This window comes from Acipenser ruthenus, chromosome 1 (assembly GCF_902713425.1).
Source record: "Acipenser ruthenus chromosome 1, fAciRut3.2 maternal haplotype, whole genome shotgun sequence".
Taxonomy (NCBI): Eukaryota; Metazoa; Chordata; class Actinopteri; order Acipenseriformes; family Acipenseridae; genus Acipenser; species Acipenser ruthenus.
The window spans coordinates 41088719-41160807 of record NC_081189.1 but is presented as its reverse complement, the minus strand read 5'-3'; the positions used below and the strand labels follow the sequence as shown (position 1 = coordinate 41160807).

At 39.9% G+C, this 72089-nt stretch overlaps 3 protein-coding genes and 1 pseudogene across 10 annotated transcripts in view; 1 reads left to right on the top strand and 3 right to left on the bottom strand.

Annotated features, from left to right (window-relative positions):
- The window catches only part of LOC117420795 (kinesin-like protein KIF27), a 22859-nt gene extending 13799 nt beyond the window's left edge, over positions 1–9060 (bottom strand). The window contains exons 1-10 of one of the 4 annotated variants that reach the window (XM_034034433.3): positions 8747–9060; positions 7428–7780; positions 6630–6830; positions 4688–5676; positions 4122–4265; positions 3315–3521; positions 2027–2208; positions 1289–1422; positions 686–862; positions 319–524 (exon numbers count right to left, since the gene is read on the bottom strand). In XM_034034433.3, coding sequence (XP_033890324.3) covers positions 319–524; positions 686–862; positions 1289–1422; positions 2027–2208; positions 3315–3521; positions 4122–4265; positions 4688–5676; positions 6630–6830; positions 7428–7725 — 2538 coding nt within the window. In that variant the 5' untranslated portion in view covers positions 7726–7780; positions 8747–9060. The other 3 variants (XM_059025313.1, XM_059025301.1, XM_059025308.1) reach the window with 3 other exon arrangements.
- Positions 9061–12379: 3319 nt separating this feature from the next.
- On the bottom strand, positions 12380–13409 carry LOC117420510 (queuosine 5'-phosphate N-glycosylase/hydrolase-like; annotated as a pseudogene).
- Positions 13410–34917: 21508 nt separating this feature from the next.
- LOC117420730 (heterogeneous nuclear ribonucleoprotein K-like) lies at positions 34918–52070 on the bottom strand. Of its 4 annotated transcripts, XM_034034294.3 has the most exons (18): positions 51960–52070; positions 50526–50597; positions 50294–50412; positions 48562–48659; positions 48422–48478; positions 47161–47204; positions 46092–46164; positions 45553–45666; positions 44765–44893; positions 44298–44614; positions 43626–43679; positions 37809–37851; positions 37228–37243; positions 37025–37057; positions 36585–36652; positions 35997–36166; positions 35458–35486; positions 34918–35372 (listed from the first exon to the last, which is right to left on the bottom strand). In XM_034034294.3, exons 3-17 carry the CDS (start codon positions 50349–50351, stop codon positions 35462–35464), a joined length of 1299 nt encoding a protein of 432 aa, XP_033890185.1. In that variant the 5' UTR covers positions 50352–50412; positions 50526–50597; positions 51960–52070; the 3' UTR covers positions 34918–35372; positions 35458–35461. The 4 variants fall into 4 exon arrangements, with proteins under 4 accessions (XP_033890185.1, XP_033890184.1, XP_058881270.1 ...); XM_034034293.3 differs by lacking the exon at positions 35458–35486; XM_059025287.1 differs by lacking the exons at positions 35458–35486; positions 51960–52070 and adding an exon at positions 51768–51895.
- On the top strand, positions 51189–55454 carry rmi1 (RMI1, RecQ mediated genome instability 1, homolog (S. cerevisiae)). 2 transcript variants are annotated; one of them, XM_034034292.3, is made up of 2 exons: positions 51189–51306; positions 53165–55454. In XM_034034292.3, exon 2 carries the CDS (start codon positions 53216–53218, stop codon positions 55160–55162), a length of 1947 nt encoding a protein of 648 aa, XP_033890183.3. In that variant the 5' UTR covers positions 51189–51306; positions 53165–53215; the 3' UTR covers positions 55163–55454. The 2 variants fall into 2 exon arrangements, with proteins under 2 accessions (XP_033890183.3, XP_033890182.1); XM_034034291.2 differs by lacking the exon at positions 51189–51306 and adding an exon at positions 52171–52538.
- The last annotated feature ends 16635 nt before the right edge of the window (positions 55455–72089 follow it).

Below are 72089 nucleotides of genomic sequence, written 5' to 3'. Positions count from 1 at the left end.
TGTTTGTGCTGCGACTGGCCCATCTTAGTAAACCTACCCAATCTATAAGGCAAACTACATCAACAACAGAGCATGTTATTTAATTGAAAACTTCTAAAGAGTCCATGCTGAAATGGTGAAACAACCCAATTAGATGCTTTACCACAGGTTTTAATCCAGACAGAATCATCTTATTTCTTAGATCTTAGTTTATTAAGAATATCTCACAGATGTAACAAGCAAATGTTGTACCCTTGAGCAACATACTTTACCTAGACTGTTGCAAAGATAACAGGTGATACAAACTAGATGTGACGGTGATTTGTAAATTGAACCCACCTGCACTTTGAGTTTAGCTGTATCCACCTTCTTGCGGAACTCTCTCTGTAGCCTGGCTATCTCTGTACCGTCCTGGACCTCTCTGCTCTCCAGCTCCTGCAGTTGTTTCTGGGTCTCTGCCAGCTCCTTCTTGGCCTGGTCAGCCTCTTGTTCCAAGTGAGCAATCTTCATGGAATAGTGTCTGTTCACCTCCTGGGCATCTTTACCTGAAAGCACAGGATCAGAATACAGTTTAAGTTTTATAAGGAAGTATTAGTTAAAACAAGTTTCAACCAATTAGACTGTACGTGTTTTAAAATGGTGGCCAACAAAGGATAAATATCTTAACAAAAAGATTAATATATAAAATAAACAAATCTATATTCACCTGTCTTCACTAATTCTTTGATAAGTTCCTCCTTCATTCTGATATTAATTGCTAGTTCCTTTGTCTTCTGTTTGGCTTGTGTAAGTCTTAATTCAGCATCCTTTAGATTATGTAGATTTAGAGTTTGGCTTTGTCTGAGGCTTGCTTCCTCTGCCAAGGCTGCCTCAAGTTCATCCTCTACAAAACAAACATTATTGTCTCATTATATAGAATCACATTTACTATGACCACCTGTGTTTGATTACATCCTTGATTCTAGCAGTCATTTCCCATTTTCTAATGGTTTGCATGCAAGGCAAAGCTCAAAGGACACATTACATCATTAACTAAATACTGTATACTCCAATTTGAAATATATGTATTACGGTGTGTTCTTTAGAATTCTTACTGGTAGCATTGTTATACATTCTGTTAATTTTTCAGAACTATTTAATTAAAAAAAAATAAAAATTCCACAAAAAGTTGTAATACATTGATTAAATATAGAGATTTTCTTTTCTACATTTACAACTACTGAGTGATGACATCAACTATTTTAAACGTATGTCATTGAACAAATTTGAATTTAGCATTTCCTTAGTTTTTAAATCCAAGAGCGCTTACCTGTAGTGTGTTTAGGCTCAGGATCATTCTCATTCCCGACATTGTTCTTTTTATGGTTAATGAACAAATCATGGAGGTTCGGCTCAGTAACTAATGGAGTCTGTCTCCGAGTCCAGGTACGATTCATAGAACGCCTAGTAAAAGATGAAGTCTATTTAGTGACCAGATCAGTACATCATTTTTCCTTTTGTATACAAGTCCTTAAAACCAGTATCTATATAAGTTGTAGGTTTATTAGAGTGGATACAAAAGTAGGCACTGTCCTTGTCTCTACAGACACGATCCAAGGCATTACGGATTTACTAATAAAACACACTGGACATCACTTTGACCTTCCATGGAAGTTACTAAGTCAGTGTTTACAAATGCAATTCCAACATTTCTTAATAAGTACAGCAGAATTTTCAGGTTCTGTGAAAATAAAGAACAATGCTGTCTTTTTTTTTTATATACTCTTTTCAAATCATTCTGGCAACAGTAGTTTTGAGTTCTGTCAATTAAGGTTTTAGCCCCATATTAACAGTATGGTACAATGAAAAATGCATTCTTATTTCTCAGGACAAGGAAAAGGGTGGAACACATCACATGCATTACCTACATTAACAGACGGTTAAGCTGGGAGAGAATGAATCTTAATAAAGAAGCTGGCACTGCATACACAATTCTTATAAAGGGCAGATAGAATGTCATTGTTTTAATTAAACTCTTTTACATGTCAAGTCCCAAAAAGGATCTGACCTGAATGACAACTTCCCTTCCTTTTTCTTCTCATCATCATTTTCTTCTTCCTCGCTGCTATCGGTAATCTTGTGGCACAGAACCTCATCTTGCTCCTCAATTTGTGCTAGCAGCATCTGGCTTCGGGTTCTGAATGCAGCCATTACTCTTTCCAGGGAGTACGCAGGGGGGCTGGTGTGCACCTGTGCAACAAACATGCAGACCCATTCAATTTCATATGGAGCAATATTTATTACATGTGGGATTATATTTACTTGGATTTAATGAACAAGTTAATTATTCCAAATACTCATTGAACTATCATTTGAAAGCACTCATATTAGTTACAACTATGTATACCGTAACTTTAAATAGTCCATATTTCTTTCTTTGCTGAATATCAAAGTCCAGTTTATACTTTTAATGTACTTGGGACTCTAAAACATGTGGGCCCACAGTACTGTATATTGACAGATAATCAATATAATTTTTTTTTTCATTGCAAATAAATTGTCCTATTATAGGCTTCACTGTAACCTTCAACAATCACAATTTAAAAGAGTAAGTAGCGGGGTTCCAAAAAATATAGCGTTACACATCCCCATGTGTTGCTAAAACTGATTAAATAACTTACCTGTCATTTATTTCCATTGTTAGCATCCTGACTTTTTAAACTTAGAACTTTAAAGTCTGTTTCAAAGCTCTTTTCAAAATGTCCACTCTAGTGCACCGATAGTGTAAGGATTATTGCCCACATTGTCAAACAGGTAACACAGCAATAATGATCCATGATGTGGTATGGAACAGAAAAGCCAGAGCACTTGTTGTTATGTTTCTTTCTTTTATTTTTGTGTCACTCTTCCTGCAGTGATTTACTGGACAAATCTCAAACCCCAGTGCACTAGAGCTGACATTTTGAAAAGAGCTTTGAAACAGACTTTAAAGTTATAGTTGTCAGGATGTTAACAATGAAAAGAAAATTTACAGATATGTTATTTAACAGTTGTAGCAACACGTGGGGATGTACAATGTTATATTTTTCTAACCCTGCTACTTACTCTTTAACTAATGTTGACAAACCACAGAATCCAACCGTAAAAGCAGAGGTGTGCTCATATTAAAAAGTTTTGAATAGATCTCCAGCAAGTTAGGAAAACTATTGCATTAGAAAACGTAGTTAAATGAATCCAAACAAATATATATGAGGTGACTGCAGCTGTGGAAAACTTAAGAGAGCCAATTACAGTGAGAGAAAGACATTTTAAAAACTAAGTTTAGACAATCACATTTTTTTAATGAATTAGTGTACCTTTCTGGTGTCTGGCATGGGGATGTTCTGAGAAGAGTGTGGCTGGTGTTTGTTACTGAGTGGAACACTGTAAGGTCTTTTGAAAGAGGTCACTGAGGCTGTTGCATCTCCAGCACCATTCACACAACTGCAGGACTTCTGCTTGACGCTCAGTAGTCCTTCCCTCAGTTGATCTATTATTAGTTGCTGCTCCACCATTTTCTCATTCTGAAAAAGCAAAATAATATGACACACATAAACTGCATTAACATACTTGGCCCGATTTTCACTGACTGGAAATTTGAAGGCATTTGTTCCTTAAATGACAAAGAATGAAGATTATGATGGGCGTGGTGTGGAGCGGAACACCACATATCTGTTCTTGGCACTCCAATAACCCCCTACTGGAAATTATTTGGTCACCAATGATGTTATCTTGCCCTTGCTTGCTGGTGGAAACTTTGCTTTTCTCCTAAATACTGGTCATCTTTTTAAAAGTCTGCATACTTTCCATTGACTTGTTTAATTACTTATTTAGCTGACGTGGTTTTTTCAGTAAATTAACCTTATCCTTAGCTACCATACTTGTATTTCTGTTTTCATTTTAATATATATTTTTTAATATAAACATGGTTGCTTGTACTAAAAAATATCTATTTTACCAGGTAGTTAAAAGCTGATGCTGTGATAGAATACACAAGAAATGGGCCAGCAAAGACAAAGTTACTTGACAGACACCAAACTGCTTCTGTCAGAATACGTAGATCTAACACGGTCTTCATCATTAGTTCCTATTCCACAAATCAACTAGTAAAACTCCAGTTTTACCTGTATCCGTCGTTTGCTTTCTTCATCTTCTAGAGCTGCCAAATGCTCCTCATTTTCCTGAAGGAGTGACTTAATCTGAGCGTGTAATTCCTTTATTTCAGCTTCTTTCTGAATGAAAACCTCTTCATCTGTAGTCAAGGCATCCTTAAAAATATATATATAATTGCCAAACATTAGACATCCAGGACTTTTGACATGATATTTGCTGCAAAGTTGCCATGTTGCAGCATAACCATTCATCAACTATGCTACTACAAATGTACATTAATTCAATCAACAGTATAAAAATAGTAACACAAATTATAATGATAAATATTTACTGTAAACATCCAGTGTTAGAATGAAGTTCAGATGGGAATCTTGATTCTAATATGATTTTGAGGTACTGGAACATATTAACACATTTTACTTTACTCCACTACTACTTAATGCAGTTTCTCGTTTTAGGTCACTACTCCAGTAGATACTACCGGAAAATCTAAATATACAGAAAGCAATAGTCTACATTGTGCATAACTGGGGAGCTCTAATCCTTAGGTAGAACTTATTCTCTATAACCACGTTACCTGGCATTTCTTCAACTCTCTCTTGAGCTGCAGAATGGTGATGTGATGGGGTTCCTCTCCAGCACTGCCGACTCCGCTGTCTGCTTCTGAGGTGCTTGGGTTCTCTCTCTGGAGCTCCTCCACTGTGTCCAGCCACTGCTGTAGCTTGCGCTTATGAATTTTGGGCAGACTGGCCATTCCCTTCAGCTCCAGGAGGAACTGGAAGGCATCCTCAGTGCAGGTACGGTACTGGTAACACTCCACCTGCAGCTGAGCCAGCTGCCCCTCCATGGCGCGGATGCGGGTTTTGTCATGCCCTCCTGGCAGGTCCTGGGAGACACGACTGGCGCGAGTCATCAGGCTGGCGCGCTGGTTCTGCAGTGCCTCTCTCAAAGCCCTTATCTCCAGCTCCATTTCATCCATGCGGTCCCAGTCTGGGTTGTAGTTGACAATGGGCTTGTTTTTGATGTTCTTGGCCCTGTTGGCATACTTGAGGGAGTTGAGAGACTCATCAAAATTGAAGGAAGATGGGCTGATACAGGTAATCATTACAGTCTTAGCGTTACCCCCAAGTGAGTCTTTCAGAATACGGGTGATCTTGGCGTCTCTGTAAGGTACGTGTAGGCTTTTTCGCTTGGGGTCCCCCAGGGCACTGATGACGTTGCCCAGGGCCAGCAGGCCGCTGTTGATCTGGATTGACTCCTTGAACCTCTCGCCGGTGTTACCTGTTTTGGCGGCCCTTTCTGAACCAGCCAGGTCGACAAAGTGGAATTTTGAAGATATAAGCTGAAAAGAATCGCGAGGGCCGGACTCGGCCTGCCCTTCATGTAATTGATCTGCTTCAGATTTTGAGCCTTCCTGGCCGACAGTGATGGTGAAAACGGTATGGGAGCGGCTGGAGTGCTCGTTCATTTGCGTGGTCCCTGTGTGACGAGCAGCGTTTCCAGATTCTAACAGACTTATTACCTCATCCGCAGTCTTCACTAGGCTCTCTTTGGCACCCACTATCACTGATTTGAAAAGACAGAAGTACAGGAAGGTCAAAACATGGCAAGTACTAAAATCAGATATCAAAAGTTATTTTGGGTCATTATACAAACCTTCATTAACCATGGTATCTTCATAAAACTGTTGACCATTTTATGTACATGTATTTGGTTTCTAGCTACCCAATACCACTATAGTGAAATGCCTTAAATATATGTATTTTAATTTTAAAAATATTTTTTTATTCCTTTTGAAAATTGAATTGGGTGCTTACATTTTCACTACTCAAAATAAAAAATCCTCTAGGACTGAGTTTTATTATATGTTCTGTGCAGAAATGTCTAACCAGAGACCTAATTTGTTACTGCATTTTATGGGGTCTAATTTGAGACTTCATAGTGAAAGGGCATGAAAGAATAAGGAATTAGCCTGCATCACCACTAGACCCTTTATTTTCTTATGAAATGCTAACTTTTTTTTTTACAAATGTTGACCAATAAAGTTAAATTGCACAAAAATCTGAAAAAGGTATGTCTGGTTGTCAGGATTTAGTTAAGGCTTTCCTATTAAGGGAGGGCTTTAAATCATGTACAGTGAAATTATTACAAACTGGAAATGTGTCAAAAGAATCAAACTGAATATGAAGCCAAAGTGTTCAAATAACTGGTACTGTACCGTTCTTGTTCTGTGTATGTTGTGATGGTCACTACAGTGAAGTTCAAAAGTAGAGTTTACAATCAAGCAGGTTATACTCACCCCTCATTTATAGTACACTGCTTATTATAGTAGTAGTAAACCATTGACATATTCTGTTTCTAATCATTACTGAATCATAAAGAAAACAGAGTTTGAACAATTCCTTGTAAGCACTTTAAAGCTAAATTACAGTTTTAAATAGAAAATCTTAATGGTGGCAAAAGCCATCTTTTTCTAATTTCATACATTTAAGTGGTGGCTCTATTTGTAAAACATGTACCTGTGTTTCCCTTTTCATCCTCTCTGATGTGCATGTCTTTGAAAGAAGTTTCAAGTTCCAGCAGGTCCCTCAGTTCCTCCTTGTAGACTTCTATATAGGACACCTTTACTGTAAAGTCTCTGTTGTTGTTTTCAGAGATGCTGTGGAAGATTTCCTGGATAGCGCGTGGAATAATGCCTTTCTCTTCATCAGATGAGGAAACTTACAAAGATCAAAAACATTGCAATTACATCAGACTGTACAGTATATGGTTTCCATTCATTTAAAATGTTCCAAGCATGAAATAAAACATTACATAGAATAGTGAAACAATGCAAGTTAGAAAAACAAAATCAGTACTGATTCATGTATTTTTAATGTACTACATATTCTTGCACTAAGAGGCCCCATTGCTGCAGTAAGAAATACATCATTGTGGTAAATGGTTTTTTTGTGTTTCATTTTCCAGTTTTGAAGTTGTGTATGCTGTGGAATGTTGTATATCTCCAGTCATAAAGCTAATGAAGTGTTAATAAAAAATAAAAATAAAAAACTCAGTTGTTTGTAGGTAACATTTTTTGTTTTTATTATTATTATATTCTCATAAATAAAAAAACAAACATGAATGCCTTTATGTGGTCAGTTACAAATATTTTTGGTCTATGGTCTATGTTCCAGCCATATACAGTAGCAATACTTTACTGCATGCAAATGAATCCTGACACACACCCTGGACTGTAATTGTTAATACTTGCTATATCTAATGACATCTCAATCTAGACCTGCTCCCCCAAAGGTGATCATGATTTCAGCACTCACCAACATGACCTCCACCGATGGTGTATGTCTTTCCTGATCCAGTCTGCCCGTAAGCAAACACTGTGACATTGTATCCTTCAATCAGGGACAAAACCAAGGGTTTTATGCAAGTAACGTACAATTCATTCTGCAAGGATTTCTGTCCAAACACAAAGTCGAAGGTGAAGGCCCGGTCCTTTCCCATGATGACTTGTTGTGTGTTGGGGACCACTCGCACACAAACCTGCTGATTGTGGAGGATCTCCTTTGGAAGCAGAGGCCTTATTCGCACAGCAACCTTGACAGGAATCTCTTCCATGATGATTGTGTGACATCAAAGATAACTCAAAATGTTCTGCACAATATGTGGTATTCTAAATGGAATAAAAGTAAAACATACTGTATGTTAGATACTGTAGTAGACAGACAGTACAGGTAGAAAAAATGTGTATCAGTTTAGAGGCAGATTATTAAAATGGTAACATTATTTTTAATTCTATTTTTAAATTTAAAACTAATTAAATTAATGCAGTCTTCTCTTTTGGATTCATCCCATTTTACAGTGATAGAAATGAGTGGCGAATCTAGTAAAAGCACTCCACCTAGAGTGCAGGATGCACCCAATAGCTTGGAGATCGCTAGTTTGAATCCCAGAGTCCCCAGGGGGGCGGCGCACAATTGGCCAACCGCTCCCCGGGCCGGCTGGAAAGTCCTTGGCTCAACACGCACCAGCGACCACTGTGGATGGCCGGGCGCCTGCGGACCTGCCTGCATGCAATTCAGAACTGCGTGTGGTCCTCAGACGCTGTAGTTGTTATGGCTTCACGGCGGGCTTGCAGTGTGAAAAAAGCAGGTGGCTGACGGCACACGTTTCAGAGGACGCTAGTCTTCGTCTCTCCCGAGTTAGAGCTGGGGGTTACAGCTGTGAGCCGGGTTAAATAATTGGGCATTCCAAATTGGGAGAAAATCGGGGGTAAACTAATTGGCGATTCCAAATTAGTCCTGTTGCATCATATTACTTAAAAATATTGTATTGCAATTTATTTAAATAAAACGGAAAAACAACTCGTAACTTCTATGAATAGAAATTGCATGCTGCAAGCTGTCAAATGTTTTGCTCATGAGGGAGTGATTGCATACAGGACCCCCACAACAATCATTAAGACGTCGACGTCGTTATGCAGAGTCGACATTTTTTTTGATTATATTAACGTTTCGTAATTTATATCGATGGACTGTTTATGCATACATTTGTTTGATTTAGACATTGTATAACCGTTTATTACGCGACCACCTATTTTTTAAAACACATTTACAAAATAGTTGGTGGCAAGTCTTACCAGCATCCGTGTTTTCTCTTCAGTTTGCAGGACGATTTGTAAAACATGTTGTGGACATGTGTTTAAAAATACCAAATATATAGTAATCTTTTTTCAAAACATGTTCATCTATGAGGACCCACCAAATCCTTAAGTCAGCAGAAACAGGCGATGTTATTTTTGTTGGAAAAGGAGCTTCAGTTTCTGAAAAGCCGTTACTACTCTCTCTTTCCTGCTTCTATTCTATTCTCTTTATTGTTTGTCTCCATTACCTGGCAACCACTGAAAGTTACTAACAGCTCAGCCAACAAGTGAGATCCTGAACATTACAGCAAGATGAACCCCCAACTATAATGTACACAAGAATAGCACAGCGCCGCCAAGGCAGAAAACTGGTAGTTATTTTTTATGTTTCTGTAATAGCAAAAACATCAGACGGCTGGCTCTTCTGAACCAAATGACAATATCTATAATACGTCTTTTTTCTCACTTGATAAAACTTATTTTAAAAGTTATTTTACTTATGCAATGTTTTATTTTTTTAAACTGTAGTGTATTTGTAAGTGTTTAGTTTGTCTTTTTTCAAATAGGCTCTAACCAGAGGATTTCTAGAGAAATCTGTTTTGACAATAGAATATGATGTTTGGTTTAACAAATAGTATTAAGATTCAATTAATTAAATACATCTTAAATGCAATTTTGATTTAAAAAAAAAACTTAGTTTAAACCTATGCAATTTTCACCAACAAGACAACACCATCATTTGTTAATTTATTGCAAATACAATGGGGCTAATGTAAGGATAGGTGTAGTGCAAACAACTGTGGGTGCAAAATCCAAATTGCCTAGCAGCCAGACATTATTTAAGCATAAGAGCAATGCAAATTACTCAACACGCACAAATAATGAGCTGCAATCATGATAATGAGGCTCGCAATGAAGGCCGCTTATGCATCGGGCTATTTAGCAGCCACACTTACAGCCCAGAGGTGAGGTGAGTTAGGAGTACAGGGAGCAGTAGGCACTGTATCAGATTTGTGGAGAAAAATATGTCACAGGAAGGGCTGCAAAGTCCTCTTGGCGCACAGAAAAGAATACGTTTTCTGAGAAGGAGCTGAGGGTCCTTACAGCTGAGGTCACTCAGCATGAAATTGAGTTATTTGGAAAAGCCTCAGCCAACATCAATAATGTAGAATATCGGGGTGTTATCACTTTAAGCAGCATCTACTCTAGTGGGATGATGGGAGGTCAAAGGTGAGAGAGAGAAGATGGTGATTGTAGATGTATGTACATGTGGTGTGATACAAAATAAAGTGCTTAACTGTTAAATCACAACCTGGTGTGGATATTTTACAAGTAATGCTACCAAAGAGGCTAAATCAACTCTCAAGACCCACTTGTTCTCAACTGCTTTCCATGATCTTTAAGCCTGATATCTGCTATTAGCTGCTGTGTTGTTGCTACTATTTCATGTATTATGCTACTATGTCATGTATTATACATTTTTCACTGTATTGTATCAGGCACTTCTCTGTATTTAAAGTATTATGGATTTTGGTGTTACTGCATCTTGTAAAGCGCTTTGTGATGGTGGTCCACTATAAATGGCACTATATAAAATAGATTGATTGATTGATTGATTAATATGGTACTCAATAGTAGGGAAAGTCACTGCTGTCAGTGTTACTAGGAGGACAGTCAACCAGGTGATGAAAAGGTGAAATCCAGCTGGGTGAATGCTCTGCTAGCCAAGATGGCAGTGGAGCAATATTGAATGGTAATTATTTCTACATCATACAACTTTAATTATAAAAATATTAAATTTAAACAAAAACTAGCAGGTTTACGTTCAGGTTGTTTCTTTCACATAATATACAAGCTGCAGTGCATTTATAATTGTGCTCGACTTTTCAAAATTACCTTTTCTTCTTGTTATTTAGTAACTAAGTGATAAATAAATTCTTTCTTATATAAATAAAATACAGGATTGTGGATCTCAATAATGATCAATAATGCGGTGAATTGACATATTCAGCCACCATTGTTTATTTTGCACGTGATGATATACATAGCTACAGAGGTGTGCGTCTTTACATTAAAATGCTGATCATTTCTTTTAGCTGCTTGCTTTTACACACACTCAAAATACTGTTCTCATCCACAAATATTAAGATCATTGATAAACCATAACATTAAGTAAAAATAGTCAATAATATATATATATATATATATATATATATATATATATATATATATATATATATATATATATATACTGTATATATATACTGTATGTATATATATAGTTTTTATATATATATATATATATATATATATATATATATATATATATATATATAGCACAACATTGCTACTGTGCTGCATTGAAAAAAAGAAATATTAATAAGAAACAAATCAAGGATTACTGTATATCCCGATAGCTCTTCCATTGTGAGTGACCCTGAGGCAGCGCTGGGTCAGAACAGTAGTGTGAACGGGGTCTAGGATGACCTGCGGAGTGAGATGATAACGCCTTACCACCGCATCCTCCGGCATCCCAAACAAAGCAACCCTGGGTTTGAATATGCAGAGTCTTCTCTGTCTCTGCCTTCTCATCCAAAGGTTTTTCTGCCTGTCCTCAACAAGAGCCAAGCGTTGCTGCATCAGTGTTCCACAGCTGTTATCCTGAGGCCAATGACAGGTCTCTGCAGGTGTGTGGTTTTATACAGCTCTCAATTACTCGTGTCTACAATGGTTTGCACCTTGTAAGAGGTGGTGGAAGGTTTTTGGAGGGTCAGCAATTGCCCAAGTGCAAGGCAAAATCCTTACATCACATTATAATGTTTGCTCCCTCTTAGTATTCCAGATCTCTGCCCAATTCCATGCTCTTTTCTTCATTTGAATACATTTCAACATCATTTAAATGGATTTATGATGGCAAAGTGCTAATTTAATAGCAGGTGCAGAACAGCAGGTAAAAAACATTCTTTACATACGCCACATTTTTAATGGCTTGAGCATGCAAAACACTGATTTTGGCCGCAATATGGGTGTTTTGCAGCCGCAAATCACTTTGTACGTATCCTTACTTCAGCCCCCACAAAAACAGATATCTTTGCTCCTCAAGTCAGGCCATACCTGACACCTATGGTATAAAATACTAGTTACATAAAATAGCACATTGTGTGCTTTCCTATTATCTTTTGCTGGCAGTTTGTTTGCTTCAATTAATCACCAACATATCATCTACCACACTAGGTTAAGGGAAGTTGTTTGTTTACCTAACTTCCTGCTAAGAAATAAATAATAATAATAATAGTCTTGCACTTTGTGTGTCATTTCCCCTGTACAGGGAAACTGACCCCATCCCTTTAACAACTTCTTTCCTGCTACAAACCAACCATCTGATTCCCCCAATGACTGCTATGCTTTGCAACCAGTGGCCACACTGCTGAGGTAAAATGATATAGGAAGTGCAACAGACAGATTACTTGAAGGCATGGCATAGAACCTTAATACACTGAAACAGTACATGCTTAAATTCTTAAATTCTGATAACACGGCCCCTACCATTAACATAACAGAGAGATAACACTTTATTAAACTAATTCATCAAAACAGACATTTAAAAATAAAATGTAATTGTGAATTGGGCTAGTAATAAATGCAGCGAGGCCACAGGTAGACATCAATAACAGCTGAGTTCACATGTTCCAGTTTGAACCCTTCTCTTTGTTCAGCAACATCCCACAACTGCTCCCTGATCCTCTCAACACACCAAATGGAACAGCCCTGGATTTCCACTTCCCGTCGATCTCCAGATGCCAAAATCACTCCTATAACACACAAAGATTGTGCTTGAAAGTTACCGTACACATTCGCAAGAAGTTCCAGTATGTCAGTAAACATACAAAATAACACAATAACCCTATTATGTTATTATGCCAACGTATAATGGCTTTGTTGTTTTCTGTGTCTTCTCTCAATGGTGGATATGCAAAATGGCACATTCTTTTGGTTTCAGACATAAAATTGAGTTATTCTGTATTGACAGTAAGGTTTTAGTGTACTGGTTTGCTCAGGTAAAGGCTGCATTGTGATTGGTTGAAACACTTTGAACCGACTATAACAGTTGTGTTACAGCCCAAGTAAAATCATCAGTGTCACAAACCTTCCTTGATAGTCTTTGTTAGCTCACTGGAGTATCTCAGTGCCCCTTGGTAGACGATAGCCTGGGGGACCCGGTAGTCAGTGAACATTGTCAGGTAGCCAATGTCAGGAGCTCCTCCTGCTTCTAATATGTCCCAGAAATCTTCCACAAGGATCTGTGCTCTTTTGTAAAAAGCAACATTTTTACCCTAAAGTGAAAATGGTAGAAATGCCAGCCAATGAAGGCACTGTTAATAACTTGTATCGCCTTCCTGTTGCCAATATGTAATGTTAACAGGCTGCAGCAATAAAAGTACATTTCAATCTATTTATATAAAACACTGCAAGTTCCTTCTGATAGTTGAAAAATAAGCTCACCTCGAAAGCAGCTTTGTCTCTGTTTGATGGTATAGTCTCTACAATGAGCTTGATCATTTTTTCAGCACTGTTACCTCCCTTTCTAATAAACTTAAGGAAAGAGCCGCACTTTTCCAGACTCGGTAAGAGCTTGATGCCTTTCTTTAATCATGGGCATCTGAACGCAACACATGCTTCAGATCATCCCAGGTCATGTTTGCAAAATATGATGCCTCTGATTGGAATACCTGAAAAAATAATCTTTCATTAAAGAGCAAGTTGCATTTTCTCATTCACTGTTCCTTACATTTTGTAAGATGTTTGCAGTGGTTCTTTTACAATTAGTCAAATGTTTTTATAAGTCTGTTTTTTAGTGCTTTGACTTGGAGTTCAGGAGCACTCTTCACTTCTTGTTGTCTGCCACATGTTTATTGTAGGTTAGATCAGCAAAAGTGTCTTTATATTAGTAAGCACCAATCGCCATCTAGATCACTTCTGTTTATTGCCAGCAAAAACAAAAGGAAACTTGATTCAAAGTGGCAGCTCACTAGATGGTGCTGGCTCTTACTTTTCTAAAGACACTTTGGCTCATCTAGCCAATATTACATGTATCTAAGGCAGGCAACTGGAAATGAATAGCAGCTCCTGCATTGTGGATGATTGCAAACATCATAAAATAGTAGGAGAAATACCTGCCCACTGTCTAACGCAACACAGCTGATCACAGTAACCTTATCCCCTAGTATGGACGTTCCACCCTGCACCAAGACAGCTGACTTCCCTTTCCGCCCCAGCCTTCAAGCCGGCTGCTCTCAGCACAGGCGTGCAAGTACCTCTGCTTACCGTCCTCTTGGGTCGGGAGAGAGATTTACAGATCCGATCCTCTCGCTCCCTGTCACAAGCCGACATCCAGCAGATGTTCCACTGTTTTGTCATTCAAGGAGACAATAGAAATTACTTAAGATTCCTGTGGTACCGTGACAATGACATCGATGACGAGATCGTTGAGTACAGGATGAGGGTACACGTCTTCGGTAATGACCCGTCACCTGCAGTGGCCACCTAGGGACTCAGAAAGATAGCACAGGAAGGAGAAAGGAAGTACAGTACCGACGCCAAACAGTTTGTAGAAAATTAAATGTAGACGATGGACTTAAATCAATGCCTACAGACGCAGAGGCCATCGATCTGCTCAAAAGAACACAGGAAATGTTAGCTGTCACTAACCTGAGGCTCTACAAAATAGCCTCCAACAGTGCCATTAATGAAGGCATTCCCTTCAGACGACCACGCAAACGACCTGAAGTACTTAGACCTCGGCGTCGACACGCCACCTATTAAACGTAGCCTCAGGCTAAGCTGGGACCTCAAGTCGGACACATTCACATTGCAGGTGTCAATTGATAAAAAAAAAACGTGCACTCGACGTGTTGTCCTGTCAACAGTGAATGGCCTCTATGACCTGCTCGGGTTTGTGGCTCCGGTCACCATACAAGGGAGGTCCTAACTTCAGAGACACAGGACTTCTTCAGAGATTTCTTCAGAGACACAGGACTGGGACAACCCACTACTTGTAGAAAAGCAACAGGAATGGTAAATGTGGAAAGATTCTCTACAGGCCCTCAAGCAGCTCCTACAGCCTTTAAGCTCCTACATCTCTTGCCGCAGCTCAGCGCAGAGAGGTCTGTGTCTTTTCAGACGCCTCAATGAAAGTCATAGCAGTGGTGGCTTACTTAAAAACCACAGACGCTGAGGGAATGTGCCACGTATGGTTCATCCTAGGTAAGGCTAAGCTAGCATCGCAGCCTGAACACACTATTCCAAGACTTGAGCTGTGTGGAGCTGTGGTGGCAGTAGAAATAGCTGAGCTGATATCAGGCGAAATGGACATCAAACCTGACGCCATCAAGTTCTACACCGACAGCAAGGTAGTCATGGGTTACATATACAACCAAACCAGAAGATTCTATGTGTATATTAGCAACAGGGTGGAATGTATCTGTAGGTCAACGCAACCAGAGCAGTGGCAAAACGTTCCTACTGATCAAAACCCAGCAGACCACACTACTAGGTCGGTTCCTGCAGCTCATCTGATGTGTACGACATGGTTAACAGGGCCAGCATTCCTATTACACCACGAAGATACACCACCAGCTATAAGAGACCCCTTTGAACTTGTGGACCCTGGATCAGACACAGAGAACCGTCCTCAGGTGACTGTCTTGCTACCGGCACTACACCTGAAAACCAGCATGGTTCACATCATTTTCACCACGTGTGGGAGGAGCGCGTCTTAACCACCTTGCTCGCTCCTCCCACCGGACACCTGATGTTGGATCAAGCAGTTGACACGATTGGCACCACTGCGCAAAATCACGAACCATTGATGAACTCTCCCATTGATGAACTCTCCCAGGCAAAGATCAGGTGCATCAACAAGAAAGAAGATATTCCTAAGGGCAGCCCTCATAGAAAGTTGAATCCCATCATCGACGAGGATGGCCGGATGAGGATCAGCGGTCGCCTGAACAATGCCAAGCTAGACGGGAGTGAGCGAAATCCTTTCATCATCCCTGGTCGGCATGGCATCGCCACTCTGCTTATGCGCCACTACCATAAGCAGGGTCGTCACTTCATAGAGGGAGTAATCAGAATGGCAGGGTTTTGAATGCCGTAAGATACGAGGTAAACAAGAGAAGCAAAAGATGGCAGACCTGCCAGCCGATCAACTTAGCATGGGGCTCCCCTTTACCTATGTAGGACTCGACATTATTAATTTCTTAGCAGATGCCCTTCTCCAGGGCGACTTACAATTGTTACAAGATATCACATTATTTCACATTATACAGATATCACATTATTTTTTACATACAATTACCCATTTATACAGTTGGGTTTTTACTGGAGCAATCTAGGTAAAGTACCTTGCTCAAGGGTACAGCAGCAACATCCCCCACCTGGGATTGAACCCACGACCCTCCGGTCAAGAGTCCAGAGCCCTAACCATGGATGGTCACCTCGCGTTGGACAAGAGGAGGGCACGCAAAACAACAAACGGTGGGCCATGCTGTTCACATACATGAGTTTTCATGCTATACACATTGAAATTGTTGAGTCTATGGACTCTTCAATCTTCATAAATGCCTTCCGAAGGTTCTTCTCTATTTGAGGGCCTGCCAAACAGCTGTGTTCTGATTGCGGAACTAATTTCGTTGGAGCTTTTAAGGAACTAAAGATTGACACAACTGTCGTCGATGGCACCAGTGTTGAGAAATACCAATGTGACCAAGGCTGCATGTGGGTGTTCAACCCCCCTCACTCTTCACATATGGGTGGAGCCTGGGAACGAATGATTGGGATCGCTCGTCGTATCCTGGACTCCATGCTATCAGATATCGGTCCCTCTCGACTCTCCCATGAAGTCCTGACAACTCTCATAGACAAGGTTTCGTCTATCGTTAATGCGAGACCTCTTGTTCCCGTGTCTATAGACCCGGAGTCGCCACTCATCCTGACTCTTGCTACGCTTTTCACTCAGAAGGTTGGCACACCTTCGGCGCAGCCAGGGGAGTTTGACGCGAAAGACCACTACAAACGTCAGTGGAGACAGGTGCAAAGCCTCGCCAACATGTTCTGGCACCACTGGAGGCATGAGTATCTCGCAATGCTTCAGATTCGCCACAAATGGTAGTCTAACAGACTGGATATCCAAGTAGGTGACCTCGTCTTACTGAGAGACAATCAAGTAGAGCGGAACAAGTGGCCAATGGGACTCATTGTCCATAATTCAGAAGTTCATCCAGTCTTCGTGTCAATTGTTGGAACGGTGTTTACCTCTCTGTATAGTCGTACAGTGTCACGTGCGATGAGGACAGAACAGTTCTGAACATTCTGAAGGCAGCCCAAACCACAATGCACTTTTTAGTGCAATTAATGGTTATGTCGTTGAAAATGACATTCCAAAAGATACCTGTGTAGGATTTACAAGTGATTGGGCACAGGTAATGGCTAGTAAACAAGATGGTGCTTCTATCTTGCTTGTAAATGGAATGAAGGGCTCTTTTCACAGCACTGTCTAGTGCATCGTGAGGTGCTGGCTACAAAGGATGCACTGAAAAAACACATCCCAGGCTCTGTGGAAGCTACTATCACAAAGGTGCTCAACTACATAATGAATAGCCCAGTGAGTAAAGTCAAATTCAGACAGCTAATTGAACTAACAGAACCTAACTCTCTAATATAATCTAACTCTGAGTGCACTGTACTAATTCAGTACCACAAAATCATGGCTGTCACTTGCCATGTGTGTTGAACGAATTGCTACTCTACTGCCAGAAATCGTCAGTTTCTTTGAGCAAGAAAAACAGGATCCTGCTGTGCATTATGAGAAGAAGAAAAAGGCATCTGAAATCTATGATGCGGTTTCAGATACTGAATTCCAGATGTACATTTATTTTTTTCATGGAGAACTCCCTGTACTGTACAAACTAAACACAGTGTTGCAGGATCCCTTTTTAGATCCATACTGCAAGATTGAAAGCTACATCAGATTCTTTTTGAGGCCTGTTATCAGACTCATAACTTCCTTGGGAATCACTTCTAACTTGTGATAACCTTATCAGTCTTTAAGATGTAGCATTCCGGAGCAATGATTACAATAAGGTTGCAGCACAAGCTGCGGAGAATGGCTTGTTGGAAGAAAAACAAGCGAAAGCAGTGCAGAAAAACTGCTTTGATTACATGGTAACTGTGGGAAATGCAGTGCAAAAGAGGTTTCCAGAGATGCCTTTTGTATTGCAAAATGTAGTCTTTCTCAGACCTTCTGTGGTGTAGAAAGTACAATTTATATTTGCTTAAATGAAAATATACCTATTGAATCTTTATTTCTAAAACAATTCTGACAGGAGATCTGGATAAACTCATCTAGGACCCATAATGCCATTTGTTAAGCTAAATCCCTGATGTGAAGATCGGCTAGGCTTGACTTTGTTAAGAACATTTACATTGTTATCAGAACTTACTAGAACTTCAAACAGATTTTTGTTTACACCTTGCATCTTGAAACTGATAACATCATGTCTCCAAAAGCGAATTCCATAAGAGATCGGGTCAAAAATAGAATAATACTGCCATCTAGTGGACGATGGAGATGGTTGAGTTTATAATTTAAATACATTGGCTTTGCTGGGAAAATTTGTTAACTGTTATAAAAACGATATTATTGTGAAGTCTTAAATTTACAAATATTCAAAATGTAGGGTATTAAAAGCCTTACTTAAATCATAAAAAATTAAGCAATTTATCATTCAGGAAATTGATTAAAATCTAATTAATTCATTTGGATAAAAATTATGGGACTTATATGATTCATGTTTGTACTGCAATGTGGGAAATCACATCAGGAAAACATAAATGTAATTATTAAGTAAAAATTAATAACTTATTTCAGAAAAGAGTATTTTTAACTGAATGCATTTTCTGTGATTTACAATCTTTTGTTCAAATGAAGATGGGGAGGTATTTGTTTGATGAAGTTATGATGTCATCTGCTTACATTCAAAACAGCAATTACCTGATGGAGAGTTTACCAATGGAATGACTAGCAGAGAAAACCAACTGAATGACAATTATCTGAGAGATACACCTATTCTCTAGGAAATCACTCTCCAAGTACTCTCTCCAAGGAAAGCTCTCTATCTAACAAATCAAAACTCTCCAAGCTCTCTCTCTCAAGGAAATATCTCTCCAAGTACTCTCTCTTAAAATACAATACTACTCTTGGAAAAGCTACACAGAAACATCTAAGTGTGTACAATTGGACTGAATCTCTGAAGACTCAACAACAACTCTCAATAGCTGCTGAAAACCACTTCTTGAAAAGATCTTAATTCAAAAGATCAATAAAAAGACTTTGTTGCTACTAAATCCAAAAGTATGCTAAAATAAAATCCACAAAGTAAACAGATTAACGATTTCCATTACATGAGAGTAGATGTTAAAACTTCATGCTGATTTGAACTCGGCTCCCGCCAAGATAAGCACCAACTAAGTCGTAGCTTTACAGTAAACTAATGTGATCCATCTGTGTCTCTATCCATTTGCGTTTCCTTCCATCTGATGATGTAGATACCCTTCTGCCTGGTGTTGATGGTTGAAGTGTAATCTTTTGGACTCTTGAAAGAGGATTGGTAGTCTTCAGTAAAAAGGTAAAAGGTAAAACTCCAACCATTTTTTAATGTATGTTTTATACTGACTTTGTGTTTTAGGTCTCCAGACCTGAATGATGAGGTCTGAAACCAAGGCTTGCTTGTCCACACTGGGGGTATGAGAATGCACTCCCCTGATTCCACCAGCATTTTTTGTAGACACCTGTTAATAAGGATAAAAGGTAGAAAAACATAAAATAATTTATAATTCCAAATAGTGGAAAATGCATCAATAAATTCAGCATCAGGGTCAGGCTTCCAGGAAGCATATCTTTGAAGTTGTGTATTAATCCTAGTAGCAAAGAAATCAATCTCAGGACTATCCTAAATATCAGTGAGTTCAGTACAAATGTCTGGACACAGCTGCCACTCTGCAGATTGCCTTATAATATGAGATTCCTTATCTGCAACTATGTTTAGAGTACCTGGTAAATATGTGGCTATAATCCATTTTTTTTGTCCAAAGCCCATCTCCAAATTTTTTGAGCCAATTGATTACAAGCAGGAGACTTTGAGCCCCCCATAGCATTAATATATGCAACAGCTGTCATATTGTCCACTTTAGAGATTTCAGCGCATAATGCTGCTCGGAATTCCAGTCGATTTATAAAGTCAGAAGCCTCTATTTCTTACCAATTACCTCCCGTTAAGACATCATCGCTTACACCACCCCAACCAATAAGGGATGCATCTGAGTAAACAGTTATTGTGGGAGCTGCTGTATGAATTGGGCCCGATGAATTTTCAATAATATATACAAATAATAATAATAATAATAATAATAATAATAATAATAATAATAATAATAATAATAATAATAATAAAAAAGCTTCTACTCGGAACTCAGATACAGGGGAATGGGGAAGAGCTGCAAGTCTCACGCTGTCACTGGAAGAATTGGATCAAGCTTGTGCCTTTGACAATTCAAAAATATTAGCGGATGTAAATATCTCTGTGATGTATTTGTAAGGGTCTTTCAATAGACCATTTTATTAGAAATAGTTTACAGACCCTGATTAGCAAACTGCTTGTCGGTTTTACATGGAAAAGCATGACCAACAAAGTTGTTAGTGTCTTTTACGTTCCTAACAACTTTATCCAGGTCATCGCCAAACAGCTCATTTGTTAAAGGCGTACTGGGCGAACAGAGCAGTCTGAATGGCTGGGCCAAGTGAGGTTTGATCAGGTCTCTCCTGTGTAAATTCAACTCCAAATGAGCTGGCGCACCTAGAGCAATACGGTCATCAGCTATTATCAATAGATATTGTGCTTTTGGTGTTTCAGAATTAGAAATTGCCTGGGCTAATGCAGTCACAGTGGACAAACTAGAAGTAAGTAAACCCTCTGCATTTTGAACATGAAAGTCAGTTGTCTGAACACTTTCAGTGACAGCCTTGAGCACAACATTCTTTTCACCTTAGTTTGTTGTAGTAACTTAACATTAGAGGGTCTTGGATATTTCGTTTTCTGTTTTTTAATTTCATCTTCTGCCATACGAATAGTTAATGCAGACTGGATAATTGATGCAAGTCTTTTCTAAAGACATCCTGCTCTAAAGCATCCCATTCAATCCCAGATGTCTGGGTATCAGCACAGTCATTATTTAGTGACTGACTCACCAGAGCTTGCACTTGGTTCCTGAGGACTAGCGTGAGGAGAAACTGGTGTGGATAAAGACGCCTCATCTTCAGACCTAGCCTTTTTCAGTGGGGATTTGCAGTCACTGTCCGAGTCACTGGCTGAAAAATCATCTTTACAATGTGTAGCCAGGTCCACAAAATTTTGAAACTGGTCAGACATTTTAGTCAGTGCAGATAAAATTGCACACACCATAGGGTCAGCAGTACCCTTAACTCCTTTACCTCCCATCCCCAAAGGGAAAAACAGTTTATGCTTCTTAGTTGAGAGAATTGCATTTTCAGTCTCAATTAAACCCAGAGAGGTTTCATTAGCTCTAGGCCCAATATGTCCAACTGCCGAAACAGCAGACTGAGAGCTAGAGTGTGGCAACTGACCATCATTCTCTTTTTTCTTTGAAGATGTTTTCCAAAACTTTTTACCTTTGGTAGCTGTCTCTGTTACAGCGGGTAAGTCTTCTACTACAAGAATTAGATTTGTAGTATTTTCTGTCGACATTTTTATATATTTGCTTTAATATAAAACATTTTCCCGACTTAAACTTTCAACTCGCGCGCTAGGCAGACTGACGTGCGTGCAGCCTGAGGCATCTCATGGTGCACCTGAGACGGTGACATCATAGAATGTAATATTAACCTATTGTGACAGAGAGCGAATGAAACCTAGTCAACAATCTCCCTCCCGACCTGTGAGGGCGCTGTGTCAAGGGAACAGTGTGCCCCGGACTGGATGGTTTGACAGTTAAATCCAGGGTCAGTAGGAAGTCGGTCATCCAGAAAGGGGGCAGAGCCATAATACCAGAAATTATCGCCTTAATGCAGTAGGCGATGTGTCAGTCATGGATTGGAGGATACGTGATTGGACTCACCACCGAAGGGGGCGTGACTGAGGGTATTTCAGGGGATGTGGCCGAGCAATCTGTTCCTTTGTTATGGTTATGGAAAGAGATAAGCAATGAGGGGGCGACAGATGTTGCTGGCTTGTCGCCACGTGTGACCATCCTGGTTAACACCCCGGCGATGTGTCTCCCATTTTAGGACAATGTTCTATTTTTTAGGCGACACAAGGGCAACATTTTCAATACTAGCCAATCATATTTGCTAGTAGTGTCACATGATAACAACGTGTAACAAATTTTTTTTTTTTTTGGTTCCTGGGTAGTAAGTGTTATTTCCTAATTGTTTATTATACCTCAAAAGTATAGAAAATGGCTATTATTCCCCACAAACTTTGCTTTTGTGACCAGGACAGTGATATTTTGAAATTTACCTATTTCCAATGAGAAAACGGGCGAATTTGTGTCTCTTCGTTCACATAAAGTCAGAAAAAAACATCATATGAATCCAAATTAACATGTATTTATGCTAAAGTAATACAAAAATGACTACAAAAGATTTAGAAGTGAGTAGTTTTTCAAGATTTACAATTATACTGTAAATCACTTTCACGAATCAGCCCCCAAATGTAGTCTCCCATCATGTTCTCGTTATACTGTCCTTGGTAGCGGCGTTCAAAGTCCAGTATATCCTGGTGGAAGCGCTCGCCTTGCTCCTCCGAGTACGCTCCCATGTTCTCCTTGAATTTATCAAGATGAGCATCAAGGATATGGACTTTGAGGGACATCCTACAGCCCATTGTGCCGTAGTTCTTCACCAGAGTCTCAACCAGCTCCACATAGTTTTTGGCCTTGTGATTGCCCAGGAAGCCCCAAACCACTGCGACAAAGCTGTTCCAAGCCGCTTTCTCCTTACTAGTGAGCTTCTTGGGGAATTCATTGCACTCCAGGATCTTCTTCATCTGTGGTCCGACGAAGACACCGGCTTTGACCTTTGCCTCAGACAGCTTAGGGAAGAAGTCTTGAAGGTACTTGAAGGCTGCCGACTCCTTATCTAGAGCTCTGACAAATTGTTTCATAAGGCCCAATTTGATGTGCAGTGGTGGCATCAGCACCTTCCGGGGGTCCCAGCCGTACTCATCATACTTCAAGGCGTCCAGCAAGGTCTTGATGCTGTTGTAATCCTCTTTGAGGTGCACCGAGTGAGCCAGGGGAAGAGACGGGTACTTGTTACCATTATGGAGCAGCACGGCTTTGAGGCTTCTGGATGAGCTGTCAATGAAGGACAGTATAACGAGAACATGATGGGAGACTACATTTGGGGGCTGATTTGTGAAAGTGATTTACAGTATAATCGTAAATCTCGAAAAACAACTCACTTCTAAATCTTTTGTAGTCGTTTTTGTATTACTTTAGTATAAATACATGTTAATTTGGATTCATATATTGTTTTTTTCTGACTTTATGTGAACGAAAAGACACAAATTCGCCTGTTTTCTCATTGGAAATAGGTAAATTTCAAATATCACTCCTGGTCACAAAAGCAAAGTTTGTGGGGAATAATAGCCATTTTCTATACTTTTGAGGCATAAGCAATTAGGAAATAACACTTACTCCCAGGAACAAAAATTGTGTTACATTGTGTAATAAGGCTATAGACCATAAAGTCAGATAGAGCGTATATGGTACATTCAGATTTGTGCATTTCATCCAATTAATTATATGTAGGCTATATGCTATACAGTGTATGTGGATAAGCAAATGTTAATGTCCACGATTACAATAACATATTTAAGATATAATATTATCTTACAATAATAAAATACACATGTAGTGTATTTTTAAAAATATGTTTTATTTTAAATAAATTAACATATTTTATTTTAACAGTAAACAAAATGAAAAAAATTTTTTTTTTAAATCTCAGGTCTGCTTCTTGCTTTCAAAAGCCTAGAATTAAAAGTATTGAAAACATTGTTTAAGATAAGGAATACCAATATATGTATTATGTTTGGCATATTAAATATGTAGACCTACTAACTAAATAATTCTACTAATGTACACCTTTTTAATTAAGAAGGAACTACAGGTTTGTTAATGTAATTAGTACATTTTTATGTCGTAGTCTTCCTTCGCAGCATGTTTGTCTCGTGACAAAAACATGCATTATGATTGGGTTGCATTGTGTTGTTGCCTGTGTGTTGCCAGCTTGTCAATTGCATGCTTGTGGCTCATGTGAACACCGCAAACTGCAAGTCAAAAGCAGGCAACAAATGTGTTCCTCTTGTTGACAAAAGTCCACGCCTTAAAAGCAGGCCTTCCTCTAGAATGGAACTGTAGTTTTGGTTTCTGTTTCCAGGAGCTTGTAGCTCTGCCCTCCAGTAGTACAGCTCAGTCCTCCAGCCTCTGAATTGGCCCAGACAATATCAATTGTCCCTTATCGCCGTGTCCGGATTGGAGAGCCAGTCTCGCTACACACTACAGTATTAACTACTGCTGTTCTACAATGTACACGTTTTTTTTTTTTTTTAATGAATCATTTACTTTGATTTCTAAATGATGTGTAGTAATGAAACTTTGACTACTATTACTATACCTTACCCCTAAAATCAACACCATAATAACCAAGGTATTTGCAGGAGTTACTGTCCCTGTTCTTCCAAACCGCACTCTGAGATCACAGGATGCGGGGCAGCTGGTTATTCCTAGGGTCAACAAAAGCAACACGGGAGGTAGGGCTTTTTCTCGTAGAGCTCCTAAATTATGGAATGCTAAGCTGGGACCGTTACGGTTTTCAAGTCAAGACTAAAAACACACTTTTATAAAATGGCTTTTATTATTATTATTTAGCAGACGGCTTTATCCAAGGCGACTTACAGAGACTAGGGTGTGTGAACTATGCATCAGCTGCAGAGTCACTTACAACTACGTCTCACCCGAAAGATGGAGCACAAGGAGGTTAAGTGACTTGCTCAGGGTCACACAATGAGTCAGTGGCTGACGTGGGATTTTAACTGAGGACCTCCTGGTTACAAGCCCTTTTCTTTAACCACTGGACCACACAGCTTTCTTATCTTAGTGGGTTTTAATGTAACTTTAAAATTGTTGCTTTTGTATTATGTGTATACTGTTATTAGGCTTTCAAACCAGAATGGCTGGGGAAGCCTATTGTTATTGTAAAGATTATTATTTTATTTTTTTTCCCAAAACTTCAAACTGCTCCTGCCCAAATGCCGTGTAACCAACCAACATCATACTGGGCAGGTATCTTCCCGGGTCGAATACAGTTCAGATGCTAAAAAATTGCGCTCCTGCATCAACCAAGATGGAAGCCTTACGCATTTTTTTGAAAAACCCTTCAAAATCTTCTTCTTGGGAACCGGTGAAGCGATTAATCTGAAACTTGGCATATGCCATCAACAACCAAATCCGCTTCAAGTTCGGCAAGCATAAGTTGCTGTGAAGAATTTTAATATCAAAATGGCTGCCACCAAATTCTCTGAAATGCACCCCAAACATCAAACTGCTTCTGTTTGAAAACTGTTTAACCGACTAACTCTGAACTTGGTAGGCATCATCCTGAGGACAGTGGAATTCAAATATGGCAAAATGGTGTTCTTTTGTAAAACAAGATGGCCGCCAGACCTACATTTTCTTCTTAAATTTAAAACTGCTTCAGTTGAAAAACAGTTTGATTAACTCCAGAGTTGACAAGCATCATCCCTCTGTCAATACAATTGACTTTTTCCAAAATGGCGTTTATCCGTAAACCAATATGGCCACCTGACACATTTCTTTAAAAACCTTTCAAAATCTTTGGTCAAATGTAATATTAGCTTATAACTCCTTACACATATAGGAATCCATATATGCTCTATTCAATTATTGCCTGGACCGTGACCTTGCCTTGATCAGGGCCCAGGTCTGACAGTACTGCTCTAGCAGTAACAATCTCTGCTGTAGACCCTGCTCTGTGGGTGACAGCAGGACCAGGTCATCTGCGTAGAGCAAGAATTCTATTTCAGTGTAATGTAGAGTGAGGCCAGGGACTGCAGACTGCTCCAACACTGTGGCCAGCTCATTGATATAGATGAACAGTGTTGGGCTCACCCCATGCCCCTGTGTGAAGAATTTCTTTTGTTGCCAATTTTGACACCACAGTTATTTTCTGAATACATTGACTTTATGATGTTGTATACTTTACCCCCTATACCACTTTGAAGAAGTTTAAAAAATAGTCCTTTATGTCAAATTGAATCAAATGCCTTTTTAAAGTCTATAAACAGGTAAATATTTTTCCTTTATTAGTTTGATGGACATGTTTATTTATTAGGGTGTGTAGGATGTAAATATGATTAGAAGTGCAGTGTTTTGGAAAGAAGCCAATCTGACTTACTCAAGATGCTGTGCTCGCTAAGGAAGGCCAATATCCGGGCGTTAATGATGCTGCAGAATATCTTCCCCAGATTACTGCGCACACAGATGCCTCGGTAGTTATTGTGGTCGAATTTGTCTCCACTTTTATATATGGGTGTTATAAGCCCTTGGTTCCAGGTCTCAGGGAAATACCCAGCTCTCAGTATGAGATTAAGGAGTTTGAGGAAGGCCTCCTGCAGCTTGGGGCTGCTGTGTTTCAGCATCTCAGCATTGATGCTGTCATGCCCACTTGCTTTTCTTGATTTGAGGACCTTGAGTTTATCATTCAGCTCCTCCACTGTGATTGGGGAGTCTAGGGGGTTCTGATTGTCCTCAATACAGGATTCTAAATGTTTTAGTTTTTCGCAAATGGAATTTTGAGTTTTTTGTTCTTTTGTTTTGTATTTCTTTGTAAAGGTTTTCAAAATGTTTTTTTCCAAATGATTCCATCTTGGGTGGCCAAGGTTGTTCCAGGTTTCCCAAAAATGATTTTGATTTATTGACTCATCAATTTCGCTAAGTTGTTTATTAATATGGTCTTTTTTTTATTTCTTAGAGTGTGTTTGTATTGTTTAAGTGTCTCACAGTATCTGAGGCATAAATCTGGGCTCACTGGATCTTTGTTTTTTATTTAGTTTTACAGTCTTCATCAAACTACTTTTCTTTTAATTGTTTAAATGTTTTTCCAATGTACTATTTTTAATTTAGATTTTTCTGCTGCTTTTCTAAATATGTTATTCAAATCTTTTACAGTTACTCCTGTTTTTGTGTGTTGATACTGTGTGTTTTGAAATGTGTGTATTAGGGTTTCTATTTCATTGGTGCCAATTGCTTCTTTGTATATTTCTGTGTTGTTTGGAGCCCATTTGTAGGAATACTTTAGATTGTACAGCTTACAGGGCTGTGTCGGTGTGTTGTTGATCTGCTGGGTATGAACACAGTGATTTGGCTGTGATCTGACAGTGGGGTTTGTGGTCTGACAGTGAATGCATTAATAAAGGAGGGGTCTATGTCAGTGATGGCATAGTCCGCCACATTGTTACCAAGAGCTAAGCTGTAAACCTGCCTAAAGAGTCCCCTCTGATCTATATATAGGCCTAGACCTTGACAGAGATTTAATAATTGTCTCCCGTTTTTATTTACCTCACTGTCATGGCTAGTTCTGTTTTTAGTCATTTGTGTGTGGTATAAAGGGGATTGTCTGAATATGTGGCTGTTCCTCTGTGTGTTAATGAAGTCAGGCAGAGTGCCTGTTCTGGCATTGAAGTCACTGCAGAGCAGCACACTTCCCTGGGCCTGGAAGTGGCAGATCTCTGCCTGGAGATTGTGGAAGGTGTCTTCCTTGTAATAAGGGGAGTCCGATGGGGGTATGTAGGCTGCACACAAGTAGATATCTGTTTGGCAGGTGACAATGTTATTATAAATGTTTAGCCATTGTCTAATAGAGTCGGTGAACTCCTCTATGTACAACACAATGATCCCCCCTGAGTCACGCTTTACATGTGAGTGTTTCAGGGAGGGCACTATAATCTCCCTGTAGCCTGAGGGACAGTGGGTGGACACATCAGCACAACACCACGTCTCATAGAGAATAATTCTATCTATATTATTTATATTTCTGATGAACTCAGGGTCTGTGCTCTTCAACCCAAACACTGAAGAACACAAACCCTGAATATTCCAGGAGCTAATTTTAAGCAATCTCATATTTATAATTTAAGCTATTTATTATTATTATTATTATTATTATTATTATTATTATGATTATGATTATGATTATGATTATGATTATTATTATTATTATTATCCAGAATAACATGTAATGTCAGTAACACTGAATACAAATCAATAACGTGTTAACTATTAGCTGTTTTCATAATATTATTCACTTATTATTAGTTGTACATTTCTTTTCCAATATATTTAGAGCGGGGTGTACTTAGGTCATGATTCTGAAAATTAAGTTCAGGAGTTGCCATATCTCCCCTATCTCAGAGCTGGCTAGGTTCTCTGGTTTGGGACAGCTGCTGCTCTGCCTGAGTGCTGTGCTGGAGCTGTGGCTGTTGTTGTTGTTGTTGCTCGCACTCACTCACTCACTCACTCACTTACTCACTCTCTCTCTCAGCAAAACCTCCTTGTTTTCTAGCTCCTTGGTCGTCGCTCTAATGGAGCTCTTGGCTCACATGTTTTTGGCAGGGGCAGGAATTAACCCCATCCCTGCCAACCACCACCAAAACACACAAAACACTGCGCTTTATTTACAAGCAGGGCTCTCGCCCTGCCACACATCCCCCCCTTTGTGCAAAGCACACCTGGCCCCAACGGCTACCTCCCCCCTTAAATTTCCAAAAGGCCTGGTCCAGAAACAGGAGCAACAATGGGTCCATGGGTGGCGGCCACGGTGGGAGGCCACCCTCAAATGCCAACGCCGGCAGCAGCTCTTGGGCTCCGGCTCCAGAATTTCAAGCAGTGAAACTGCTGCTGGTGAACACCACAAATCCCCTGGCATCCTCTGGTGGTTGGCGAGCTGGCATTCCCGGGCGAAGACAGCAGCAACAGACTCTTGGGAGGCAACGGAAGCTGCAGACCCTTTGGAGGCGACAGCAGCGGCAAATGCAGTACCTGCTGAGGGTGGCCCAGCTGTTGTCCCGTAGAATCCACCGGCCACAGCGCTTCTCCTTCTTGCTTTGGTGACAGCAGAGCTTCTCCCTCCCGTGCTGGAGACAGTGGGGCTTCTCCCTCTCGTGCTGGAGACAGTGGGGCTTCTCCCTCTCGTGCTGGAGACAGCGGGGCTTCTCCCTCTCGTGCTGGAGACAGCGGGGCTTCTCCCTCTCATGCTGGAGACAGCAGGGCTTCTCCCTCTCGTGCTGGAGACAGTGGGGCTTCTCCCTCTCATGCTGGAGACAGCGGGGCTTCTCCCTCTCGTGCTGGAGACAGTGGGGCTTCTCCCTCTCGTGCTGGAGACAGCGGGGCTTCTCCCTCTCGTGCTGGAGACAGCGGGGCTTCTCCCTCTCATGCTGGAGACAGCAGGGCTTCTCCCTCTCGTGCTGGAGACAGTGGGGCTTCTCCCTCTCGTGCTGGAGACAGTGGGGCTTCTCCCTCTCGTGCTGGGGACAGCGGGGCTTCTCCCTCTCGTGCTGGAGACAGCAGGGCTTCTCCCTCTCATGCTGGAGAAAGCGGGGCTTCTCCCTCTAGCGCTGGAGGAGGGAGGAACGGGTAGTCTTCCTCTGGCGGTGGAGGTGGGAGCAGCAGGTAGTCTCCCTCTATCTCTGGAGACTGGTGCGGCTCCCCCTCACTCACTGGAGACCAGGGCGACTCTCTCCGGTCAGCTGGCATAGCTATATAAATGCAATAAATAAATGAAATAAATAAATTCTGTATCCCCACAGAATCCTGTATTCCCTGGCACAATGCGCATGCTTAAAATGAGATAAGCCCACGGGCACGGCTGATTCTTTTTCTGCTTGTGTCTGAGGTGAATTATGCGTGATGTGCTCGCGCAGCAGTTGTCGGCAGCATTTTGCAATCATTTCTTAACATCCTGAATACGCATTTCACAGGACGCCATGATTCTTTTGTGATGTATAATCAGCTGTGGTTGTTTTTTTATTAAAAACATCTTTGATGTGTTCTTTGATATGCAAGTTATCACAAGCATACACTATATTATTGGGTGCATTACAGTTAGTGTACTTTAGTTTAAGGATATTATTATCTACAAGCAGCATAGGGTGTGCTTGTTAATAAAACTTTTTCTATTTGTATTTTTTATAATATCATAGACAGTTAATATTCTTAAAATAACCGCGTCCTATTATAATGTAGCAGCACATCCCAATTATACCTATACTGCTGGCAGAATACAAAAAACAAAACAAAATGTTAATACTTAGTATAGCCTCTAATTTGGGAATTCAAAAGTTAATAGTCATGTTACATGGAAAATTATGGATTCCACTGCCAAGAAAAATTAACAAAACATTAAAATAATACCTATACTGGTTTAGAAATACAATGGATTTCAGTTATCTTTACCGTTTCATTATTTGTAAAGGTTGATTAAAAAAAAAAAAAAGAGTACCTATTCTGTTAACACAATTGGTTGAAGGACATTGTGTTTAACTGATCAAATCGGCTACGTGACAATTGGCTTACTTTTAACATTCAAATTGAAAATTGATGTGGCTTTACAATATTCAGTTTAATCATGCGATTACACCCCTCGTATGGCTGATCATTCTTCTGATATCAAGCACCTAACTAATTATTTTGATCTGTTTTAGGCTCCCCCACTGCACTTATCTGGAAGCGGGTCTGATGGCTGCAGATACTACACAATGACGTTATCCAGTCTCTCTCTGGGTTTAGTATCACGTGTATTTGTTGATCTTTGTTTTAGCGGTGAAATCAATATCTCAACATTTGTCAATTATTTAATCAATCGTTTGAGGCCATATTATTATTATTATTATTATTATTATTATTATTATTATTATTATTATTTATTTCTTAACAGACGCCCTTATCCAGGGCGACTTACAATTGTTACAAGATATCACATTATTTTTACATACAATTACATTCTTTTTTACACATTCTTTTTACATACAATTACCCATTTATACAGTTGGGTTTTTACTGGAGCAATCTAGGTAAAGTACCTTGCTCAAGGGTACAGCAGCAGTGTCGCCCACCAGGGATTGAACCCACAACCCTCCGGTCAAGAGTCCAGAGCCCTAACCACTACTCCACACTGCTTTTGTAATCAGGAAGTGAGCTGGCGTTTCCAACTTTACACTCAATACTCGTTCCCAGCACATCTCCACTCTGGCACGCACTTGCCGATTCTTCCTGAGCAACATCCGAAGAATCCGACCCTTCCTCACCAACTATGCTACCCAGCTCCTGGTCCAGGCCCTGGTACTCTCCCGCCTAGACTACTGCAACTCCCTCCTGGCTGGCCTCCCTGCGTCTGCCACCCGTCCGCTCCAGCTCATCCAGAACTCTGCTGCCCGCCTAGTGTTCTCTCTGCCTCGCTTCGCCCACGCTACTCCACTACTCCGCTCACTCCACTGGCTACCGATCACCGCTCGCATCCAGTTCAAGACTCTTGTACTAGCCTACAGATGCCTTGACCAGACTGCACCCAGCTACCTCCAGACCCTCATCTCTCCGCTCCGCCTGCACTAGAAGACTGCCTCTACCGCCTCCAGAGACCGCTCCTTCTCCACCCTTGCTCCGCAGTGGTGGAATGACCTTCCTACAGATGTCAGGACCACCCAGTACCTGACCACATTCCGGCGCCTCCTTAAAACTCACCTCTTCAGACAACACCTGTAGAACTCCTCTGTTCTTCCCCTGGGACACTATCAACCTTCCTTAAATGCGCTTTATTTGCTCTTATCTGCCCCCTATTTTACTGCATTTAATCCTGTACTTCAGAGTACTGTAATCTGCCAAGTGTTTAATCTGTAGTATTTTGTATTTAATCAAATCTTGATGTAACTATCACTGTCACTGTTATCTGCTGTATTATTGAATTGTACTTGCTTGAACCAAAGTCATTGTATTTATCTTGCTCTTATTGTATTACTTGTACTGTAACACTTGAAATGTATTTGCTTACGATTGTAAGTCGTCCTGGATAAGGGTGTCTGCTAAGAAATAAATAATAATAATTCAGTCGTCACATTGCAATAAGTTCCTCAAATTAAAAATCAACTTAGCAATCATTTATGCTTAAGATTACCAACTGAATTTAAGCATTGAACAGATTCATCAATATTAATACATTCGCTACTCAACAATTCAAAATATCTCGGTAAGGGGCCTCCAAATAAACTGTAGGGGCTATCGCAGACAGTTAATATTCTCAAAACAATAACCACGTCCTATTATAATGTATAAACCCGTTGTCAATATCGCTCTCTGATCTATGGCTATCCGCTCTCGGATTAAAAAAAACAAGGAAACTACAAGACTGCACCTGGAGCCCTCAGCTCTCAGAATCATCCATCGAGATCAGAGGCCCTGACACTCGGAGAAACACAAGGTAACAGAACGCTGAAACTTGACTTCTTTCCAGGCTAGGGCCTGGACCAAATCAAAACTTTAACCCACCCGCTAATCACAAATTACAAACCCAGTATTGATGGCTGGTTCCCTCAGGGGGAGAAGAAATAACCATCTGAGAACCAAAAAATCTGCCATCGGTACCAGGTTTGTAATTTGCAATTAGCAAGTGGGTCAAAGTTTTGATTTGGTCTAGGCCTAGGTAACAATACTCTTAAATATCTATTCAGGTATTGTGCGATCATTTGTTGTAGTGTCAGTATGTAGGCCTACTAATATTTCATTGGCAAATTGTTGTGAAATGCAGCAGTTAGGGCTGGAGAGTGGATATTTAAGTCACCTAATAGAACAGGGGTGGAGGGAGAGGATGAAGTCAAGCTCATCAAGAAAGTGAGTAAGGGCTCCAGGACAGCAGTAGAGAACAAAGAGGTGACAAGGGGAGGTGATTTCAACAGCGCGAAACTCAAAAAGTGGTAACAGAGAGAGAGCGAGCAGAAGTCCTGTTCCCCCAAAAAGGGGAGCCAGAGTGGTATTGTTATCGCATTGTTATCAAGAGAGTGGAGATGAAGTTAGCTTTGTTGGAAACCAAGCAACCAAGTGATGTTGCCAGAGAGAGCAGTGGGTGAGCAGAGGAAAGGTGGAGAGGCAGGGAGATGAGGTTAGAGAAAATAGATTTGCAGCAGCATCGAGAAGCCAGAGGACAAGAATGAGGGGAGAGGATTACAGCGATATTAAAAGGTAGTCATGGTAGGGAGCAGTAAAGGAAGTAGAAACGACAATGGTAGAGGGTGGTGCCAAGAGATAGGCAAAAGGTACAGGAGGAGCGAGAGCATTAAGGAATTAAAAAAAATAATAATAATGCAAACCTGGTCTGGAAATGGAGCCTTCAGTTTGATGCTTGGGTAGAAACATTTTGCAGCCTGTCCTAGTGTAGACTACCTGTCCTTTGGTGATGAGGCCCTTGAGGACTACCAGAGTGTAGACTACCGGCCCTTTGGTGAACTGGCACAGTGCTGGCGTATTAGATTGGTGTGCGTTGTTATGTAATGCCCTGGAGGTTGAGAGCTGTTTGCTGCAGACAATTGCTTGCAAATTAGCCTAAATCGAGATGCCAAGTTGTTAATTTAACACAACTCACTCACGTTACAGCATCAGACTGGCAATAACTCACTTTACAATTAAGACAAACCAATAGTTATTTATTTACAAGAGTGATCTGCTCGTTTGACTGCTAGCCTGCTCGCAGCGTTACCTAAAGATAAATAACATTTGTCATACTGTACTGTAAAACCCCTACTCAATTTTACTGGTGCTTAATTTGCTTTAAAGATGCTGCCTCCACAACTCTGTTAGATGCTGCTTAGTTGTAGAAATCCAATATATTCCAATTAAAGTTAGCTTTGTCTGCCATTTTAAAGAATTTAGCAAATATAAAGTACAGATTAGCTTTTTTAGTACTTTTTATTTGTTAGAGCAGAAATACTATATGAGCTATACAAAATATTAAGAGACATACACAAAGGGACTGGACTACAAGTGTTCATGTTTAAGTCTTGTACAAGTTATTTCCCTCATTTAAACTGCAAATGATAGTTACCTATGAATATTACATAAAGTGCAGTATTTTTTTTTTTTTTTAAATAAATCAAAATACAGTAGAAATGAAAATTTAATTTCTGTATTGTATTGCAACTAAAGCCACGAACATGATTACATCTCATCAGTGGTGGTTATTTAAGCAGAAACACATGTCAACTTAACCATATGGACGGTGCAAGGTGGCATTTTCCTTAATAGAAAGGCTCTTGGTGATTTATTTTCCTATTACCTACAAAAAATATGAAAGTAACTCAACGTGCTATATTTACATCAAATCTGTGCAGAAGAATAAACAAATGAATACTGCTGCCACTCAAACAGGAATTTGCAAAATAAATAAAACATTCATAAAAATGCTGGTATGTGTTGTGATGCATTTGCCAAAACAGATCCCAGATTCTCCCTCACACATAGGAGATAAAGCGAGGGGAGTTTTTTATTCTATCGTAGCAATATTTACAGTAAAATGTTCACAGAATTCATAGTTAGAAACCAGGGTGCAGTAAGACCAATGTAGTTTATTCAGTGGGATCTAAGTGTAGGTTAAAAAACAGACACTTGTGCTCTACAACAAGGATTGACTCATATGTATATGGGACAAATAGTTTAAAAACCATAAAGGAAACAGGCAATGATCTAAATACACTGTTGAAGCCAGATGACATCTAACTTGACTGATGTTTTGGGCTTTTATCTTTTTTTTTTTTGTCTGTTTTGGTCCCAATAGTTCTCTATTTACTCCAATCAGTACACTAGTATGGAATATAACCCAGGAAACAAAAAAACAAACAAAAAAAAGCATAATTTTCCTTTATGGAGATTATTCAAATTCTATAAAAAGTCTTAGAAATGACTACTGTATATTTACATTTCTTTATACATTCCCTAACCTTTTGTTAACTGAAAAATGGCAAGCAGTAGTAGTTTACTAAATTTATTTTAAAAATCATAAAATGTTCCTTACAAAACAAGATTACATTCTGCACATTGTACTGAATGGATGTCTGGCACATTTATACTACCAGTATTTTTGTCCATACAAACAGGTGTACATAAACATGAGTCTGTTCACTATTTAGTTACAGAAAACACATTACAATAAACCATCAAAACAATTTAACAAAAATAAAATCCAGAATCAACTCATTCTGCTGCAGTTTCAAAAATTCCAAACATTTAGTAAGGTTCACTAAGAATTAAAATGTTACATTGGATGGAAAGCAGAACTTGAACTACACCCCAAATGCAGAACATCTACCCAAGGCAGAGGAATGTTGGCTCTTTAAACAGAAGCAGGCACAGGTCAAACCAAGCAGCGCAGATTTCCTTCAATCGTACTCTCCTTTAGAAGAACCGACCAGAGTACTGCTTCACACTGAAATATAAAAAAAACACATTAACACATTAAAAATGCAAAAAATGTTGATAAAATGTTTAGATCAAAAGCATTACATTTTTACCTGTCTAACTAGCGAAGACATCCATCACACTAGTTAGTAAAAAAAAAATAAAAAAAATTTAATTATATATAAATAACTGCAATGCACTTGTTTGTCAGAAAAATAGCCCATTAGTACGTGTGAAACGCTGCTTTCAATAAATTACATATTTTCTACTCGTCCAGTTGAAGCTAGGCCTGTGCCGTATGGCAGACTGCAATTTGTTGTCAATTCATCTAGCTAAAAACAACAAAATCACTAGTCTTCCACACAGAACTAGGCCAATTTTCAGATCTTCCAAGTTGTCTTTTACTAGAAATGTTTTGTTTTTTTTCTATAAAATTATATTTGTTCATTTTGATATAATACACAATATAGCAGCAGTTTCACAATTAGGAGAAACCCTTGAATAGTTTCCCAGGAATTAGTATAAGACATTAAGGAAAGAAGGCAACAAAAGGAAGTCAGAGTTATTATAAAATGCAGTCAGGTTAAAGACATTTAAGTTAGTTAAGTAATAAAATTAAGACAGTTGGACATGCATATGTGTAAATACTTGCCTGTTCTGCAACAGATACTGAGCATTTTGGATCTGGTCCTGTGTGCCTGTGATAGTAATAATGCGATCCTCTGACCCCTGCAGAGGTTCATCAATTTTGATTGATGCACCAGACTCGTGCCGGATTTGCTTGATTCGTTGGCCGCCCTTCCCAATTATTGACCCAGCCAGCTGAAAGAAGAAAGGGCATACAATAATAAGCACCATCACCTAAAACCTTTAATCATTTCAAAATGTCAGTAATACTATTTACTTGCAAAAATAAATACATAAAACAAACATTAAAAACCTTTAGTTTGACTTCCACCCATTCCAACCCCCTCCCCCATCCCATACAATACCAAGAGCACTGCAAGGTGCTCAGTCTGCAAGGTGAACTTTGAATCTGGCATTACCATGAAGAGGCAACCTCATATATCCATGTATGTCTCTGAGCTTGAGCCATCAAACTAAACGCTAAGGAATCGGGTTGGCTTAGTATACTAGAAAATTGCAACATGGAAGAGAATAAAGCACCCCCCTGCCCCCCCCCCCCCCAAAAAAAAAATAATACAACTGCTATTTTGTCAAAATAATAAGTCAAACTTACATCTTTGGGGATGGTAACTTGAGTTGTTATAACAGGTCCTCCAATATCTCCATAAGAACCCCGGCCACCTTACAAAAAAAAAAAAGAAAAGGAACATTCAGGTTTTTTTTTGGTTTTTTTTTTCATATAGTCAACTTTTTCATAAAAAAAGGCAAATCTCCAAGCATATAATGCAAAGCCCTGGTAAAGACTACAATATATGTGGAATAATTAGTTTTTCAACGGACAAGATGACAGATGTAACATGACTGATAAACACTGGTTAAACATTAACAGGAACTACGCAAGCAAAACCCAGTAAACAGTCTATTCTAAACAGTCTAGTCTGTTGGACCCTTTACAAGAGAAATTCACTTTTTTTCTATTTACGGTAAGGCAATTCATGGACAAAGAGGGCCTTATTTTTCTCTACCATGGTCACAATAGGATTAAATTCTTACCAGACTGAAATGGTTCCCACGATGAATTATTATCTTTAAGACAAACCAAAGAAAACACAATTAAAATCATGAGTGAAGAGTGTAATAAGATTTTTTAGAACTGAATGTGTAGAACATGCATATGACTTCAATCACATCAACAATAAACCCTTCCAACTTATTAGAATGAAATGCATTATATCTTATATGTAAAATGCACTCACCATATCCAGCCCCACCCTATTCCATTCCCATCACATGGAGCAAAGAAAAGAAGAAAACAGATTAGTAAACATACATTATTAGGCATAAAAATCTATCCATGACAGGACTTCTTTTAATTACAAATTGATTAATTATAAATAGAAAGGATTGATTGCAAAAGATAAAATATATGTTACTTAAAAAGTGGACATGGAAGATACGTTCTATATCTGACAGGATTCATTTGAGGAGCGGATATTTCCATGCTAAAACACAGGTCTAGACTGTACTGTCACTTTCAAAAGACTTGTTTACAATTACCATTACAAGCTTTTACATATGTGTTCACAATTCATTGTACAGACAGTAGGCTTTTACCTACAAATTCAACTGTTTCTTGGTTACCGAAGCAACCAGTAATTCAAAGATGTGTTGCCTAGCAATGAAAAGCGGAGCCAGCTTGCACCATAAATGTACAGACTTAAGGTTATGTTAACAACCTTTAAACTACTGATTATCAGCACATCACAAATGCAACACTAATGTTTTCTCTGGTAACAAAATAGATTGCTTAATGCCCATAAAAAATAAATTAGATTACCATTCCATCGTAGCGATCACCAGGTCTGCCTCTTCTATCATTACTTAAAGAAAGAAGGAAAAAAAAAATCTTAACATTCTCTGAAACACATGTTCTCTTTAACCCATTTAATTGTGCCACTGGTACAGTAGTTTAATATTACACACACCGGCGCATATGTCGCTCCCCCCCTTTTAAGGACCCTGTAAAAATACCTAGAAAATCGACTTACACAACAATTTTTACAGTACTACCGCAACAAGCGTGTTCTTTAAGGGTGTGTTCTCGCCACAGTCACGCGTACAATATTTACAAAAAGCTATTTGCATTATCAATAACTGCTAAAAATTGCAGCTTGAAAGTACAAGTACATATTTTTCATAATCATAATCTGGCATTTCCTCCAAAAGAACACTGTTTTTCTAACAAATACTGGAAAGGGCAATGTGAAACCAATAGAACTCTAGTCTGGATGAAGCTGCAAGTGAACCAAACAAAATTAATTTGAATGCACTTTAAAAAAAAAAAAAAACAAGTGGACTTGAATTTTTCTGGTGTGAAATGAACTGAAGCAAACCTGAAAATTTAGTTTGCTTGCAAGTGATCCACGATTCGAATCACTGACCAAGTATGAAAGTGCCCTAAGTGTAAGGCTAGGTGAGAAAACCGAGTGGTATCGAGACTTGTTTTGTACAGGACGTGGAATAAAAACTGTTCATAAATGGCCTTTTCCTTCACTTTGTTCACAGGAACACACACCGCTTTAACCGTTGTATAGTGTAAATTACAATATTTGTGGTGTAGCATAACAGGAACAGTGTCAATACCGTAATGTACCGGAACTAGAGTTCAGCAGTATATCTATACCTACGGTATATCATGATACCAAAATCTTACAATACCTAAAAATTGAAGTACTGCAGATTTGATACCGTGGCGCTTTTTTTTTTTTTTGAACTTTTAAAACAAAACTGTAATTGTGTGAATTAAAAACAATATGAACTTAAAGAGAGAGAGAAGCTTGATGTGGAACGATTTTGGATTTCAGCCAGATGACAACAGCAATCTGGTTGAAGGCAGCCAAAATGTCTTAAAGACCTGAATAAAAAAATGTTTAAATAAGTGAAAAACAAAAAAAAAGAGGAAATGCCACCAATTTACTGAACCATCTTTCAGATCACCATCCCGATCTCTTTGCAGAAGTTTACTTTGACTGTAGTTTCTTCCATTCTGTTAGTTTAAGTGAATTCCAGTGATGTTACTTATAAAAGTCACAGCAAAGACAACACAAAAAAGAAATGCGCTAGAAGCTGGTTTATTTCGTCATTACAGTGTATTTGCCAGAAAGTGCAAAAATATAAAATTTGCAGACGTGTCACTAAAACTGTACCGCATGTCAAATGTTAGTGATGTTTTTATATTCTTTGGATTTGGTGTTAATCCATATTATGTGCATGTAATGAAATAGCTGTGAAAATCCTGTGTTATGAATTGCATGCATGAGCGGTGGAACCAGAATGAATACAGACTTCATTGCCAACATATCAGTTTCCCTAAACAGGATCAACGTGAAGCTTCACCTGCCGAGGAAAGCATAGGACCTATAAAGCTTACGAGTAACACTGCAGAAGTTCGTCAATGCAGATGGCTACAGGTTCAGCATGAAAGCAATAAAAAGTACTTACAATTTATTATAGTAGCCAGAGTGGTAGTCTTATCTAATTTACTTTCTTTGCAAGATCAACCAAACGAGCATGATGGGCCGAATGGCCTCCCCTCCCTAGTAAAATGTCTTATGTTCTTATTTAAGGTGCACTGGGGCATTGTTTGACAGAGACATTTGGCTTGAATACATTTAAACAGAATTCTGTTCTAACAGCACATAAGAGGAAGGCATCTACATTAGTGGCCCGTTTGTTTTAGAAATGTAGCATTAAATATAATGCTTAACTTTGAATTTTTCACTATTGAATTACATCCACACTGGACGAGAGCGAATCATTTAGAAGTCACTGCAGTCAAATGGGAGTATCCACACCAGCAGCGACCGACGTCGCTTTGAGAATTTTGCGTTGCTAAAATAGAACTTTTTTTTTCGTCGCATGACTGGAATGAAACCAACCAATGAGAAGCAAGGTTAACACCCTTGAAATACGTCACACACCTCAAAACATGCCACGTCTGAAAACAAGTGAATCATTTTATGTAGTCCCAGTAGCCATGGCTTGCAGGTGGTGCATTTAGCAGCACCAAGACATTTTCTTTCCGATTATGCAACTTGCATAAAAATAGGTTTATTAATAACCAAAAATAAACTGAACCATACATGCAGTCTATATATCCAGCATTTAAATGAAAAATGTGCACTATTGCTGGCTTTTAAAAATGATACAAAAAAGGTCCCGCATTCACATAACTTGAACAGGTGACCTAATTTTAAGCTATGTCTTTTTTTGGTTTGTTTGCTTTTATGATAAATAACGTTTTGTTCACAAAATTGTTCTGTGGCACAAATCTGTGACAAGAAGAATGTCTTTACATACGCATAAAGTGAACATATGCATAGAGATTCATCTAACAAACTAAAATATTAAAATCAAGGTCCTACTATTCTACACGTTGTAAAACAAAGCCAGCAACACGTTTGTGTTCTATGTGACACATGTCAACATTACCAAGGTCATAGTTTTGAAGATTATGAGCCATATCTGTTCACCGGACTGTTTTAAAAGAAAAAACTAAGTAAGTCTTGCGTCTTGCCATGGCACACAACCTTGTTCTGTGTATAATTATTCATAAGTAAATTAAGTCGGAGACGGCTCAAACACTCACCCATGATCCGAGGCGTCAGTCTTCAATAGCGTTTATGATAAAGTAGAAAAATAGATTTGCAGGTGACTTGCTCATAATAACACGGATAACAATAATAACGAGAACAATAATAACAATAGTGATTATGTATGCTTAAAATAATACTAATAATATTGCACTTTAAAATACTTGAAGTTAATAAATAGGATCAATGAGGGAATTTGTAAAGAAAACGCAATTGAGATTGCAGTAAGTTGTATATATAAAAGTATAACAAAAACATAACTGTTGAAAATATCAGTTCAACTATACTACTATTGTCCAGCTTCAAATCAGACTACTACTACTGGCACCATGGAGTTGCTGGAGGTCAGGGTGATAACCTTTTATCAAACAAGACCTGTTTTGTAATGGGACAGCCCATCTCTGGTATGTCCAATAGGAATGCACGGGCGGAGTCATGTATTTATTTCCAGTCTTTTGGATCATTTCCAAGTTGTGTCTGGTGTGGACTGACATTTGGTGACTTCGCTCGCGTCCCGTGTGGATGCAGCTTTAGAAATAAAGAAAATTGTGTCTTTCACACTAAATGGTAAAAAAAAGCGCAACAGTTTTATTTGAATTTTATAGTCGGTGGCAATGACCTTTGAATAGACTAGAACGTGTTTTCAGCAGAAACATGATAGATAGAGATAGATAGAGATAGAGAGATAGATAGAGAGAGATAGATATAGATATATAGATATATATACACACACACACAGTGCTCCCTCGCTATAAGGCTCTCAACTCAATTAGAATGCGTCCCAGAATTCCCTATACTAGTGATTCATGCAATATTTCTACAATAAATATAGTACCGGTGTTGTTCAAACTGTAAACAACTTCTCAGTCTAACTTCTGGTTTCTGTGTCTCTCTTTTTTGATACAGTATCTGAACTGAAGAAAAGCTGCGCTGGCACTTCATAACACAGACCTCTTACTCACCATTCGTTTCATAATTAAATAAATATTAGGCTTATTATGTGGTTATCTTTCCTAATGTATTTACTTTTTTGCAGCGAGAGGAGCTGCAGCTTTCTCTGGGAGACGAGACGCTTCAGCCCCACTCCGGCAGCTGAACCTGGAGCGAGCCCATTCCCTGTTGCCCTCGCCCGACCTGCTCTCCTTCTCAAACTTGGTTTGCTTGTCTGTTGCTTCTAACTGAACTCCCAACCACCGTTTATCCAGGCTATTTATAGTTTAAAAACTGATAATTAAAATATGATCCACAATGTTACCTTTTTTATTTTTTGTAAAAAATAGTGTTGATTACATGGTGCTTTATGCATGGTTAGTTCACAGAAAGTTACATTTTTGCTTCACTATATGTACACTATAGAGAGGGAGTTATTTTATTTTGTATTTTAGTCAGATTTGTGTTGTGTACAGCGGCACCCCCCCCCCCATCCCCCGTTTAATGCTGATATTGTGTGTCCCCCGAGACCCGCGTTATAGCGAGGGAGCATTGTATATAATATATAAAAATATATATGTTAAAACAGCAAGCATTCCACCAGCTGTACCATTATTATCTGTGTATTAGCCTCTTATGCACTTTGCATTTGCAAAAAAAGGAATTTGGCAGCCATTTAACATGGAATGGACATAAGATCCAAAGTATCGTGATAGTACCGAATATCATGATACTGTGCATGGTATCGTCTCGATACTCCCTAAATGAGGTATCGCAGAACACTAAGCTGAACATCGGTATACCGACTCACCTCTACAACAAACCCTCACTATTCATAAAGATTTATTTTTTTTTTTTTACAACATACAGAGATGTAAGATTTCTACTAAAACACAGATTTCAGTAGTAAATCTTATGTTGGGAGTTTTAAAATATACATTACTCGATTACAAAACCAGCACAAATTTGTGAGGTTGGATAGGAAAACATTTATGTTAAGATAAGGAATAGTTTGAGTGAGAAACACAGCAAAAGATGAGACTTATTATAGAAGTGAGTTTATACGACGGAAGTAGTAGAACTTTTACAGTAAAACCTGTACAATCCGGCATGGCTTGGGACTGGAAAATTGTGCTTGATTAGGTGCTGCATTATTGTAAAAAATACTGTACTGTACCAAAAAGAAGAATCAAACTATGAAATCTTTAATTTTTTTTTTTTTTTACTGAACATACAGTATAAAACAAAATACTGCCTCCAAAAAATCTTTATCTGCTACTAGCACGAGCCTATTTAAACCCTTATTCAGAAAGACGTTCACTTCTTGGTACAGTGCGTCTGTAAGCAGCATTCAGTTGTGCTTTGTTGGCATTAAGGTTTTCTGTGTTGCTTTTAAAAGGCATCCTTTTTTTTCCGCCCCCAATATCCAAAAACAGTTTGCCTTGCGATTTAGAATTCCACACAGCTCTTTGTGTTGGATTTGGTAAATGTTTGGCTTTTTGATAAGTTCAATTTTTCTTTCAAGAGTTAGCTCGCATGGACATATTTGCTGTTCAACAACTGTAAAATTAAGAATGGCACTGGCGAGACAAGTGATTATATTTTCAAAGTCTTGTTCTTGTTTTGTTTTTTTATACTAGTTTTAAACTATGTCAGATTCCATAACAGACAGGCCCCAGATTGTAGAGGGTATCACACTATTCATTTCAATAAGGAATTTAAAATGAATTACACAGAATGCCAGTATGTAGAGGGGCTGGATTAGACATGTTTTACAGTATTCAACAGTAGTTTCAGAAATGCCAATTTAAATCCCCCACCCTCAAAGGTCTTACCTTTGTATGTTATATATCCCTTATTTTATGAAAGAATACATTTGTTTTCCAGCATTTCTGGCCATACCTACCAAACCTATGACCCACAATACATGTTATATTTCACAGACCTGTTTTAACAGATGGAATAAGAAGTTTACAAAAACAATTGCTTTTCTCATCAATGCTTTTGCACACAAGCAGCAGTTTTCCCGTTACCCCGCGATATGCACCCAATTGCGGGCAAAATAAACTTACTCTGCTCCGTCGTCTGAACTGGCTGGATAGCTCTCGAAGGAATACGGCTCACTTCTGTAAATAATTCGAGAACGGGGAATATAGAACCTTATAACTTTAAAATGCTTATTAATTAAAACCCATATTGTTTTGAACTATAAACATTAAAACAAAGATATAGAAAACTGCAGAGAATTCACGAAGGCCAGATTCTATTAATATCAAAGCGATTAATTCTGTTAAACTAGGAGTCATAATAAACTTATTATGATCTCAAGAGAACCTTCGACTTAATTTGTGTCTGCGGCGGCCAACAGAGACCTCAGAGTTTTGCCCAAGAATTTACCCCAATAGAAAAAGGCAACCATGTGATGTTGCAGTCAGTCAACGTGTGGGAAACTTTGATAAATGTATATATTGTAAACACACATACCAGAATTTTAAAAGCTACAGACAACTGTAAAACTCTCGAATGAATCGGGGTAAAGTAAATAAGTAATACATACGAGAACAGTATATTTTAAAACTCCTTACAGGTCTGTTTATGAAGCCATCATGCTTCCATATGCTTGCCCTTCAGAATATGCAAGACAAATGGATACATAGCAGAATGTGAAGATTCAGGTTGAGGATCATTGATCAAACCACAACGTGAAATGAACATTCTGCTACATCTATCACTAGTGTCCTTACCCTCCTCTTGGGGGCGGTGGTGGTGGGAGGGGAAGATTGCGAGCCCGGCTGCCTCCTCTGCCACCTCGCCCTGGGGGAGGGGGAGGGGGAGGTGGTCCTCTGCGGGGGCTCATGTCATCGTAATCCCTGCGAGACTGAGGCATGGGGCGGCCCCCTCTTCCACCAGGAGGCATGCGATCAAAGCCCCCTCTACCACGCATAGGGAAACCCATGGGACGCCTTCCGCGGTCATCGTACATCATGGTGAAACCACCATAGTCGTATGTTTCATCATAAAAGTTTGGATCGTAAGGCTGTGCACGCCCTTTAATAGGAGACTAAAAAATAAGACATTAAAATAAAGGTTTGCCCTGTTACACAGAAAGTCAAAATTAAAAAAAATAATAATTGGGGGAAATCAATACGTACACTGGTTTCAACAACATGCAATATGAAATTGTATATTAAATAAATATCTTTCATCTTACCTCTGATATCAGTTCAAGAATAACCTTAATGCATTCTACAACTCGGTCAGGTTTTCCTCCAACAAGCACTACTCTGTCGGTCGAGTGAGGGCAACACTCTTGGAACAGTTTGATTGTTGTTTGTGTGTTCTAGAAGACAAAAAAAGATATATATATATATTTGTTTTAAAAAATATCTTTAGCTTTTCCAACAAAATGCAAATATGTAACACATGCAAACATTAGTGGTTCGTACATTAGTGGAACAAACCCAGCCTCAAATCTGAGGCTTAATGTGTTGCTTTTGATGCACCTGTCTGCTCTAGTTATCACATACCTGTACTGCACAGCAAGATGTACCACGGGAAGCTTATTATCTTTAATTACCAAATAAACAGGTCTTGCATAAATATTTTATGTGAAAAATTCCCCAAGACAGCCAGGTCAATGCGAGTAATAAAATACAACAATGAGGACTGTGTCCGAGCTAGCCAACTTGCCCCCTCCAGAGAAGCTCCACCAGGGGCACGGCAACTTAGTGGCCTTTATTTCAGGGTGTATATGTCAAGGACATTTGCAATGTAGCGGTGTGTGCTACTCTATATACCTTCACTAGGTTCTACAGACTAAATGTTAAAGATGCTCAAAACTCTGGCTTTGGAACTAGTGTTAAGGGCGACTTCCAAGGTGAGCGTCTCATTTTTTTTATGTTGTGAGTGATCCAAATTATTATAATACACACCAGAATGACTTACTTCTTACCTGTTGGGCTGATTAAACAAAACTATTAAACATCAGGATATTCTTACCTCTCTCAGCTCCTTGATCTTGGCTCCCTTGACACCAATAATGCCTCCTGCCAGGCTTTGATGAATGAGCAGTCTCAGCTCACTATCAAAGTCAATCCCTTTATAATGCTGGTACTATTTGTAAGGAAAAAAATCAATGAAATCCATATACATTAAAAAAAAGCTACTATGAAGATCACATGTGGCATAAAGAGCACACTTTATATATAAATAAATAACTGCTGCCCTCCCAGGCAATACTGATAACTAGTTTGCATAAACATTTACAATACCTGATAACAAAATCCGGCCGAGCCAAACCACAGAATAGTTATTTATTTTTTTGGTTCCATTTCAATAATAATAAAAAAAGGTTTACCAAGGGAATCAGCCATATTCCAAAGTTATCATAATACAGTTAGAAAAAAATGTAAACAGGTAGATGTCAGTTACAAATGCTCCAAAAAATTACAAAGTAGCCTGTCCTCAAACGAGGACAATGGCACATTAAATCCCTTCATATGCATACTCGATTTCCTACAAAAAAACAAAGTTCATACCTCTTCCAAGGTAGGGATAATCTTTAGTAGAATCTCGCCAATTGTTTCGATGTCGGCACTGATACTCAGAATACTGTGAAATACCATTAATCACAGGCAATTTCCAAGTGAAAAAAAGAAAAAAGAAAATGAAATTGTAAATCAAAGACACATATGAAATTCAACTATTAAACATAAAATTTACAGTCACCACATTTTTAATGATGATTTTAGAAATGCACAAATGATACACTTAAGATTCCCCATCAACAACATAAAACTAGTTACAGAATATTAACATGCACAGTTTTTAAACCTAACATACAGTAAACAAAACAATGACAGGTCTTGAAGAATGGGCAACTGGAAGGGCTCAGATTAAGTGGGCAAGAAAACTTTGCATAGCCGAGAGCAGGAAATGTGGAAATTCATTAAATTCCCCACCACCAGCAATTTAGGAAAAAAAGTCTCGCTATCACATTCATAACACTGGCACACCTTCTCATTAGGGGGGGAAAAAAGCAGGAGAGTATGCAAGTGGTGAACATTGTAGAAGTGCTGGACAGAAATCTGGAGCAAAGTTATGAAAAAAGTTGGAAGATACAGCATTACTGATGGGCCCTTTGAGAAACCAAACACGAATGCAGGACAAAACAAAACAGACAACACTAATGAGTAGTGAAAGAGTGGTCAGAACGCTGGCATATTTCTCATTAAAGATTATGAACACGTGATGTTGGGGAGGGGGGCGCAGGGAAGGGGGGGGGAGCAAGGTGGGCCACAAGGACAGAGCGAGAAAGACTGCTTTGAACAATTCATCATTAACAACGCAGCAAAATATGCAACACTTCAAGCTGTGCTCCTTCCATTCAAATGAATTAGTGGATCTCTCTGTGTAGGCAACTCACGTAATAATTGCAGCGTCAAAAAATAATAAATAAAGAAGACTTAATGGGGAAAATAAGACAGAAAAAAAACCCAGTACACCGTCTTAAAAAGGGGATACTATTAAACAAATAAAAAAGGCATGTTATTAAATACATTTTTCTCTTTCTAATCAGGCAGTGAGGCATAAACTGTTGGGACATACCGCTCGGGGCCACTGCTGTCTGGGACTGATACACTGGCATTGTACTGCATTGGTCATTGGCGTTCGTGGATGTTGGCATTGGGTATGGGCATTCAATCAGTTGTCAAGTAAGGTGCCCGTTTGGCAATGAGCACATTTATGGGCATGGCCAACCAGGGTTTCACATGGGCGTTCAGGGGTGGATGGGCCAACGTCATGATGGGCAACGCAGGGGCATGTCGATCCAGAACATGGGCAACGGAGATAGGTGGCCAAAAAAAACAAAAAAAACAAAAAAAAAAAGGAGAGGGAAGAGGGGGAAAAGGAATACATTTTAATTGAATACAAACTATACTCATCACTATTAAATCCTCTATATCAGACTTATGTCCTGAGGAATGAACAAGAGCAGTTGACTGAAGGGCTACTTCTTAGATTCAGAACTACAAAACTAACATCTAACCAAGACTATAGGTCCGCTCAGGATAGTAGACACGTTTAATGGGGCTTTTATTTGGGCAAAAAGTGGTAATTGGGGGTTTTAATGTAAAACAAACTTAAATAAAACGTAAATATTCTTAAAGTGCATATTTAGCTTTTTTTCTCTTTTGTCGATCTTCAAGTTTAACATCCACCCTCCCAGCCCTTTAAAGGCATTTTATGAACAGTGTAGCTGAACACAAGAAAAAAACAAAATAAAAAAAAACACTGTCTGGTCACATGAGCCAACCTATAGAGACAATAACTTGGGCAACTTAATATTTAATAATTTCGTTACTTAAGTGTTTAGAATTGATTTGTGATAAATACTCATTTTAAACAATGTTCTGTTGAAGGAAGAACAGATGGAAATGTTAAAAAAAATTAAAAAAATAACACAACTCTGGTTTAGGCCAGCCACCGCAAGGGATTATATATTATTTGGAAGATATGCTTAATGGGTAAATATGTAATTAAAAAAGGGTATCGACATTGCGTGTGCCGCTAATTAAGTTTTCAATTCAGTTGGAGTGTAATTTAATGGAATCATGTTAGTACTTGGGAGAGGCTGAATTAAATAATAATAGAGACACAAACTGAGGTGGAAACAGTGAAACCCTCAAATCCTTATGGACTCAAATCACTACAAATGGCTTGCAACTGAAGCTGCCACAACCCCCCCCCACCCAAAAGGGTACATTATTTTTTATTCTCTAATAGTACTGAAGGTATAAAGAACAGGTTACAAAAGCAATACAAGAAGATTGCTTTCTTTGGTGTACAACTTTTAATAAATACTCACGTCTGTACGTAGTGCTTTAATGTTTTTGCCACCCTTGCCAATCACAGCTCCAGCATTCTTAAATAGAAAGAAATTCAAATTAGTTTGGTATTACCAGTACATATAAATGGAAAAATATGAATTAAGAAAATTGCACGCACTTTGCTTTGCAACAAAACACGCAATTCCACCATTTCATCAGTATTACGGGATCTTTTGAAGACCTGCTCTTCCTCCATATCCTCTGCTGGGCGCTTGCCTAGGAAATATGCATATATTGTATTTATTGTGCAAGCAAGAAAGACTTGATCTCAGTTTTATACTGTTATTTAAAATTTTGTGGTCGCCAATTATTTGTTATTATTTTTCTTCCAATTTAGAATATCCAATTATTTAAGCTTGGCTCACCGATACCACCCCTGCGCTGACTCGGGAGCAGCGAAGACGAACACACGCTGACCGCCGAAGCGTGTGCCGTCAGCCGACTGCTTCTTTTCACACTGCAGACTCACCATGCAGCCACCTCAGAGCTACAGCGTCGGAGGACAATGCAGCTTACAGGCAAGCCTGCAGGCGCCCAGCCAGACTACAGGGGTTGCTGGAGTGCGGTGAGCCGAAGACACCCTAGCCGACCTAAACCCCAGGCGGCGCTTGGTCAATTGTGCGCCCCCCCCGAGAACTCCCATCCACGGTCGGCAATGGAATAGCCTGGACTTAAAGTTTTAACATAGCAAGAAAAACCCAAGGCCAATGTTTTCACTATGAGCTGCATGGCAACAATGAGGGCTCCCATTCAAACAAAAGCAGCAATTCTGTATAGAATGCACGATTCTCACAACAAATGAATTGTATGCAATATTTTAATATTTAACTTCTGTATTGTAACTGTTGAAAGGCTGTAGAAATACCTAACACAGCAACTGAAAGGGTGGCATTTACATTAGAAAAGGTGACAATAAGGTTATTCATGCACAGCAAAATGTAACTGCATTACTACTGTATGCCAAATGTGCCCCTTTTATTAGATCTGTCCTAGATTACAATCTCATCTGCAAATCAGAAACATTGGACATGTTCAAATGTATACAGCTATTTCAATAACAATAACTGCCAGAAGGAATTAAATGACTGCTAACTAAAAGGAGCTATATTTAATTAGCAAGCTTTGTGTCTGATAGCAATGTGAATGTTTGTTTTGGTTATTGCCATAGCAACCAGAGACCCTCATTACCCTGCTACCATTTTCCTGAATCATGTTCCCTTTCAGACAGAGTACAAAGGCAGACAATCCTTCATTTACAGAACCTTAGTGAATGTCTACTTAACTGTCCAATTCTGCATTTACTATGTACTGAAAAAACATGGCTCCCTTTTAATCAAACTGTCAGAAAGCAGTAGTTAATCTCGGTGCATGTAGCAATATAACAACTTTGCAAAAACAATGAAGAAACACATTAGTAAGAATTTGGAGCAGTTGTAGATTTAGTGGACTTTCAAATATTGAAGCCACTGATCCAAATGCCTGCAATAAAAAAATAAAAAATAAAAAATAAAAAAATAAATTAATGCGCTGTCACAATTTGTCTAGTTTAATTTACTAAAATGTATAGGTTTCTTTAGGTACATAAAACTAACATACTAATCTAACTGCTCATCAGCTAGCTTTGGGGTGTATGGCTCAACTCAGTAAATTTTCATCAAACGCAACTGTGCCAGAAAGTGAAGCAAAATCTCTCATGCAGGCAAGAGTGGCTTTTAAAAGTACCTTTTAGTTTCCAAACAAGGTAGTCAAACCGCTGTCATCACTAGTGCTTGCCAAAGTGAATCAGGTGCTATTGTGAATAGCACAACTTGAACATAAAAATGGTAACGTAGTGACAATTTTACCCTTACCGTTGTCTGTGTTGCCGAAAGTTGTCTCTTCTTCCTGCTGTTCAATTTCAGTCTCCATTGTTTTTTGGTCACAAAATTAGATAGAAATTGGACTCTTCTCAGTGGACAACTGCTAGAACCTGTCATCATAAAACATTTAGATAAGCATTTAAATAAATAAATAAATAATAATAAAATAACAAACATAACCACAAACCACGTTTGGTGGAACTGAATTTGCTTGCGCACTTACCAGTATTTATTCAGTCTGAATAGGCGTGTTGTGGGCGGGGATTACTACGCCTCCTTTAGAACAGTTTACAAACTGAAAAGAGAGACCATATTAATTATGTTTTCTGTTCATAATTAAGAAAGAACCAGTACTGGCAAATTGGCAGTAGCGGCGTTTGTTTACACAACAGATTGAACGTTTTTATATGAATACTTTTTATTTTTTTTCTAGCAAGGTATTTGCTCCTGAGATATATTTCACCTTACATTGTGTAGGTTGTATCTTTTCACAAAGCGATTAGATTTTTTTTTTTTTCGAACTGTTATCAACGACCCGATACTTTTATTCAACAGTGAACTACTATTGTTTCAATATGAGCTTTCCCAAACCGTCGACCGGTGTAATTCTAATTGACTCAAGGCACAATTTGATCACGTGTATTGCGCCTTTGTTGTTCATTCAAATTATTAAGTTAAAAAAAAAAGCCGAGTGCTTAAGCAAGATGCCCTTGGGACAAAACATCTATGAATCATATGTAAATACGACTGACTACTGTACTACTCACATTTTATCTTTATACATATCAATTATGTATTTTATCACTTCCTTTCTCATTTTAAAAGATAACGCCATTATTTTGGAGGTGGTCATCAACTTGAATGGCATTTGTATTAATAGTTCTCTGCCTAGCTTATGCCCCATAAGGATTTGCGTACGTCTATCATATCAACTCGCAAAAGCAAAGGGGCTGCTGCAATTTACGAGATATATACTGCTCATCCAAAACATCGCATTTTATGTGGTATGTTGTTTTATACATATTATAGATAGGGGGGGGAAATAAATATCACTATGCTCAATTGTGATGTCTAAATTACATCGTCCATTCGCATTTATTATTTGAACTGCACTGGACAAAGAACTCGTTTGTACTACTGAAGTGAAAATCCCACAGCAGGCCTTGTCCGTACCGCGGTAGTCTGTAAAAACACATGTCAAACAAATTAGTGTGACTAAATAGAAAAGAGGACCCTACATTTTACCCGGAAAAAAAATAAACAATGCAAACTTAAACTCACTTACAATAACAATTCTACTCCTATTATCCGTAGGCCTAGTTTTGCGCAGTCAGAATTACAAAACTACTTGCTTCCCTTATTAACAATAAGATGTGATCTATCTGGATACATTAGATACTATGCTGTACACGTACAAAGCGTAACGTATTGTAATAATAATTTTAGTATTAAAAATACCCCAAACCTTTTTCTCTCACCAAAACACCACGCCGTAACCTTTGCATCTATGGCCTAAAAATACAATTATTTTACACAATTGTACTTTTACCTTATTCCCTAATTGAACTACTGAATCTGTTATATTATGTATTGATTTATACTAGTTACAATCCGGTCTATTGTTGGAAATTTTGTGTAATCGATCTATTTTGCTTACCTATTTTGAAACCCCCTTCCTACTCTCCTCGACAGACTTACAACCGAAAGTGATACTGTTGAAGCTTCGGCCTAACCTCAGCACAGAGCTTTCTGATTGGAAGGCAATGATTCATTATTTCTGCGTATTGTAACGTAATTGGTCGATTAGAATGCCAACCACGGATAAGGGGCCAAGCTTAGACCGATCGTGAAGGTAGTTTGGTTGGATATACAGCAGATCACTGTATGTTTTCGCACGGTTGGTCTAGATGTCTGCTGAAATGTTAAACGTTCAGTTCGAAAATGCAAGAGTTTAATGTTTCTTTTCGATACATTAATACCATGACAATTATTTTTATTTGGATATAGACTAAACAATAAAAATAAACGTTTTAAAAAGTAACGCCCCTCTTCCGAACAATGTAATCTCGCGTTGTTTTGGTTATTCGCGCGCCAGTTTGGCGCCTGGTGGCTGTCTGTGCTGAAATTTATCTTGAATCTGGTTTGAACAGAAAAATGTTTTGGGGTGAAATGGATTAGGTGTTTATTCACGGTAACACAATCATTTACAGAACATCAACCATAGTATGCCAATGCAGTAAGTCGTTGTTTTTAAACAAGTTATTTTACAATTGTAAATGCTAAACATGGAAGTAAATCTACTTATTATTATTATTATTATTATTATTTTTCTTAGCAGACGCCCTTATCCAGGGCGACTTACAATCGTAAGCAAATACATTTCAAGTGTACTTGTACTGTATTGTTTATTTTACGGGTTGAAATTGTGTTACGGACGATTACAGCTTGTAATTTAACCCACTTAAACATGTATTCCTCTTTGTGGAGTTTATTGAATTGAATATTTATTTTGTTTATCACACACCTTCTGAAATTAAACGCTATGTGTCTGATTTAGATTACACTTCAAAAAGATTGTTAAAGTAAAACATGACCATTCCCCTGAATGTTTGTAGGATTTTTCTACCAATTTTGAAAAAAATTACATTGTTTTTTGAGGCAATATTTCTTAATACTGGTCCCATTTGTTTTTGAGAAGCTTTTATTCTTTAGTTTAGCTTTTATTCTTTAGTTTCCAATATTGGGTGTATAATTACTGTATCTGTATGTATATTTACTTGTAGTCTTTAGAGGTGAAGTAAATGCTAAACCTCCTGGTCCCTAAATTCATTCTTGTGTTGTCATGTTGCATTTCTCTTCCAGGAGCTCATCATTATTGAAATACTAGAATGGCCTTTATTTTCTGAGTTGAAAATGAATCCATCTGGAGTTGTACAAAGAGTAGAGACTTGGCTGCAGGCAACATGGCATATACGAGCCCCTTTCCAGTGGCTTGAAGCTTGTATCAACTGGATTCAACAGGAGAATGCTGGTGCAAACCTTATTCAGGCTCAGATTAATAAACAGGTTTTTGAGCAGTGGCTTCTAACTGACCTCAGAGACTTGGAACATCCAGTCTTGCCTGATGGCATTTCACAGGCTGCAAAAGTGGAGGTTAATGGATTCTACTGTCTACAGATAGATTCCCTGGTTGATGTGAGTCAACCTGCATACTCTCAAATTCAGAAACTGAGAGGCAAAGATGCTACAAATGAAAATGTTACCGCTGTTACACAGGCATCGCAAAAGCCCTGGGAAGCAAAGCCCAACCGCCTGCTGATGCTTCAGCTGACAGATGGAGTACAGCAGCTTCAGGGAATGGAATACCAGCCTATTCCCGTTCTTCATGCCAACCTCCATCCCGGTACCAAAATTTTGTTACAGGGGGAAATTATTTGTCGTCTTGGGGTTCTTCTGCTTAAACCTGGCAATGTGAAAGTGATAGGAGGCGAAGTGGAGGTCCTTGTGGAAGAGTTTACACAAGAAAGAGTGCTCAGTAGGTTACTTGGTGAACCAGAAAATGCTACAGTGAGACCAAATAATATGGATCAAGAACTGGTAGGTGCAGATGATGTTGTACATAACAATGCAGGGCCATCAGATGAGGAGTTACTTGCCAGCCTTGAAGCAGACGATCAATTAGTAATGAATAACGAAGTGGGTTATGAGAGTGGATATGGTAGCAGGAGTGAACATTCAAGTGTTAATACTCTGAACTCTGCTCCTCAAAGTAATCACTCATACATCAGTGGCCAAAGTTTTGGAGCAAGGACCCCACAAACTGTACCACAAATATCCAATGAGGAATTGGTAGACTTTGATGATGCAGATTTTGACGATTTTCCAGTGGAAGAATTGGATGAAGTAATCTTTCAGCAAGAGCTGCACGCAGTTTCTGAACAAGAGCAACACCTCAGCAGCAACCCAGAGCCTTTTGTTGCTAATTATTGCCCACCCCAAAATAGCACTAGGCCCAATGATGTGGCCTCTCTGTTAAATCTAAACAGTAGATCAGAGACACTGATTAATGATTCTGTTGAACAACCACTTCCAGTAAAACTGCAAACCAATGCAAAGACCATTGAGATGAAACTGCAGGAGAGAAGTGAAGAGTTTCATAGTAATAGAACTGGCATTCTGGAAATTCAAAATCGAGAAACTCTGGCCGGGGAATATAAGAGTAAACCTTCTCCAGTAATAGGATTGACAAATGTAGCAAACTGCCCAGAAAAAGCTACAGTAAGACCTGTTATAAAATGTGAGCCTTTTGGTAACCAGCCTTTGGGGATTGCAACAGCTTACGGTTCAAGCAGAAAAGACAGTAGTGCATCTTCGGCTTTAAAAGAAAGGGGTTTAAGTTGCAGTCTGAGTAATATTAACATTGATACAAATTCCCTCCCTTTTACCTACCTTTCTGTGCTATTGGCTAAAAAGCCAGTGACTGTTACTGTGGTGAAAGTTAAAGCTTTTATCGTTACCCTTCTTGGAAACCTGTCAAACAGCACTGGAAGCTGGAGCATCCAAGCCAAAATTTCAGATGGCTCTGAATATTTAGATGTAGAGCTTGCTAATCAAATTCTTTCTAGCCTAATTGGGTACTCTGTAGCAGAAACAAAAGTCCTAAAGAAAGACCCAGTTCAGCGTAAAAATGTGATGGCAGGGTTGCAAAAGTGCCAGCAAGAACTTATAGACCTCTGCTGCATTATGACAATTGAGTATGACCCTTCAAGTTCCAAAGCAGTTGTGCTGGCTTTACAAGACATTACGTTGGAGACCCACAATGAATTAGAGAAACGTGTACTAAACAAAAGAGCAGTTTGAACCAGAGAAGCTCCTTGATTGTTATCTTTTTGTGGCAATGCATTTTTGTTTGCATATAAACCCTGATGCTAGTATTTTTATGTTTAGATTTTTCATATGTAAGAGAATAAATAAATACAATTGTTAAAAATTAAGTACAGGAACATTACTGTATTATGCTATACTTCTTCTATAGAAGAAATATATGCTATTAAACAGTTTTAGAAGAATGCATATACCCAGTCTAAAGATGTTTTTAAATGTTCAAAATTAAAACTTTTTGATGTAAATAAATGTATTTTCTTGAGCTGAATGATATAGTGTGATAATTCATTGTCTCTTGAATGTAAAAAGAAATAGACAGGAATAGATATAGGTTCTCAAGCTTTTTTTTTAATGGAAACTAGAATTTTAAATTGATATCTAATCGAATTGTATGAAAAACTATATATGCATTATCGTATCTTAGCAGTGTGTGTTTTTAAAGTGTGTATTAACAGGTATTTGTCCCTCTTTTATTGTGCTCAGAATCTTTTTGTAATTCTCTTGGTACCTTTGCAGTTGGTTACAGTGTCTGGTTGCGACAAGGCCATTGGAGTGAGTTTTGAATCAGTAACTGTACTCAAATAGGGGAATATAATGTAGATTGGTATTCCATGTCATTTAGACCAATTGCAAGGTCATTTAATTTGAATTCAAACTATTAATTAGGAATTGGATTGTATTTTAACTTTATTTTATGCATGGCCCGTTAGCTGTGGGTACCTCCTAACAGCCGGAAACAAATGTAATTCCTGACATTCTGTTAAGAACAGTTGTGTTAAAACTTCCTTACCTCAAGTTTTTGTCTAATTTTAATTGAACTTTGCATGGACAGTTTCCCTAAGTAATAACTAACTTCAACAGCAGCAACCTTTCTTATTGAATATCTGTTTAGGATATTTATTTCTATTTGCTTTACTTAGTTATTATTTAAACCACAGGCCTTGTTGTTCTGCAAACATGACTTAAAATATATTCATATCGTCTTGTCAACTGAGAGCCTTTATCTATGCACTTCTTTTTGAATTGCCATTTATTATCCTTATTTTGTGTACTTAAAGCTTCGGCAGAGGCTCTGTGTTTTTATTTAAATGGAGTGTTGTGGCTGCACGTAAGACATTCTAGTCTGAATACATTACTCATTAATCAGGTTCAACATCTAAATTAGTATCTTGCCTTGCATTTTATTATGCTGTTATTTGCTAATTACTCAGCATGTATTTAATGTCAACAAATATGATAGTGACTATACATAATCTTGTAGAATTTCTCAATTATAAATTAACTCACCAGATAGACATTTGAAAAGCAGTTGTTAGATCACTGTTTAATCCATGGAAACTTTACAATGTATTCTAAACGTTTTTTCCTTACTTATTTTGGTATGGTCTGTTTGCAATAGTACCACACGTGACATATCGTATAGTATCATATTCATAGCTTGGACATTCTTGTTTACTCGAAAAACACAAGATGCAAATTTTCTACTATTATTGAAAAATCTGGATTTATGACTATTTAATTAAGATACATATTTGTAAAGTAATTCTTTTCAACAAAGGAAATCATTTAAAACCACTACACCTTCCTTTGCCTCTGAATGCCAATGGAGGTAATACAAAAATGTTTTTATTAATTGGATTCCAGAATTCAGTTCTTCCTATTTTGACAGTCAACTGGTTTCATACTGAACTACTTTTTAGTATTTGGATTTGTGTGCAACTTTTGACAGTACATGTATTTTTGTACACACACACACACAAAATATATAGCTGTCTTGGCCAATTTTATAATTGCCCCAACCAGCAACCTAATGTAACCTGGCAAGCCCAAGAAAAGAACCACAGATGTAATTTAGGTACGATAGAATTGAAGCAATAATGAAAATTCACAATTTCTTGTCTTTGTTTAAATGTCATGTATTTCTGTAAATGTATTTGTTCTTCCCATCCATGAGTGTTCTGCATTAGCTTGGCAGTAATTAGAGAGAAAAGGCTGCTCTGCAAATTGGCTCTACAAAACATAGTTCATTATTTTACTGTGTAGACCAGAAAATAAAATGCTGTTAATCAATCCACTTCAACTCTCGTCCCTTTCAGTCCCGAGATGTTTTTTCTTGAATATAGATGATAAAGAAAGAAAGAAAGGTATTTGTTTAGATGAGCAGCTGCAGGGAAAGGGGGAATCTATGAGTGGAAGTGAAACACATTTCATTAATGCTGAAGGGTTCTTAGGAGACATAACAGTGCTTTTAGTTCGCATTTAGCATGTAGTATATCTTATTAATTAAATCAATAGTATAGCAGTCATAGACCATAATATAAATAGTCTCCTGTATAATTTGCTTTTAGGAGTATGGTCAAAATTATTTTGATAAATTGATAATTCTATTAATTGCTTTCTGTTTTTCTCAAAGTTGATTTTTTGTAAACTATGATTAAGAATGACGATTCTAAAGTTTGCCTCCACAATTTCTGAAAAACAGTTTAATATAAGGAATAGCTTACAACCAACTACATAATTAGGTTGTCCTTTCTGGTCTTTGATAAATGACTTGAGCTAGCACTCCTGATTTATCAGTGTCACCAAAATCCAGAGATGTAATTACAGCCTACTTTTTTCTTTATTTGTTAAAATTGTGTCTCTAGTTTCTCAGATTTGTACATTGTTCATTTTTTTAAATTGTTACAGCATTTTCTTGAATTTTATGCATTGAATTCTGGACATCATTTGAGTTGTTGATCTGAGTCAAAGTCGGTGAAGACTTATTTTTTACAGGTAGCATACATTTTACTCTGGTCGGGCAACAACTAATATCACCTTATTTTACATTTATACAAATGCAAACATTCACTATTAATTATGGTCATGCTGTGTTAGTTTGCTACTGTATGCTGTGGTACAGCAGTACCTGTTATCGTTTCAGATAGGAAGTTGAAGCAGAAGAGTAGACCGTGTTATATACGTAAGGATCTACACATTTGCTGTTAATTGCTGTAACTCCACAGTGATTTAGTTTGGTACCATCTTGTCATTCATCATCATCATCATCATCATCATCATCATCATAATCATCATCATTGTTATGACTGTCAAAATTAGGTGTGAATTGAATCAAGAAAAATGACAATTACACTCTAAGTCCCTAATAGGATTACAAACCACCATTGCTTTTTACTAATTTCTATAGCAAACATAATGTATTCATCATATGAAGAAATTATATCAATGTTTTTTCCATGCTATTCTATCTAGTACAAGCTGCACTAGTTTATATTTTTGTTAAAAAAAATAAAATAAAATAATAATACAATATGGCAGGGTTTCATCAAGGTGATCAGATGGGGAGGTAAAAAACAGTGAAGCTCCAATCTGCCTTCCTTGATGGAAGTACTGCATTAACACTTTAATTTTTAATTTATAGAAAATGTTTTCCACTTAAGCTGTGAGTGTATTTCAAAATACATTTTGTTACATAGTAGAGAGCAATATCAGTTCTATACCTAGTAGATGTACTAGAAGAGCTAAATATAATAATGAATATCTGTGAAGTTTACATAGTGATACAGCTTCAGTATATATAATATACTAAAATAACACCTTATTGGGAAGAGATAATAAAATATTTTAAATGAGCAGGTACTGTGGTTGGGCATATGGATGCATCATTGTAGTCTCTACTAAACTACCTTTTATAGAGAAGACCTCCAAACACACTAATGTCCACACTCCACTGATACCTACACAAAGCAACCACAAACAAAACTGGTTATGTTACACTGGTTAGAATGTAATTTGTTTGTGGTTCCAATCAGGGACCAAGGGATCAATTCAATTAATGTTTACTGTAGCTGGAGGGGAAAACAATTAATCCAATAAATGGTGCAAATGTATATCCATTTTTATTCTGATTTGCTCAAAACATTACTAATGATATATCAACAATGTATGAATGTAAATATCACCTGAATGATGTCTGGAGTAATTTATTGCATTGGGAACAATAAAGAAAACAATACCAATGGAAACATTATTATTATTGGTTTATTTGGCAGATGCCTTTATCCAAGGCGACTTACAGGTGTTATAGGGCAATACAAGAGTACAGTATATATTTAAATACAATATAGTTTACAGTAAGTGCAATTACTACTAGAATACAATGTGTGATAAAAAGTAAGGATTAAAACAATTTGTATCTACAATGATATAATAGTAGTGCAAGGATTGTGCATCAGCTGAGAAGGAGCGGAGAGGGGGTGTAGAGACACAAGGGATTGGAGGTAGGAGGGGCAGTGTAGTGAAGAGAGCGGTAGGCAAGAGCAAGGGTCTTGAATTGAATGCGAGTAGAGATAGGTAGCCAGTGGAGAGTGCAAAGCAGAGGGGTAGCATGAGAGCAGCGAGGTTGGGAGAAAACAAGACAAGCAGCAGAGTTTTGAATGAGCTGAAGGAGTCGGATAGCTGAAGCAGGGAGGCCAGCAAGGAGAGTTACAGTAGTGCAATCTGGAGAGTACAAGAGCTTGGACCAGTTGTGGAATAAGTAGTGAGAGAAGGGTGGATTCTGTAGATGTTGCTAAGAAAGAAGCGGCAAGTGTGTGTCAGGGAGGAGATGTGTTGAGAGTAGGAGAGGGAGGGGTCAATAACACCTAGGTTTTTAGCAGGAGATGGAAAAAGAGTGATAGTCAAAGGAGACTGAGATAGAGGTCAGAGGAGGGAGAGGAAGCAGGAAACTAGAGATCAGATTTAGAGAGGCTGAGTGAGGTGGTGTGAATGTGTCCAAGCTGAGATAGCTGAGAGACATTCTGAGATACAGGAGGGAACATCAATTGTACTGCATGAATAAAAAGATATATATATATATATATATATATATATTAAGGATAATGTATGTTTCCATTGACTGTAACCCTTACTGTTACTGAAAAGTATCACATTTTCAGAGTAATACTTCTTTGAGTCGAAGCATTTTCCCCTATTTTCCTGTACATGTAATACTCTATTTTAAAGTACACCAGTATTTATCCCCTGGTGGGGGATGAAATTCCTGTGGTGATATAGTGGAAGTGGTCATACGTTTGTTCTTCAGATAGGATTCCATTTTCAATAGCTTATTTTTGGGCAGCAGTGTGGAGTAGTGGTTAGGGCTCTGGACTCTTGACCAGAGGGTCATGGATTCAATCCCCAGTGGGGACACTGCTGCTGTACCCTTGAGCAAGGTACTTTACCTAGATTGCTCCAGTAAAAACCCAACTGTATAAATGGGTAATTGTATGTAAAAATAATGTGATATCTTGTAAGTCGCCCTGGATAAGGGTGTCTGCTAAGAAATAAATTATTATTATTATTATTTTTTTCATCATTATATATACCCATTAAGCTTAGCAGTACTATTTCTACAAAAAAATCATATTGGTTTAAATATCATTGCAAACAAACAAAAAGCCCTAAATAACAGTTACATAATTTTAAATCAGTGTTTATAAATCCATTTATAGAATAACCCCTTTTTTAAAAACCCATTTCCCTAGATACTGTCCCACAAGAGTAGTATCCAGTATTGTCTGAGATTCAACTCTAGTTCTGACCTCAACCCTTGTGAGATTTCTAATTTCCCTCTGCTAGTTCCTACCTAACAAAATACAAGTTTGTTATATATCTGATATATACAAAATTAAATAAAGGTAGTTCAAATAGATTAAAAGTTATGCACATTTTGCAAACTCTGGGGTGTTCATTTCCTTTACAAGACAATCACACTATTAAATGTCATTTTCCTAACAACTTCTTAAAAAAAATATAAAATGTGTATAGGACGTTTGTTTGTTGCCAAATAATTATTCATGCATTAGCCCTGCAAGCAACGCTTGTAAGTAAAATAATATTTTTGTGCTGCTGTAGAATACTGTGGCAAAGTGGCTAGTGAAGGGGAACAGGTGTAGCGGTGATGCGATGCAGGAGTGACAGGCAGACAACAGTATCCAGTGAAAAGGTGCTTTATTTATAATCCAGGTCTGGCGACCGTCAAATAATAAATCCCCGGCTATACACACCAATGTGTAAAGCACAGGGATAACAAAACAGGGCACAGTCCCGAACAAAAATGAACACACGGTCACCAGTCCTGGGTGAGTGCAGTCGTGCTGGTGCTGAGTGCAAACACAAGTATTTTTTGTGACGGTAGTGCAGTGGTGCTGACCCTCGGCGACAGCTCCGGAGACGTGCTCTAACTGTCTAGTGATGTAAAAAACACAAACAATTACAACACAGACAAACACAACACAAAAACACATAACACGTCTTTCTCTCTTTTCTTTATTATTGAGAGCTCCTCTCTCAGTCCTTCTCTCTACCGAGCTTTACCCAAACGAAGGAAAAGATCAGCGTTACCCTGGCCCCTATATGTAATCCCGCATGATATCTAGGTAAACAGTTGCAGCTGCCTTATTACTTGCAGCTGCCCCTCGTTTACCTTTCAAGTCAATACAGTCTTACAACAGAGTCTCGCTTCTTTCCAGGCTGACCCACTTCCCGATCCCGGAAACGAACTGTCAGGCCAGCCCTTCCAGATACTTCTCCTCCCATTCTTTAGCTCCCTCACTGGTTGGGAGGAAGATTTATCACCAGAACTCATTGTATTTCTGTCACATATCCCACCGCTCAGAGTGGAGCCAAAGGAACACTCGGCTAAATTACTCCCCCCTCCCGGGAAAAATAATCCGCATTTTGGTGGTCTTTCCCCGCACGTTGTACCATATGGTACATGAAGGGCTGCAATGCCAGATACCACCGAGTTATCCAGGCATTGCTGTCCTTCATTGTGCTTAACCACTTGAGTGGGGCGTGGTCTGTGACCAGATCAAATGAGTGTCCCAGCAGGTAGTATCGTAAAGAGTGAGTAGCCCATTTAATGGCCAAATACTCTTTTTCGACTACGGAGTAGTTACGTTCCCGAGGTAACATTTTTTTGCTCAGGTACAATATCGGGTGTTCTACTCCAGCTACTTTTTGGGACAAGACTGCACCCAAACCTACATCCGATGCGTCGGTGTGGAGGATGAATCTCTTGGTGAAATCTGGAGTAATAAGAGTGGGGGCCTGGCAAAGTTTACGCTTAATCGTATCAAACGCCCCCTGACACTCAGCTGACCATTTAATTACATTTGGAGCACTCTTTTTGGTGAGGTCGACTAACGGGTTAACCACTGTGGCGTACTCGGGGATGAAGCGGCGGTAATAACCGGCTAAGCCCAGTAGTGACCTCACCTGAGTCTTGGTTTTGGGGATTGCTGCATCAACCAAAGCCTGGATTTTGGTAACCACAGGTCTCACCCTTCCATTTCCCATTAAAAATCCCAAATATTGAGTCTCTGTTTTGGCAAACGCACATTTCCTCAAGTTAGCTGTCAGTCGGGCTGCCCTTAGAGACTGAAGAACGGCTGCAACCCTAGCCAAATGCTCTCGCCAGGTGGAGCTGTAAATCACCACGTCATCAATATACGCTGCTGCATATTCATGATGTGGGCATAAAACCTGGTCCATCAGTCTCTGAAAGGCAGTGGGCGCACCATGTAGCCCAAATGGCATGGTTTTAAAGTGGAACAGCCCTTCTGGTGTTGAAAATGCGGTTTTCTCTCTGGAGCTGCGTCAAAGGGATTTGCCAGTATCCCTTCGTCAGGTCCAGAGTGGAAATAAACCTCGCTTTTCCCAGTCTGTCTAAAAGTTCGTCGACCCGAGGCATGGGATACGCATCGAACTTAGCAATAGCGTTTACCTTTCTGAAATCCACGCAGAAGCGGTTGGTGCCGTCTTTCTTAGCCACTATGACAATAGGACTGCACCACTCGCTCCTGGAAGGTTCAATCACCCCAAGCTCGAGCATATCCCATACCTCTTTGCGAACGCCACTCCGTCGACTTTCCGGGATCCGGTACGGTCTCTCTCTCACTGTGACACCTGGTGGAGAGATAATGTCATATTCAACTAAGTTTGTTCTGCCGGGCACGTCAGAAAAAACATCGCTGAACTCCTCAATAAGCTTACGCAGCTCTCTTTGCTGATCCGGAACCAATTGTTCCCCCATTGAAATCGCTCTTGTGCTCGGGGTCTCTGGACAGGGGCCTAAATCATCCTCCATATTGCCTGGGGCTATAAATAAGACCTCCCTTGCCTGCCAGGGCTTTAACAAATTAACATGGTAAATTTCACGTTCATTCCGGCGATCGGGCTGTCTAATTTCATAATTTACTTTCCCTATAGCCCAAATCACCTCATACGGCCCCTGCCATTTAGCACACAGTTTTGATTCTGATGAGGGAAGTAGCAGCATTACCTTGTCCCCTGGTCGAAAGGTTCAAATCCGTTCATTTTTGTTGTAATGCTGCTGCTGTCAGTGCTGAGCCGATCTTGGGCCAAACGACCGACCAAATCCAGGCGATCTCTTAGTAGGAGCACATACTTCGCTACATTTTTGGACGATCCTTTGTGCTCCTCCCACCCCTCTCTCAGCAGGTTGAGAATGCCGCGAGGCTGCCGGCCGTACAGGAGCTCAACGGGGGAGAACCCTGTTGAACTCTGCGGCACTTCTCTCACCGCAAAAAGGAGGTAGGGAAGAAGCAATGCCCATGTTTCTGCTCCTGTGTTACGAATCGCCTCAGCATCGACTTTAAGGTCTGATTAAAACATTCAACCAGACTGTCCGATTGTGGATGATAAACGGACGTCCTGATGGGACATATTTTCAATATTTTGTACACCTGCTGTAACGTATTGGACAAAAAATTGGTCCCGTGATCGGTCAAAATCTCTTTGGGGATCCCTACTCTAGCCATAATCTGTGCTAACTCGGTACCTATTGCAGCGGCACTAGTGGACCTCAATGGAACTGCCTCCAGGTATCGTGTTGCATAATCCACCACCACTAATATATGCGTATACCCGGAGTCAGAAGGTAGCAAAGGGCCCACTATGTCCATTGCAATGCGCTCGAAAGGAGTGGAAATAATCGGCAGTGGGACCAAAGGGGCGGGGCGCACTCGACCCGGCGCTACTTGCTGGCAGTCTGGGCATGTGGCTACATATCTCGACATATCAGTATGAAGACCGAGCCAATAGAATCGAGCCAATATCCGTTCCCTCGTCTTCTTGGCTCCGAGGTGCCCCGCAAAAGGGATATCATGCGCCAGCCTCATGACCTCGGTCCGACAAGACTGGGGAACCAACAATTGTGTTACAGGCTGTCCTGTGCCCGCGGCTAGGTTTACCCTATACAGTAATTGCCCCTTGATACTGAAATGTGGATATACTAGCGCCCCAGCGCCGTCAACATCCTTACCTTCAATGGACCTCTGCCGACATCTTCATCGCCCGTGCCTTCGGGGGTGACATCCGCGGTGTTGTGGTAGGGGCCGTCGCTGCAGCAACGGCCAGCCCTACTCGTTCAATGAGCGCCGTGTAGCGCTCCTCCCTCCTTCTCTCCTCTGCGTCGCGTCTGCAGCAGCTCCGCCAGCGCGTTGTGGTCCATAATCCCGTAGTCTGACACCACGTGTGGCAAAGTGGCTAGTGAAGGGGAACAGGTGTAGCGGTGATGCGATGCAGGAGTGACAGGCAGACAACAGTATCCAGTGAAAAGGTGCTTTATTTATAATCCAGGTCTGGCGACCGTCAAATAATAAATCCCCGGCTATACACACCAATGTGTAAAGCACAGGGATAACAAAACAGGGCAATGTCCCGAACAAAAATGAACACACGGTCACCAGTCCTGGGTGAGTGCAGTCGTGCTGGTGCTGAGTGCAAACACAAGTATTTTTTGTGACGGTAGTGCAGTGGTGCTCCGGATTGTGCTGACCCTCGGCGACAGCTCCGGAGACGTGTTCTAACTGTCTGGTGATGTAAAAAACACAAACAATTACAACACAGACAAACACAACACAAAAACACATAACACGTCTTTCTCTCTTTTCTTTATTATTGAGAGCTCCTCTCTCAGTCCTTCTCTCTACCGAGCTTTTCCCAAACGAAGGAAAAGATCAGCGTTACCCTGGCCCCTATATGTAATCCCGCATGATATCTAGGTAAACGGTTGCAGCTGCCTTATTACTTGCAGCTGCCCCTCGTTTACCTTTCAAGTCAATACAGTCTTACAACAGAGTCTCGCTTCTTTCCAGGCTGACCCACTTCCCGATCCCAGAAATGAACTGTCAGGCCAGCCCTTCCAGATACTTCTCCTCCCGTTCTTTAGCTCCCTCACCGGTTGGGAGGAAGATTTATCACCAGAATTCATTGTATTTCTGTCACAAATACCTATGAACATTTATGAGTTATACCTTATATTTTTTTAATAACAAGTGGCAGAAGCACAACCTACCTTAGTTAAAGTAACAGATCTGACATACTATTAGGAACGATGTGATTCACTGTTATCCATGACTAACTTCTGTGGATCTAACACTAAAGCTTAATTAGATTTCAATTAGATCTGGACTTAAACAAATTTTGGTTCATGCTTTTTGGAGAATATCTTTGTTTTCTTCCTCATGGATTTATTTTGTTCACACTACAAAGCAATGTTTGTTTGAAGTGTCAATGGTATACAGATATTACCTGTTTTGGTAAAGCAGGATGTTTATACCTGATCGACTTAATAGAAACAACAACAACAACAAAAACACCTGCAAGTACAAGTACAAACTATTCCTGGAAAGTCTAGACGGCAGCAGGAGATTGAACGCTTAGTTAGAGAAAGGAGACAGCTGAGGAACCAATGGAGAAGAGCAGAACAAAGTCAGAAGGAGGGACTCAATCTCTTACAAAGGGTCATAAAAGATAAGCTTGCAACATTGCGCAGAGCTGAGCGCCTACGGAAACGCTACAAAAAGAAGGAGCATGCGAGAGCTAACTTTTATAAAGACCCATTCAAATTTGTAAAGAAGTTATTCACCAGTGAGAAGAATGGCACACTAAAAGCATCTAAGGTTGAGCTGGAGAGATATTTGGAGGAAACATACAGATTCAAAAAGGCAGGAGCCTATGTCAATTCCATCAGACATCCCACCTATCAATCCACCAGAATACCAAATGGAGGACTGTGCACCTAAGTGGAAAGAAGTAGAGCAAGCTGTGAAAAAAGCAAGGGCTTCATCATCTCCAGGGCCTAATGGAGTTCCGTACAGAGTGTACAAGAGTGCTTCAGGAGTTCTACGAATTTTGTGGAAATTGATGAAAGTGGCATGGGAAAAACAGGTTGTACCAAGAGCATGGCGCTGAGCAGGTGGAGTCTTTATACCTAAAGAAAAAGATTCTACAAGCATCAGTCAGTTTCGTCCTATTTCCCTATTAAACGTAGAAGGCAAGATTTTCTTCAGAATTATTACTCAGAGATTGTCAGCTTACCTATTAAAGAACTGCTTCATTGACACTTCAATACAAAAAGCGGGCATTCCAGGTTTCCCAGGATGCTTAGAACACATCAATGTGATCTGGCAACAAATTCAATCAGCTAAAAAGGAGAGGAAGGAGTTCCATGTGACATTCCTGGATTTGGCTAATGCATATGGTTCAGTGCCACATGAACTACTTTGGGCAGCATTTGATTTTTTCAGTCTACCGATGACAATAACAAATTTAGTGAAAGCCTACTTTGGAGATTTGCAATTCAGTTTTTAAACTTCAGAATTCAGCACTACATGGCAATGCCTAGAGGTTGGAATAATGGCAGGATGCACCATTTCTCCACTGGCTTTTACCATGGCAATGGAAGTAATCATTAGGGCATCAAAATGGGTAGTAGGAGGAGAGCGCTTGGCTTCTGGAATGCGACTACCACCACTTCGAGCATACATGGATGACATGACAACCATGACTACAACAGTAGCCTGCACTAATCGGTTATTGGGCAAATTAACCAATAACATTGAATGGGCACGAATGCAATTCAAGCCCACTAAATCAAGGAGCATCTCTATAATTAAAGGCAAAGTAGTAGATAAAACATTCTTCATTAATAGTGAGGCAATACCAACAGTGTCTGAGAAGCCAGTGAAGAGTCTTGGGAGATGGTACGACGGGGATCTAAAGGACACAGTTCGTGTGGGAGAAGTTAGACAACAAGCAGTGGAAACTACCAGGCAAACTAAAACTTTGGTGCTTTCAGTTTGGTCTACTGCCGAGGTTGCTGTGGCCACTGACTGTGTACGAGGTTTCTTTGACAACAGTAGAGAAGCTGAAAGCTTTAATCAGTTCATACATCAGGAAATGGTTGGGAGTTCCACGCTGCCTCAGCAGAGTGGGACTTTATGGTAAAGGAATACTGCAGCTTCCAGTCTCCGCTCTAACCAAGGAGTTTAAGTGCGCCAAGGTCAGACTGGAAATTACATTAGTAGAGTCACGCGACAAATGCGTAAGGGAGGCAGCACCTGTGTTGAAAACTGGAAGAAAGTGGGTGGCAAAGAAAGCTGTGGAAGATGCAAAGGCTGCCCTTCGAATTGGTGATATCATGGGGCAAGTTCAGCATGGAAGAGGGGGTCTTGGTCTCAGTTCAGCTCCTCCTACATGGCACAAGGCAGCCCCAGCTCAAAGGAGGAAGCTGGTAGTCAACGAGGTGCAAAAGCAGGAGGAGAGGATGGGGTGTATAAAGGCCATTTCCCAGGCCAAGCAGGGAGAATGGATGAGATAGGAGAGTGTGGAACAACGCAAGATTGGCTGGCAAGACCTATGGTCAATGGAACAGAGCAGGATCAGTTTCCTCATCAGGTCAACATATGATGTTCTCCCATCACCACAGAACCTAAACCTCTGGGTAGGAGAGGATCCCTCATGTCCTTTGTGTTCATCACCTGCAACATTATTCCTCATCCATCTCTCCAACCCCAGCCACTCTGCTGGATTCCTCCCTCTCCTTCACTCCTTCGACTTCTGTCTCTCTCCGTCCCCTCCTACCCACAAAGCTGGCCGTCAACTGGACCTCACCTTCTCCAGGGCCTACTGCCCCTCCACCCTCTCTGTCACCCCCCTGGACCTCTCTGATCACTATTTCATCTCTTTTTCTCTGTCTCTCTCCCCTCTCCCTGCTCCTCCTACCCCCACTATCACCTCTCGCCATAACCTCCGCTCTCTCTCCCCCTCTGTCCTTGCCTCCACTGCTCTCTCTCACCTCCCTCCTATCGACTCCTTTTCACAACTCTCCGTAGACTCTGCTACCTCCACCCTCTTCTCCTCACTCACCTCCTCCCTCGACTCCCTCTGTCCCCTCACCTCCCGACCTGCTCGCCCCTCCCCTCCTCATCCCTGGCTCTCCTCTGCGCTCCGCTCGGCAAGAATCACACTGCGATCTGCTGAAAAGAAATGGAAGAGAACCAAACTCCCTGCTGCCCTGGACCTTTACCGCACTCTCCTCTCCTCCTTCTCCTCTACTCTCTCCTCTGCTAAATGTGCTTATTTCCAATCTGTAATCCAAGCCTCCACTAACAACCCACATAAACTATTCTCTACCTTCTCCTCCCTCCTAAACCCTCCCCCCTCCTCCTCCCTCCTCTATCTCCCCTGATGACTTTGCCTCCTTCTTCTCTTCTAAAATCTCAGATATCCGCAAACTCTTTAACACCTCTCCCTCCCCCGCACCCCCTCCTGCTCCAACCCCTACACCCACTACATCCCCTACTAACTTGCCCTCCTTCTCCACCTTCTTGCCCCTCTCAGACTCTGACCTCTCCTCCCTGCTCCAGGGTCACAAACCCACCACGTGTGCCTTGGACCCCCTTCCCACTCACCTCTTTCAAGCTGCTGCTCCTGCTCTACTCCCCTTCATCTCCTCCCTCCTCAACACCTCTCTACTTTCTGGTATCTTTCCCTCTGCCTTCAAAAAAGCCTCTATCACTCCCCTTCTCAAAAAACCTACCCTCGACCCCACCTCCCTCCAGAGCTACCGTCCTGTCTCCCTCCTACCCTTCCTCTCCAAAACCCTCGCGCGGACTGTACACCGCCAGCTCTCTGCTTTCCTGTCCAACCACTCTCTGCTCGACCCTCTCCAATCTGGCTTCCGCTCTGCCCACTCCACTGAAACCGCCCTCCTGTCTGTCACCAACTCACTTAAGTGTGCCCGAGCTGCCTCTCTCTCCTCTGTCCTAATTCTCCTTGACCTCTCTGCTGCCTTTGACACTGTTGATCACTCTATTCTACTATCATCTCTTGCTGACCTGGGGATCTCTGGCACTGCTCTGGCCTGGTTCTCCTCCTACCTCTCCAACCGCACTTACCAGGTAACCTGGCATGGAGCAACCTCCACACCTCACCCTCTCTTAACTGGAGTCCCCCAAGGGTCAGTCTTGGGTCCTCTCCTGTTCTCTCTCTACACCCGCTCCCTGGGCCCCCTCATCGCATCCTATGGTTTCTCATACCATTTCTATGCTGATGATGCTCAGATTTTCCTCTCCTTCCCCACCTCTGACTCCACCATCTCCTCCCGTATCTCTACCTGTCTGTCTGCTATTTCCTCCTGGATGCACTCGCATCACCTCAAACTCAACCTCTCTAAATCTGAACTCCTTTTCTTTCCCTCCTCCTCCCCCTCCTCTGATCTCTCTATCTCTGTTCCTCTGGAATCTACCACACTCTCTCCCTCCTCCTCCACTAAGAACCTTGGAGTCACCCTGGACCCCTGCCTCTCTTATTCCCAGCACATCTCCACTCTGGCACGCACTTGCCGATTCTTCCTGAGCAACATCCGAAGAATCCCGACCCTTCCTCACCAACTATGCTACCCAGCTCCTGGTCCAGGCCCTGGTACTCTCCCGCCTAGACTACTGCAACTCCCTCCTGGCTGGCCTCCCTGCGTCCGCCACCCGTCCGCTCCAGCTCATCCAGAACTCTGCTGCCCGCCTGGTGTTCTCTCTGCCTTGCTTCGCCCACGCTACTCCACTACTCCGCTCGCTCCACTGGCTCCCGATCACCGCTCGCATCCAGTTCAAGACTCTTGTACTAGCCTACAGATGCCTTGACCAGACTGCACCCAGCTACCTCCAGACCCTCATCTCTCCCTACACCCCCACTCGACCTCTCCGCTCCGCCTGCACTAGAAGACTAGCTCTACCTCCGCTACGCTCCCCTGCCTCCAGAGCCCGCTCCTTCTCCACCCTTGCTCCGCAGTGGTGGAATGACCTTCCTACAGATGTCAGGACTGCCCAGTCCCTGACCACATTCCGGCGCCTCCTTAAGACTCACCTCTTCAAACAGCATCTGTAGAACGCCTCTGTTTGTATCCTGGGACACTATCACCCTTCATGTAAATGTGCTTTATTTTGCTCTTATCTGCCCCCTATTTTACTGCATTTAATCCTGTACCTCAGAATACTGTAATCTGCCAAGTGTTTAACCTGTAGTACTTTGTATTTAATCATATCCTGATGTAACTATCACTATTTAATCATATCCTGATGTAACTATCACTATTATCTGCTGTATTATTAAATTGTGGTTTGTCACACTTGTAGTTTGCTTGAACAAAAGTTATTGTATTTCTTGCTCTTATTGTATTACTTGTATTGTAACACTTGAAATGTATTTGCTTACGATTGTAAGTCGCCCTGGATAAGGGCGTCTGCTAAGAAATAAATAATAATAATAATAATAATAATAATAACATTAAGACACATTTTGACAGGATGTAAGGTGGCTCTTAGCCAAGGATGGTTTACTTGGCGCCATGACCAGGTGCTGCGATGTTTGGCCTTAGCATTGGAAGACAAGCGTAACATGACCAATAAGTTGCCACCTGTTCCATCAAAACATTACACACAAAAGACAACATTCCTCCGCCCAGGAGAGCAACCATCAAGAAAAGGAGTTAAAACCAATCCTCGTCCAGGACAACTGGAAGCTGCTAGAGACTGGAAAATGCTGGCAGATGTTGGTCAACAGCTAATTTTTCCACCTGAGATTGCCACCACTAACCTTCAACCAGATATTGTCTTGTGGTCTGGATCAGCATGCCTTGTTCACCTGGTAGAGTTAACAGTGCCATGGGAGGATGCTGTAGATGAGGCGTATGAGAGGAAGAAACTGCGGTATGCTCAACTAGCCACTGAAGCGGAACAGTGAGGATGGAGAGTCCGGGTTTACCCAGTGGAAGTGGGTTGTCGAGGATTTGTGGCACACTCTACAACCCGGTTTCTCAGAGACGTTGGATTCAGTGGCCAAGAGTTGCGTCGCACAGTGAAGAACTTATCTGAAGCAGCAGAGAGGAGCAGCAACTGGCTGTGGTTGAGACGGAAAGATTCTGGGTGGGGATCTCAAGCACAATAGAAAGAAAGAAACGCTGATGTACAGGTAAGTAAGCTGGGCTGAGTTGAGTGGGGGACGGAGGGGGGTGATGCTGGGACGCCAGAATCACCTTCGAGCCCTTTTGAGGTGTCGTGGGCTAGTCGACGAAACACTGAGGATGGAAGGTGCCCACTTGAAGACCCCAGAGATGTACCCTACTTAGCTCAATCCAGACGGTTGTCATGCTGATGCGCTGGGGAGGCCGCACTGTGGTTGATCCCCGGAACCAGCATCGCAGCCGTTGTGTGTGCTGATGCGCCAGGGAGGCAAAATAAGCTGATCCCTGGAGCCAGCATTACACTTCAGCCATTAACACCAGACAGAAGGATATCTACATCATCATATGGAAGGAAACATAAATGGATGGAGACACATATGGATCACATTAGTTTACTGTAAAGCTACGTCTTAGTTGGTGCTTATCTTGGTGAGAGCCGAGTTCAAATCAGCATGAAGTTTTAACATCTACTCTCGTGTAATGGAAATCTTTTTACCTAGATTGCTCCAGTAAAAACCCAACTGTATAAATGGGTAATTGTATGTAAAAATAATGTGATATCTTGTAATAATTGTAAGTCGCCATGGATAAGGG

Excerpts from the sequence above, each read along its gene's own strand:
- LOC117420730 (XM_034034293.3), bottom strand. The coding sequence starts at position 50,351 with ATGGAGACTGAAATTGAACAGCAGGAAGAAGAGACAACTTTCGGCAAC. Across the intron at positions 48,479-48,561 it reads GTGTTTTGTTGCAAAGCAAA|AATGCTGGAGCTGTGATTGG; the intron begins GTGCGTGCAATT and ends TTTCTATTTAAG. Across the intron at positions 44,615-44,764 it reads TTCTTGAACTGATATCAGAG|TCTCCTATTAAAGGGCGTGC; the intron begins GTAAGATGAAAG and ends CTTATTTTTTAG.
- rmi1 (XM_034034292.3), top strand. The coding sequence starts at position 53,216 with ATGAATCCATCTGGAGTTGTACAAAGAGTAGAGACTTGGCTGCAGGCA.